Genomic DNA, 72,089 nt, shown 5'->3' with positions numbered 1-72,089 from the left:
AAGACATTTGTAACGACATATACCTACTCTTAGTTCAAGACTATTTTAAAGAGGTGAACGAACGGGGTATTTCCAGAAAATGAAGACATTGGGCGGCGAATACAGATCGATCAATACTATCCATTTCACTACCATTTATGAATGCTTAACAAAAAATGTTAGATTTATTTTGATGTCGAGGAGCAAAAGATTCAACGAAGGCATCAGATCTACCAAAAAAATCCAAAATTTCTGACATAAAGAAACATATGTTTTACGCATATACACGCCAAACCAAACGAAAATTGCCTTGGTTAATAAATAAACAAGTTGCCATTCAATTCTGGTTTAAATCTCTTTTGATCAGTACGTAAACATACATTGTATCTGTTTTTCTAATTTTGCGCTTGTTTACCGAAGATTTTGAAACCATTCAAAATTTCAAAGATTATTATTGAAATTGAAACGAAGTATTATTCTAAAGTTTTGCCAAAACTTCGCTAACTATTGACAAAAGGTCAAAATTATTTAGTCTTTAGTCATGAACATTTAGACACAATAAGCATAAAATGGACACACCTCTTGTGTAGATAAAGCGCTATTTTAACAAAAATTGCTTAGGAAATTATTAGGGAAACGTAAACAAGTTTTACACAAATTGATGGTAGCATGCGAAAGTTATTGACGTTTAGCTTCTCGATAAATGATTAATAGAGAGGAGGACTCTTTGTGTGTATGCCACATGTAAAAGCCGCCTGGCATACATTCAAAATATACGGTATATAATGCATTAAATCCTTAGACAAATTCTCCTCAGTACTTCATTTTTCCCTTTGTAACTACCTTTCTCCAGTACTCCGTTTTCAACATTTTACATCACCGGCTGATATGTCTCTTCCAGACGTTCCGATCGTTCTTTGTAAGTACCTTTCTTCGACACTACGTTCTCGAGATATGGTTGAGAAGGGGGACAATGGTTTGTAGAATTTAATTCCTTCCGTTCATTACAGTACCATGGAGAATATAATATAATGACATTGATTAACGGTAAAGTCGTAAAAAACCCAACCTGAAGGAGTGCGTGGGTGTTAGTTATCTCGATATCTCGAAAGCGGTTTTAAATATTTTTATGTAATAGTGGTGATATGGAGGGGGGCAATAAGATATTTTTTAAATTTTTTCTTTCCTCAACTTTTAGGGGTGAGGATGGCTTTGACATTTTAATATACATAAAAAATTAAGTATGTGGTAATATTTTTTGTTTAAATGCTTCGATGAAGCTATGCGTTATTTAACATATTACAATAAAAAACACTTACAGCTTTATTACAATTTTTTTATTATACCTGAATCACAATCTCCGTTTTAAACACTCAAATGCGTGCGAAAAAAGGCCTTTAAAACACACGTGCTTTAAAGTTGCTAAGTAACGATACTTCAAGTATGACTTTTGAAACTGTCATCTGGGGCTGAAATAAAAGATCCTCTTAGGTCGCTTTCTGTAAATGCAGAACATTTCTTTGGCTTGTACCTATCCTTTGGTTGAAGGTTTCACAAGCGCGCGTAATTTAGGGTATGCTTCCAAATCTGTTCCACTTTTAATCGCAGCATTGTTTGAAGTTTTGAGTTAATGCACCAAAAGATAGGAGATTTAAATACCTTTGGCATTTCCTTCATATATCCCAGCATTATCGATGCATTTAAGACTTTATTCGTAAGTAACTTCCTTTTCATCCATGGAAACAACTTTTCATATTCTTTATAATAGGCTTTACTAGATTTGGATTTTACACCTACCAACGTTTGTTTACATTTTACAACAAGCGATTTAATGGACGGTGTATTATCTTTTTCAACGGAAATCGTTTTATTCACAAAGACGACGATTTTTATAAGCAAACGTCAAGTGACATTTCCATGGCAATCGTGAAATTACGAACACCCAGCCCACTTAATTAGACATGTATTCGAGTATAACGTCAATATGACTTCATTGTATTCCCTATTTTTAAATTATACTGCAGGTATAATAAAAAATACTATAAGATACACGTGTATAATTGGTCTTTAAAGCACTTGCAACGTTAAAGGCACTCCGCTTGGCGTCGTGCCCTTAAACTCGTTGCGCGTGCTTTAAAGACTTGATTATACACTTGTATCTTAATATACTATTTTAACGTCTGCTATGCGTAAAAAGATATTTTGCAGATTTCTCATCCAATGTGGATTTTCCTGTGTCCATAGTAAGTAGTGCATATTGTGTCTGTCCCATACAGCTCTTGGTGAAGAATAATGTCGTATGAATGAAACTTGTGTAAGTGCAATATGGGTATAAATTATTATAATAACAAAGTTTTCGAGTGATTATATCCATTCAAATACGAGTACTACCATGGACAATGTTTCTTGCCTGTAGGCAATAAATGAATTATTAGTACCTGATAAACAGAGTAAAAAAAAGGAACCCGGCTAAGAGGTATTAACGAGAGAATGTACCATAAAACATTATCCAATATCGTTAACTAATTACAATGATTAATTTAATAAAAGGTAAATTTCGTTTTTTTTTTCTAGTATAACCAAGACGTGGAATTCGGAACAGAACGAACGATAATAATTAGCGAGTTATATAGGATATATATTTTGATGTAAGCATTTTTGCCTAGAAAAGATATGTTTTAGGGGATGATTTATTGGAGTGTAGCGATCATTTCTTTTATAAGTTGCGTGAAACTTTGCGACTACCAGTTTCGTAATCTTATATTTGAATGTCACTTAATTAATTTATACATAGGGTGTCCCATTTATCTTAAGACAGTCGCTTACTGCCGAAACTAGCGAGGATATCAAAAAATGATTTATATAAAATATTCTTCATATGGAGGAGACCCTTTAATTATACTATGCATATTTTCACATAACTGCGCCGTAAGGGTCAAATGCTTAATTTTTCAAATACTCGTAGAAACATCGAAAAATAATAAACTTTCGGGTGACACGTTTTTCCCCTACACTTCCCATTTTTTGAAGACACTCTTCTAAAAGCGAGATTTTTGGGTTGAGCTAGGAAGCTGTTCTGCCAAGAACTTTGCATCTACGTGTTTTTATGCGGATTCCAATTTTAAAAACGAAAGAGCATCATTTAATTTAAAATGTTAAGTCAGTCCCTTCCCTAAAAATTGGGAAATGAAAAAAATTTTAAAAAAACATGTCAAAATTTACTCCCCCATATCATCATATTACAAAAATTCGTAAAACTTTAAAAACCTCACGCCTGTATACAAGCAAGATTTGCAATGAAAAACAGCATTTCTCTTCAAAAAGCCGCGGCCTTCAAATCTGGGTCAGAATCCGCAAGATTTACGGTTTTTCCAAAAATGGGTCCGCTCTCTGAAGGGAAGATTTAACATCGTCAGTGCTACGAGAGGAAGAAGAACAGCTCAATAGACGAAAACCCACAACCCAACCACATCGTAAATCGTCTTCATTGATCCTCGCGAGTCGCGACCACCAAGTCTAAGAAGTGGAACAAAAAAATGACTTGGTCATACTCAAGTGAAAGAGGATTAAAAATGTCCAAACAATGTAGTGAATTTATAATAACTAGAACGAACGTGTTTTCCATTTGACTATTTAAGCTGCCTCATTTCTATTTGCTAACGCGTGTTTTCTTTCCGCGGGGTAATTAAAAAAACAAAAATCGTTCTGTTAATAAATAAATATTGTTGTTATTGAACACCTGAAAATAATGCACTAAATAAAAAGATACCATGTCTATTAACCTCGACGAAAGAAATAGATGAAAACAAGTTTACTTGTAAAATACCAAGAAAGGATACACATTTTGTAAAGATTGGGAAAACCACCACTTCAATGTGATGCGAATATGAAACGACAAAGAATGCAAAGAAAATTGGTACGAAATTGACGATCGCATCTAAATATAGAAAATAACGAGAATGATTCTAAGAAGTCGTTGCGCGAGATTCTTTAGCATCTAATAAGCATACCTATTACGTTTTTTATATAACGTAGTTCCGTCAAGTACGAAAATTGCGTGATTATAATCTCGCTAAATCCACTTTAGGTACGAGGTCCATTTGCTAAGTACCAAAATTACTAATTTAACAAAAATTAGCATTCATGGCTCACTGTTGAATACATAATTTTCCATGCTGATGAAACGCCTCTTCAAAAAAAGTTAAAAGAAGAGAATGTACCCCAAACAAACCAAAATAATCCAGAGAATTCAACAAAATACACGGCATCCTATTTATAACAAAGCGGAAAAAGTAGAAAATGCTGGAAACCGTAAAAAAGACCTTACGCGCGCCCCGGAGGAGCGTATTAAAATATTCTTAGAATGCGGCGCAGTCGGCAGTCTAATATCGTATTTATTTTGAGATGCGATTCAGAAGCTCTACATTTTAATACATGTGACAAAGGAACAAGCGAATCACTCATTGTCGTGTTTTCAAATGCAAAACCATGTACTGTTGAAAATAGGGGTTGTATTACACATTTTCTCGCACTTGTAGCCAGGTATTTAAATATAGGATTTTCTATAAATTGTGCCAAATCACACAAATAACAAAAATAAGATTTGTGTGCCATCACTAAATTTAAGAGAATTTTGGAGGTGCCAGAACTAAGCAGTGAAGGAAATATATCGAAACACGCGTTGTTACCAAAATGCACGAAATTAACTTCTTGAGACTTTGGGATAGTGCACTTGGACGATTTCACAACGAAATTCATGAACGAATAATGATTTTGACATCATTCGATACCTAAGCGATGTCTGAATAACCCAATAATACAAATCTACTATGTGCGAATCCGTTGCTGAGATAATTTATATAAAAGCCGGTCGAACGAACGACAGCTGTTTGTTGCTAGCACAAATGGATTAAATCATAAATGTCGAAAGGAAGAAAATAAATACTAAAAAAACACAAGAGAAAAATAAAGAAAACACTAATATTATTAGATTGACCTACTAAATAGTGGACGATTGTGTAATTTAAAGGTGAAGAGAAACAATTCTATTTGTTAATTACACAAAAATTGAACCAAATACAATTTTCGAGTTGTTTTGTTCACAATTTCGGAGTGTTTCAGCAGCGTTTTGCGTCAATATAACACGGAGCATAAAGGGTCTTTAGTCTCCGCCTAAATTTAGAATGGGACTCCAAAGGCGAAACGCACAAACAAAACAAAGCCATTTGCGGTGGAGGTTTTTTATGTGTCGCAATTACAGTTCACAACTAATATCGAGTTTCTCTAACCGTTTCTCCGCTCATATTTCACCGAAACAATTCCCCCCCAAAAGAATACGTTGCGGCTTTACATTCAGGCACATAATTTTCATGAAGGTTTTGGTCGGTTAATCCGGGAGATGTGTACAAACATCATTTGCAGTTAATGCCTACTTTATACTCGCAGCTTCTATACGACAGGCGCGTATCTTCTCTGATCCACAAAATTGGAAATACTCGACATAAAGCGGTTGGGCTTGGGCGTTATTGATTCCCTTCAACTGGGAGTATTTCATAACGTAGATAACACGTACCGTACTCCAAATTTGACCTTCTCCATACACGAAAAACAGTAGTCTGTGTCTTTGGCTTGATCAAAGCACATTTAAATCCGATTTAGATTGAATTTAGGGTAATTCCTTTTATTTAGTCCAGTCGTCCACATTGTCTCGAATAAGAAAGATCGGTCTTTAGTATAATAGCGTCGGAAATAAAAATGAAATTCGAGCATGCTGAATAGAATTCAATTAGGAGGATTGGCGGAAATTGCCAATGAAAAAATTTCAAAACTGCATCACTATTTACGCCCTAACCTCTTCTTCTATGATTGAACAAATAATACTAGCTATGAGTGATTTATTAATCATTACAATTTAATGAAGTTAATTTTTTGCTGAATAATTAATTATTAATTACTTATAAATTATATAACAGTTAAGTTTTCACATCATCAGAAAGTATGTCGCGTTCAGACGTTCCACTTGTGAGTAAACCTCCTATGGTCCTCCGTTTTTGGGATATTCGTTTTAACCTCACCAATAGAAATAATTGTGTGATGATCAAAAGTTTCTATATAAACTGTTGAAGTTTTAATAAGAATAAATTAATTGCATTCTTATTAAAATGCTGTAATGAAAAGTACCTACAAGAAATAACAATATTACGAACAAAATACAATCGTGCATATTTTGCCAGTTATTTACATACATTTTGTTTACACACCATGTAGATTTTTGCATATCTGAAACACATTTTTCTGCAGTGGAAAAAAAATAGTTTTGCTTTTGTTACCTATTTATTTATGTTGCTTTATTTTGTCCAAAATATTAATTAAGTAAATGTTCAATATGGATTTTATACATATTTCATTTGGTATATTGATTGGAATTACCCTCTGTACAATTATTATTTATACTAATGGATATAATTTCAATAGGCACTTTAATAATCACAAGTATCCATTTAATTTAGGGTAGGTGAGGCGTAGTGGCTTTATGAGTGAGGCGGGGGGTCATCTAAGAGCAGTGACGGATTAAAGGGGGGGGGGTGGTCGCAAGGGGGCGACCGCCCCCACCGAGAGGCAGAACAAAATGACACATAAACAGCAAAGTTGGTCAGTAAGTTATTTTGTAGGTTTCAACCAGTGTTTTTCGAGTTCAAGAAGTACTCTTCTGCGTTTACCAGTTTCTTTAACAAGGCAATATTTTATTTGTATTTTCACCAAAAATGTACCTTGCGCATTCCATTTTAGTTTGAGTTTCTTATAAATGTTCTGTTAAATAAAACAAACGACAAAAATTAAATAGTAGGTATATTAATTTATTTAATCCTGTCTTATATGTTTAAAATATACATATTTAATTTATAAAGGATATTACATTAAAACTTTTGATGTAATATCCAAAAGGGCTTTAGTAATTATGTAGTATTGATTCATAATTCCAGAGTTGTATGTTTCATTCCCTGCATTTTGCGATATAATTTTCCCAAACAGGTATAATTACTTGATTTTCTATAAATGACTGCGATCGGTAAATATTGTTTTTCTTTGAAATATTTGCATTTCCAGTAGTTCAAGCTAATATTTCTTTACATATAAATTGTCGGTCTAGAACCACTAAATCTTATACTTTTTAAGGTATTTTTTCAAAAAATTTCCGGGGGAGAACCCCCCTCGTATTTCCCCTCCCGTTCCGGGATTCGGCCCCCACCCACATATTTCTATTAATCCGTCCTTGTCTAAGAGTAACGAAAGATTGACACGTATTATCAACAGAAAATGTCCAGAGATGTAGTTCAATGAAAGAACACAAATTTCCCAACCGAAACAAAGTCTGTTGAGACATTTCAGTAATAAACAAATAAGTCATTGTTCAGCTGGCCAACAGACTAAAGATTTAAAGGGCATTTAAAAGAGTCAGCATGAAATAAAAATACCGTAGTCGTTGGGCAAGACGTCGACCGTTTGGTTCTTGCGCTTGCTTTGACTCCTGGTCAACAAAATATTTAAGATGTTGAAGGAGAACCAAGGTACAGTTAAAAGTACACTTTACAACATAGTCAATAGACAAGACCTACACCTACAGGATCTGATCTGCATCTTCAACAACTGAAACGCCACTCATAGCCATATTTAATACAACAGGCGACAAAATACTTTATCACATTTGATTTTCATTGTTGTGTTGCCTCGAATAGATTTTGTTTTGTTTTTTTTTTAATTCATCATAGCCTACTTGATTAAAATATAAAAACCGTTGATATAACTGGTATCTTATTTTCAATCTTAGGCTATGATAGCTCGTTGAAAAGAGAATTAAAAATCTATCAAATAATCTAAAAATCCATTATCGCGCCTATTTAACTTTAGGAAGTTGGTAAATGTTCCTAAAAGGTAGCCATCTTGAATTTTTTTGACATCAATTCTAAGTTAGGCGTATAAAAGGCAGTAACTTTTATACAACTTTTTTTATATCTCTTTACTTTCGATGATATAGGACATTAAAGGAAATGACCAATTTTAGTTTTTTTGAATTTACGTCGAATCTATTCGACATTTTGAATTTCCACAAGGAAATTTTAAATAAACATCTAAAACTGCAAAACATTGTCTATTTAACCAATTCTTTATCTTTAATAATAAGAAAGTTACCCATGCAATCCCACCCGATCTGGGACACACTGTATATTACTTAATAAAAATTAATAATGGTCATTTGTTTTGTTATGGTAACTGCGATTTGGTAAAACAATAACTATAAATGCAAATATTTCAAAAACGGCTAAAGCAAATGTGAAACATATTATATATTTTTAAAATAAGAAAGAAATATAGGGCGTTCCATTGAAAATTTACCAAATTTGCATTTTTTCTAACTTTGCGATATTCATTTGCTTTTTGACTTTACATTTTCTGGCGATTAAACCCCACAACTTTTGCATTTAAAGTTTTTTTGCCATCATCATAATAAACGGGCTACGCGTTGTTAAAATATACGAAATAACCCCGCACATAATTTCAGTAGTTCACGAATTCCTCGAAAACATATGATTTTAGATCAACTGCAATATCTATTAATTTAGTACCCCAGGTCGCCTATCAATCACCACCGGTTAGTTCCTTGTAAATTGCACAACAAAGGCAAGAAAAAAGATTTTAGATTTGCAAAACGAATGGAATGTTGGCCATAATTCTTACTTAAGATGCAGAACGCACGAAATTGCCCTTGGAAAACTATGAAAAATTGCTTCCTGGCACCACTCTGCAAAATAAAAATTGTAATCAAAACGAGAAAAACTTGTAACCTGAAAATCGACTTAATGGCAACAAAAAGTTGCAAAGACAAAACATTGTTTTCGACACGATTATAAGCAAAACATTTGGACTTACAATGAACATTAATCATGGACTCGCGAACCAGCAGTTGTATAAAAACTTTTCGATTTCATAATTAACCGGCAACACTACACAGACACTTTCACACATAATATCAAAAATATAAAGATGGACACTCTTCGCTTAATAAACGCACATAATCGACAAGTTCCCATTAAGGCGTCTACTAGTGGAATGTGAATGGCGGAAGGGAAAGCGTTTCGGGGTGCTGAAAACGCGAGACAGGGCGAATTTCCCGAGTGGGACGTATTTTGCCGACGATGTCTAGTTGCATAATCAGCTAGAAAACTGCAGTTGCTGTGATTTTAGAGTTTAGTACAACGGTAACAAAAACAAGACGAACCGCTTGGAGCTTTGCCAAAATCGGTTCAAACTTTCTCTTAGTGCATTCAACAAAAATAATTGGATTGTACAATGTTACGCAATTTGTGTCGCTATTGTTGCACAGGTGCATTAAATTTACCCCTTCACCTTTAGTAATCATAATTAAGTTGTCTTCACTTTCGAACCCTCCTCTAATTAAAAGCGTTTTGCATATAAAGCTCTTTTAAAGAAGAAAATTAGTTTCCAAAATGTACGGAGACCCGACGCGTGAGGATAAGAGGACAAATCGATCACGATTTTTTCCTCTAATAACAGTCTTCTCAGTTGACTGCATCTGTCACATTAATTCAAATTTCAATAGATTCACAAGGAAAAAAGAAGTTACAAGAGACAATTTTGTTGGTGTGCTGTATCGCACCCTTACCAAATCGAATCAAACCAAGGTAACTTACAAATTTGCGTTTAATTGGATAACTAAAAACTGAATGGAGCTTTGTAGAAGTTTCAGAACGTGACTAACTATTAATATGCATAATTTTAATCGGCGTATTTCATTATGATGCCACGCCGCCCTATTTAACAAAGAGTACGTGCGCCTCGCCGAGACATAAAAACTTTGAAAAATTTAATTACGAGTTTAGGTATGAAACCGCCCAAATCCCAAGTTAATCCACATTGGGGTGGGACATACATCTACGACGACCACGCTGAAAGTTGAAAGATCAATACCGAGCAGCAACAGCCTTCTTCGTTGATACAGTGTCGAGGGTCACAAGTTTTGTAGGAAATTTGAATTTACTTACTTACCTCAATAAGCGCAACGTGTCAGAGATTCACGCAATTTGATCTATCAATACTGATAGAGCGTGCCAACACCAAAGTAGATGATGAAAAATGATGTTGATCTTCAGTCCATTGTCTAAACGTGAGTTCGTTGACGGATATTGTCAGTGTAATCTTTCACATTTATATAGCGAAGATTAACGAGGAAAGTTGGCGAAATTGGATAGAAGTAAATTTTACAGTTTAGTTTAAGACGATATTGATCCGAAAAAACCCTACAAGAATACAAACAGCAGTTTAGGATATACCCAACCAATACTTACGAAATGGAAATGTCGTAAACAACAAACTGTATACATATTCAATTTTAATATAAAAAAAAACATGTTCTCAGCAGAAGCTTAGGAATTCGAATTGCGAGTAAAGTACTTCTCTCTCAGTGTACAAATGTTGGCACATCAGGAATATGAGCTTACATAATAATTTGATATAAGATTTCCATAATTTTCTACGGACTGCAGCGAACATTCCAGAAATTTCCATAGACATCGAAGCGCCATGAAAGATTAGTCATCGGCGATAAAGCACGAAGGCGGATGTGACGGAAACTTTCCGTGAAGTATGACGTGTTTGTTCTAAAACCTTCTAGAATAGTACGGATTCCTTCGGAAACGCTCGAGAGTTTTCCGAAAGGAGGGGGCTATTTTAAACTTCCTACTCTTCTTGTTAGATAATGTACATGCAAATTGCCGCATGAATCCTCCCAATTTTTGTAAAGCGGCCAGAGATACAAATCGGGAACTGGGATCGAATGAAACTTGATGGAAGGGTAGGAAGAGCGCCAAAAAAGAAGAACGTAACTTCCACAATACCTACATCCCCCTTTTACCGAAAGATAGAGAGAGACGGCCAATTTCAAAGGTGTGCCAGATTTGCCAGAGATAACCAAGGAACGTAAATAACGTAGAACGAAAGCCCTGAATCATCCCAGGGGACCTGTCTTTACTTAAGCGAGACGAACGCAAATGTCCGAGGATTTCTAAAAGATTTTACCGGTCATTTTTTCCCTCTTCCCTTCTGTTCCGTTGACGTCCTTGCCTTGCTTGCTTAATTTTGATTAAGGGAGAGAGGAAAGTGTGTAGATAAGTTTATGGATTGTGGACCCAGATTAGGTGCTATACAAGCAAACGAATTGCGTGGGGTGCGGTTCCAATTACGACGCCGCCGAAGTAATAAATAGTTCACGCTGTGATAAATTGTTTATTGGTAAGTGATAAATAATATTTTACTGTTACTGTAAATTAATCCATTTCAACACTATTATACATTTATTGTTAACTAGTTGTACTAAATAAACGACGTAATTAAATTTACGTTCCAGGATATTATAAAAAGGAGTCGAAAGTCTTACTCATCGATTACCTACTAACCTACCCAGGTTAATATAAAATTTTTTATTGCTCTTCGCCAAATGTCTATTTTTTAAAATTTCAAATGGCACCCCCCTAAACAAATTATACTTCTGGATAGCCGAAACTAAAAAATTTCTACTGACAAAGTACCTAAAAAAATTGAGACAGCGGAAGAGGTCTTAACCTGTGCCTCAATTCAAAACTTAACCACCGGCACGATTTAGTTTCTCTCAAAAAAAAATTCGAAAAACTCAAATTTTGAAGAAAAAAGGGTAAAACAGCGAAATCGTTAAAGTTAAGAGCATCACATGTTACATAAAAAAATAAGTACTTTTCAAATATGCGAAGTATGACCCGTGTATCTTTTCCCAAAACTAAAAATTTATCAGGGGTGGCTATGTAGAAAAATAAAATATATTTTGATGGTTATTTGTTTCAAAACGAGAGGCTTTTCAAACAACCCTCGTACTTTGAGAATTACATAAAAAATGCTCTCGAAAGAAGATTAATTGCAAAAGTTAAATTACTCGATTACCCTAAAGATATGCAAACTACATTAAATCTCTTTCTTGTAGTCTAAAAAATGCTAGTAAGGGGACATAAGAAAATTCAGGCACTCAAGAAACTACAGTTAAACTTCGAATAGGGAAATTATATCTCCTATGACGTTATAAAATATACAACCAGCGACCGTTAGTTGGTACTTGGTTTTTCATGTGTGTTAGTTAAACTTATCTGATATATAACCTCCTATATGAATATATTATGTTTTCATGCATGTATTAAGATATAAATATGAGTTATAACCAATCTTGTGTACATATGCGAGGTGATAGTATACGAAAACCTTTCCTTTCGTCTGCACTTTTCATTACAGTAACATGACGGATAGAAGCTTTCTTAACAACTCTTCGCCACCCAAGATTTGTCGATAAGGTCTACAAACGATGAAATTTGTGAATAAATATTGATTTTGACCAAATTTGAACTTTTATTTCTTTATGCAAACGACAATAGAACATTTTACTATCGTTCATCCGTATTTTCACCACCACCGACCAGATTAAGTGCATCACGGTTAGTAGGTATCGATGGAATGCAACTTTTCAAAACTTCTCACTTTACAACTTTTCAGTTTCACACTGAAATAAATTGGAGGATTGACAACGCTTGCTATTTTCGTTCCAGAGCTAGATCAGAAACAGATGGACAAAAGGGCGGACAAAGCGAGCCTATACACTGCGAAGTTTTTCTTTTTAAAAGATTCCTTTAAAAACGCAAATTTTAACGCGCCCTCGGCTACAGTAGTAGAAGTCAGGAAGATATTCCATGATAGATATCCGAGGATATCCGGTGGATCGTTTCGAGGTCTGTAAAGTCTTATTGAAATATGCTTCTCTGGCTACATTGTGGTTTATTCGCGGGTCTATTACAGTTGTTAAGCTGATCGTTGTTAAAAACCTTAGAATTCGAATTATTATTCACAAAATTTCCAATTTTACTGCAGTTTTCCATCGAAGTTTTATCCATAATATACTCAGTGCAGTTAGATGCAATTGGAATTGACGTCGGGATAACTCGAACTATGGTTAAAACAATCTTCGTTAATAAAATGATTGAAACAGATTAAAATTCCACAAGTATGACAGTTGGCAAAAACTTCATTGATACAACACGAAAGCTCACAAAACTGGCACAGATAGCAATCAGAATCTTCTTGACGAGCGTGACATTTTTTCAGGCTCATTAAGCCCAGCTAAAATGATCTATTCTATTAATTAAAAACCATTGTAAAAATGGGTTTTTGTGGTAGAGATTTTGATAATATAACATGGCGCGGTAAATGCTTCCTTTACATTATTCTTACTGGTTGATAAAATTTAAATAAATAAAATCGACTTCTATAAGAACATTAAGCATAACGGTCACAATTTTAGAAAATCTAAAATAAAACGGCAAGAATAGCAGATTGATTATAATTTATAGGGAATGTAATAATTGATAGATGTAGAATTTTTTTCGATATTTGAAAGCGCAAAAAATAAAAGAAGGTTTCATTTGAAAAAATCAACTTTTTAAGGTTTTAATTTTGAAAAATAACATGTTGGCATGCAAATTTTCAGATTTAAATTATTAATGGGAGCCTGAATATTTTTAGGTAACGGTTTGCGTAAAACCTGTATACGTGTCAAGGACTACAAATGAACATTTTTTCAAATTTTCAAAACGGAATGTTGACCATCACTTTCCCTAAATTTTTTCAAGGAAATCGGTGGAATCACTGTCCCAAAATTATGATCGACGTGGTGAACTAATCGCCGAAACCAAACGTTTGAGCTTTTCGATTCCAAAAATGAATCTGTTGGTATAATATCGAGTAATGATCACTGAAACAGCCTCTCTGTACGTATAAATTTGGGAAGAAAGTGAAAACACAAAAAGGTTGCCAGATTTTCGGATCATAAAGTGCAACTGCTGAGGTATAAATCATGGAACCGCAGTAAAAGGTAAGAAAAGGACAAATAAATCGTTTCCTCTCCAACGAGATCCTACCTAGTCTTTGTCTATCCAATAAGCTTAATTTATTTCAAGTGTGCACGTAATGCCTTGACAAACGGTTATGCCTAATTTATTCCGACTCTTTTCACAGACCCGCGGGAGAAGTTTGGCCTTGTGCAGAAAAGTTTCCAATTAATGTTTAAGAGGCATACAATGTGAAGGCTGATGAAATTATTAATATAGTAATCCACTTTCCGTAACTAACGTGTAAGGCCAGTAAATATTTGTGTCCAAATAAAGCAGCAAAGATCAATAGTGGGTAGCCAGTGGTTTGGTCGTTACACTTCCAGTTCGAGGAAATTGTTGTTGGGGAAGTTTGCTTGTAATTGTTTGGGATTCATTACATTATACCAATACTACGGATGCGTACCTTTAACCCTCAAAATGACGTTTCTTTATGGACTGTCGCATAAGCATCTTCCAAGATCCGTCCATAAATAAATTTTAGTAGTAATTGGCTTCATCGATCGAAAACGTCAAGTAGGTATATATAATTTTCATGCTCACACTCCCCCAAGGAATTTGCCAAAACTTGACTCAATAACATTTACTTTCAAACTTGACCTTTAAGTTTTATTTTGACGCCTGATAACATTTTTTAATTGCCAACTATTCAATAGTAAACAAATCTATTTATTAACTCATGAAGACACCCGGAATGTTCACAGTTCGTGAATGGAAAGCCAATTACACCTTCAGTAAAAGTAATTGTAAGGAATAGAGCACGATAAGATCGTGGATTAATGAGGAAATAACACTTAAATTTCATGTTTGAAATGTAACCTTACAGGAATTCAATTTACTCGTAATAAAATTAATTGTAAATTAAACTCGAAAGCACCATTTTTGTATATCTAACATGGCGCATGAAATGTAATTGATCCGTTACCATTCTATATACGGTTTTAATATTGTATTTAAACCGTACTAGAATATGCATATACGCTTTGCCAAGCGTATTTATTTTTGTATTTTCGTGGACCGTGGGGCCACAAAATTTAGAGCAAAAGTTAAAAAGGACGGATGACCTGAATAATTCACGGCTCTCCCGCTCTGAAAATAAAATCAACTTAATCGTGAACAAAAGGAATGTACGTTGTATGTCCAATTTCTAAGTGCAGCTTTAAATCGCAATTTGGAATATATGCTGAACTTTAGCAATCGGAATATACTCCCACTTCAAAATCTTTCCCTGTAAAAGCAAAATCTTTTAAACCATCCTCGAAACTTTAATGTAAGGATTATTTAGAAGCACACTTTTAAATAGGACGCAATCAAGTGTTGATATCTACTTTTTTTGAATACATTTTGGATACAAAAACGCCCTGAATACGCGTAGCAATGCGTGACCGAAATCAACGTTTCCGCCGGTACGGTATTCACACACCCAAAATTATATCTAGTAAGGGAAGGGGAGGGGGTATATTTTTAATATCTGAAAAACCGAAACTTGTACCCTATGTGGTAAGATTAATTGGCCCAGATTTTCCAGAATGGAGCAGATGAGAAATGACTTTAAAACTTTCATGTCAAGCGTTACCTTTAGGGAGAGGGCAACTGCTGATGGTGGGGCGAAGCCGAATACGGAGGGTGGAAGGGTTGGAATCGACGATCTACAATCTACAAATTTGATAAAAAATCCACCTGTAACATTTCATCTTAATCGTAATTCGTTTTCGAGATATTGTGCTAACGGGCAGACGAACAGACATCGCAAAATTATGAACTCGCTAAGAGCTCGTTCTGTTCTATATGCACTAACGTCTTAATTTAACAAGAATCTTAAAATAACCAAATTTTTAAGCAGAGTGCTCCTCTGCCCCTCAAAACAGAATCGCTGTTGTGTATTTTTTGCGCAACCCACGAAAGTGAGGCTTATATCCTTACTTTTCCGTGTGTGTTCGTCGTTCCGCGCTATAGCTCAGTCCCCAGACCTCGTATCGACTTGGGCTATACAAAAGCTGATGCGTTCCAGAAGTGCAACTATCAAAAATTAATTTTGGCATCCCTCACGCTGTGAACCAAAATCGCCATTGATATTTACGCATCAATTTGTTGGTGGAAAATACTAAACTCTATTCGATGCCCAAGAAGTGATCCATACCTATGCATGTTTGGTGTCCAAAGTATTTTTAGCCAAAAGATGTCAAAATCGTTATTTATCCATCAATCTTCTTGGGAAAAAGTCGATTGGTCGATGCCCAAGAAATGATCCATGTGTATTTTTGGTCAAAAAATGTCGAAATCGTTATTTATGTACCGATTTTCTTGGTAAAATGAAAACGGTGAAATTTGAATACAAGGCTTCGTAAATGAAATATATACACGGTGTCCATTTTTCGAGTGCCACTATGGGGATATCACTTATCTTAAGAGATAGAAAGTTGGTTAAATGGGGGCAAAGTTGCCAATTTTCGTGCTGAATAAGAATCTGAAAAGACATTTCAAATATCTTCAATAGTTTTGAAGATATCTCAAAAAAACAAAAATTTCTGATTTTCGTTTTTATTTTTTTTATGATAAACTAATCGTAGTAGACATTTCTAATTAACACATTATTCGGACACTTTTTAATGGAGATTTCAAATAGGGCATCCTGTTTTTAATAACTGTCAAGATGACCGAGAAACACGTGACAACTTTAGTTTTTCTTATGGGCGCTATTTTGAATTTTCAATTTTGAGATTACGTCTTTTTTTCTCTTTACAACGATATATCACACATGGTGGTTCAGTATCACATTTTTCCTAAAAATACAATTTTTAATTTTTTGAGAAGAATGCTTTGGAAAAACAAAACGTTCTTTTGTTGTGAACAAAAGGTTGACTTATTTCATGTAGTGTCATTTAGGTTTATGCTAGTTGTATTGCGAAAATGCCTTTTTCAAGTGCAGATCAAAGAGATATGATCCAAATTTACTACACTTCTCATCGAAATGCCCACATGACTGCTGCAACATACTTGCAGCGTTATCCAGAGGGGCAACAACCTAGTTTGAGGTATTTTTCTTTGCTGCATAAAAACTTGGGCGAATATGGTTCTTTTAAAAAATGTAGACAGCAATATGGTAATAGACCCAATTAATATGAGCAGGCAATTTGACAAGCGGTTGAGATGAAAATCGAATTTCTACTTCTCTGACAACGCTGCAACCAGACATGGATCAAACTGTCAAACTTTTGTTGACAACAAAAGAACGTTTTGTTTTTCCAAAGCACTCCTCTCAAAAAATGAAAAATTGTATTTTTAGGAAAAATGTAATACTGAACCACTATGTGTGATATATCGTTCTAAAGAGAAAAAAAGACGTAATCCCAAAATGTCAAAATTCAATATGGCGTCCATAAGAAAAACTAAAGTTGCCACGTGTTTCTCCCTCATCTTGAACGTAATTAAAAACAGGATGCCATATTTGAAATCTCCATTAAAAAGTGTCCGAATAATGTGCTAATTAGAAATGTCTACTACGACTAGTTTATCATAAAAAAATTAAAAACGAAAATCAGAAATTTTCGTTTTTTTGTGATGTCTTCAAAAATATTGAAGATATTTCAAATTTCTTTTCAGATTCTTATTCAACACGGAAATTTGCAACTTTGCCCCCATTTAACCAACTTTCTATCTCTTAAAATAAGTGAGATCCCAATAGTGGCACTCCAAAAATGGACACCGTGTATATATAGAACTTCATATTATAGAATCTGAAATGAAATGATAAAGTGTGACATTTAAAATAAGCAAGTTGGAATTGTAACGGGGTTCCCCTGTACAGGAATTTGAAAGAAGGCAGGATATGAGTTTAGGTACGGATGTAACCATGGGTGGGTGTGTATGGATTTGTAGGTTTTTACGAGGAATTGCGAGGAACTAGTTTTATTGAATCATGACGTAAATGGGTATACTCGTATGATTTTATTTTATTAGAATGTAATAATCGCCGTTAGAAATGCAATTTTATTTCAGATGTAAATAGAATAGGAACATATATACTACTTTATGTATGCATATTCGGAATTAGGTAACTGTGTGAGTATGAGAGCTAGTAGAGTCTGATATCTGATATATCGATTATAATAATATATCACGATAATCGGTATATAAACTACTTTCGATATATCACGTCCGCTTTTAAATTAAACCGCTAGCTAGACTATCACATTGTAAAACGTATCATGATGTCGATAATATCGACTACGACTAGTCAACTAGAAACGATTAACCTGAGCAAATTTAATTTATTAAATAGGGGAAAAAATAAAAGTGTTTTTATAGGGGTTAATCACCTTATAAAATGGAAGAAACTTTACTGTTTTAGTAGCTATGCATTCCAGATATTTTAGTGATTGTTATGGAAGCAGAGTCATATAAAACAGTAATATTTTCGGATCTAATGTAGCAAAAACGCCCCAAATAATTAAGTTACGTAACAGCATCGTGCAAATCGCACAAAGAAAAAGAATGCAGTTAATTACACGACTACGAAAATTGATGGTAACATGCAATCACGACTTTTTTGCGAGAAGCCGAATAAACTTTCCATTTTGAAATATCGAATAAAACTAAAATCGAAAAGTTTGCAGTCCCCAAAAATTTATTATGCCAATCTGAATACAAATTGCGGGCGGAAGAATAACAAGATGTAACCGCAAGTTCATTATTTCTTCGAAAGTAAAACCGTAAGGAAGATTGAAAATCGTAGTCGAATAGAAAGATTATGTAATTCGTAAAATATTCAAACCGGAAGGTATCGCAAGGCAAAAAGTCAATTTTACGTCCGTGAATATATAAGAACATTTATTTTATTGATTAAAAAGAAATGTTTCGGTCCTTTGGTTCTTGGTCAATCTTGATAGAATTTTGGCAACGACACTTTTCATAGCTTTTTCTTGCTGCTATTAAACGAAAATCGAATAAGAACCATAAACACAATAAGGTTGCATAATTAATGAATTTCATTACAATTGGAGAATTTGCTTGCGTGTAACAACGTCCTTGTCCCTTCAGTATTCACGATACGTTCAATTTCACTTTGTATTCTCGGCACTTTAGATTGAAATTGTATAACCATTTAAAAAAGTATAACGCGCACCACGCAATTTAGGTGTATGTAGGTAAATTAAAAGCCAATCGGTAAACACAAAAAACGCAGGATGATATCGGCAATTTTGTGACATTAAGCTTAATTAAAATCAAGTTGCGTGTTTGGCAATCGATTTTACATTTCGTTATTGTCTTCATTGTCATCATTATTATACTTATGTTAGTGACGGATGCACAGGAAAACAATTATTATTGTTTCCAAGTTCTGGGAGGGTTATTCACGGGCGTACGACTTTCAAAATATCAAAATACCATTAACTGATGTCAGTCAGGGAAGAGGTCTCTTGAGTCCGTAAACCGACTGAGATAACGTTTTAAATAATCTCGTGCAATCGATTACTGTCACTGCAATAAAAGGCTCTCGGTTAAAATTGAAAAATAGGTTTTTATGATTGAAATAAACCGTCAAAACCTAAGTGGATATCGACGACTACACCCACGGCGCGGATGTAAGGACAATTGATTATAATATCCCTAAAATAAAAGAATACATATCTAGGGCAGTATAGTCATTGTTTAATCTTCATTATTTTTTCAGCGAGGGTCATCCTTGATATGATCAGCGGAAGTAAATATAATTCTCCATTTCGCCATACGACGACGCCAGGGTGTGTACGTGATCCTTCTGCTGTGCAGATCGTCACACAGAAGGTATGTTATACGTGAAAATCTGTACGTGAATTCAAAAACGTCCAACTCAAACAAGCTGAACGTGACGAGAGGGGTGGAATGCATTTCAGTATCCTTACAGCAATTTCTCCGGAAGTATTATTAGGGTCAATTGTACATATTGACTTCAGCGGTGGTTCAGTTGAACTCGGCTGGTTGTCAGGGTAATAATAATCGTTTGTAACAAAATAACAATGGATGCAAAGGCAGACTAAACCGCCACTGAACTCGATATGTACAATTGGCCCTTAGTGGTATTAAGGTACTGACTCCAAAGTAACTTCACGTGTTTTCCAAAAAGAAAGTGTTTTTTTGGAGCAGAAAAACTTGTTTCTGGAAAGCTCCATATACAGTGAGTTTTTATAGGAGTTTGCATGCAATGTAATTTCCCTATGTTCGATTAAAAAAAAACACATCAATCTATGAGATGTGCGCGGTTCACATTCCCAAATCGCGCAACTTGTGTGACTATGAACAGCAATTCTATATCTTTATGATGAAGAGCACTCGGTAAGATTTTTTTAAAGAAGCCATGTGAGGCCACAGCAACTTTAGGATACATTTTTCTTAAACTTACGATAACTTGACTTCACAGGCCACGCACGGACACCACAACTCATTCTGAACCAACCTTCAATTATTTGTAGGTCATGTGCACCTGGTATTGTACTAATTTGATCTATTCAATACATAAATGAAGAAAATAAGAAAATAAATACCGAAAACAATTACAATAAATGTTCGAAGTGTCCTCCTTGACATTCTAAGCAATAACTTAATCGATTTCGTAATTAAATTGGACGGCGGTATTTTTAAAAATGTGACAGCTGTCAATTGCATCTACTACTCATTTGAACTACTCAATAGATTGATGTGTTTGTTTTTTTTTAAATCGAACACAGAAATTACATTGCATGCAAACTCCTATGTTCGCATTTAAAAAAAATTCACTGTATGTTTTAATGCAGGTAATATATTTTTGAAAGTTCCATTCTTTCGAAAAATTCCCCGTAAAAGCAGACGGCCTACCGAAGATAGAAAAGAATATACGGAGAGTGAAGTTTGCAGTCCTTATATCATTTTGTATCTTTATGTAACAATTCATTTCTTGATATCACCCCAATTGAATAGAATCGTTACCACTCTACAATTCACTTTATGTACTTGTAATATGCTCTAAAAGCTTGAGCAGTTTTTATGCTTAATGTTGGAACAAGTAAAAAGGTTCGCCCTACGGTGGGTCACTTTACATATCCCTTCAAAATTTTCATAAATACATTATACAATATATAATTATATTAAAAAAATATAGATTGTGTTACATCAATATGATCAGGCAAAAGAATGCAAAAAATTGCATTTAAAAAATACCAACTTTTTTTACTGCGCCACTGGATTCTACGTAAAAATGTATAAAATAAGCAACTTTAGCTTTTTTCTATTCTTACATGGGTAAATATATGATAACATCCCAAAAAGTTCTAAAAATAATTATTTAATTTTGTATGGTTATTATTTACTATTTATAACTCGATTTATAATCATGAATATCAAGATATTTTGAAAACCACTGGAGACAGGTGTAGGGTATTATTAATGAAAGTTAAAGATTATTGAATAAGGTAAACGATAAGGTCAAAAATAGGTACCTATAGGGTGTTCCATTAAAACAAGTTAAAAAGTCACTATGCAAACATAAATGACAAGAGCGTATTTTCCTGGAGCCGGGAAAAAAATACGTGTAGGCAAGAGATCCTTGCATCATACTCATTCAAATGAATCGCGGCCTATCATCGAAGTTTCACACATGTAGCACTACGTGTCAGTTTTTCATAATATAGTTAAATCAAAAAATAACAACTACTTTGATGAGTGTCCTCGGGTCGTTTTTAAGAACGGGCTTCTAAAAAGACACATAAAATCTTTCGAGGTTTCTAAAGAGATTATTAAGAACAACTAGCGAAAACTCTCAGAAATTTCTAAGATTCCCAAGATGTGTCCAAGATTTATATGAAAATGTTAACGGATTTTAAGATAATTTCCTTGAAGGATTTGTAGGATGATTTTAAAAAGTTTGTGTATGATTTCAAAGGTACTGTATAAGAAATTATGCAAAATCTCCAGGAAGAATTCTAAGAAAATTGTGAAAATAAAGATCTTTCTGCAAGATGAATAACATTTCGACTGCGCTATCAAAGGGGTGGGGATACCACCCCGCTAAAATTTTAAAAGTTTCACTTTCTCTAGAAAAATAAAATATTAGTAAGATTCCTGAGTTAGTATCTATCTTCCGTTTTGCGAGAAGTCGAATAACTGTATCAATTTGTTTGCTGTTATATTGGATTGATTACACGGTTTTTGGCAACAGTTCGTACAGAAATCTAATAAACAAACAATAATGACCTTAGCTATTAGGGTGTCTAATAATATAATAATAATAATAATAATAATTACGTAATAAGTCAACAAAACCTTGTAGAAAATTGTATCTTATCTGACATTTGCATTTTCTTTAGAAAACCGGATCCTTAATGACATTCATTGCATCTCTCCATTAATTTAACGACTCTTGAGCAGAAAAAGATGCAATTATCTTTAGATCTTTAGATCTTATCTTTAGATTTATTTCTGATACTCGAACCTACACACTGTTACCTTTCCCAACGACTTGGGGGATTGATCAATGCAATGTAAGTAAATTCATATAACCTATACTGGGTGTAAAATATGACTATCTAAAACTAATTGCCAAATTCTTCACAGAACAGCTTCTTAGCTCAAAGCAAATATTTAACCAAAAAAAAACGTTTTTGACAGTCTAAACATCCTTTATGCCTAATATACACTGCCAAAAGTTATATTGATTTGATGTATGTGCCGTTTTATTATTAAACACTAAATTGTTCAAATTCCTACAGAATAATTTTTTTGACTTCTTACAAAATACAATGTAATTTCGATGTTATATCTTAAACGATTATTAACGACGGTAATTTTTTTATTGGTACATAATTGAAAATTGGTTTGCTTTTGATTCCTTCTATTGCGCATCTTTTTCTTAACACATGACTAAAGACATTTTCCCTCTGCGATGACGCACTTTTCCGTCAAGCATGCAAAAATTACATAACTATCTTTTAAAAAGTGCTTAAAGCTCCAAATAACGAAACTCGCGTCGGCATCCTTGTAGTGTGCTCTTTTTTTAAGAAAAGATTCTGCAATTATATTTAGAACAGTAAATTACTCGACACCGGGGATAGTACGTTGAAAACACCGGTGCTCGTCCAATCAGCGAAGTTAAGCAATGACGGGCGCGGTCAGTACTTGGGTGGGTGGCCGCTTGGAATGCCTCTCTTTTTTTAGCGCATTTTTAAGAATTAAAAAAAATGTACTATTGTTTGCGTTTTGTCCATCCGTCCGTCCGTCCGGACCCACTTCTGCCGTTTCGAACTACTCCTAGGAGAATGGCCCTAGAGTTCTTGAATTTTTTGCAGTAAGTAGCCTATACCTTCAAGGTGTGCCAGACGACCATCAAATTTCGCTGTCTAAAAGCCCCCCCCCCCCACGAATTATTTCCTGAGATGCTGTTTTTGAAAGTAAAATGTGCATAACTTTTACATACGACAACCAATTGACATTTTTCTCAGTTTTTTTTTTGTAATCTGGCACAATTTTTGTAGGTTGTACACAGAAAAATAAGGTCTTTCGAATACTTGTTTTTGGTTGCTTTAAAAAAAATTGGACGCCGTTGCAGCGCTCCAAATTTTTTTTTCAAAAATCCGGCCCGTTATTTTTCGTTTCCGTATGCCTAATATATGTATATATCCAAAATTTGAACTGAATCCACCGAGCTGTTACCTCGGAAAATTGCGAACGTACGGATAAAAATTTTATTCTCAGCGTTTTAAAATTAATCGTCCAAGAACCAACACGTTCATTAAATGTCGGGATCGATTCAACTATACGTTTTGCTAGTTGAATTGACGATATTTACAAAGACAACGTCCCCTAGTTCATAATCAACAATTGAAAACACGCCGACATAAAGAATCTTTGTTATAGTAGTAATAATCCAGAAAAAGCAAACGATTTTGGCAAATATTACTTCTAGACACGCTTTGGTAGATACCGAATGGGGAAGGTTTGCTATAATATAGGGCACGCACTGACATTTCGTGTTTAGACACAATATACGAAGAGGTGAAGAAATAAAAATCTTTACTTACCCAGATTGCAAAAGCAAACACGCTTTTGAACTTTTCATACACTTTGTCATAATGAATGTCGTCAACAATGCAAAAAAAAACACTTACCTTATGACGTAATTGACGCACACGACGCTGAGCGGTTTTTGAACTTTGTCGTAGATTAAAGTCGCTTGAGTAAGGACCCAGACGTACCCTCCAGTTTTAGCCAAAAACCTGTAGCGGCCGGTCTCGCATTGTCCTTTTGAAAATACTGTAATCAAGTTAACAAATTAGGAGAGCCTATAAATTTGAGGTCAATATCATTTTCATTTGGGAATGTTACATGTATATTACAGTTGTACGTATGCCAAGTTCATCACGTACGCTAAAGACGGGTACCGGTAAGGTAAATGTCTTGGTTTAGAGTTTCGAGGATGCGTTAGTCGACGGTGATCCTCGAAACTTGTATGCACGTGCTTAAGTGCTGTACTCTACTTATATCATCTTGCACGTAAGTTTACTTTTCTTTTACCATTACGAATAAGCGCGTATTTATTTTGGTGTTTTAAAATTATAATAAATAAACAAATGAATTGTCTTTATTAACAAACATTTTCCCCCACAAAGACGAATATGAAAATTAGAATCCGAAAGTAAAATGAACAAAAGACAGGTAGATCATTTTCGCAATAAGGGAACAAAACACTTGAATCGCCCTTATAGTAGGACACTAATCGTCAAAAAATGAATTAGGTAATTCTTTTTAACAACGGAAGTTTTTGCTTGTTCATTAGTGTAATTGCACGTGTTTCCATTGTGTATTTTAATGTTTTGACAAATTCAACAGAACAAAAACTTTCCAATCATTGAAACTTTGAGTCCTTTTCGGTGAAAAAATGAAACTCTGGTTGGTATACTTTTATTTGACTCCCCTTATTATGAAACGTAATGGAAATAGTAATATCCAAGATACATTTTTGAAATGAGTGTCCTATCTAGATATCAATGTATATAGTAAACTGAAACCGGTCCCTTTGAGAAGGGCGGTATCTAGAACTTTGCCATTACTACATAAATTTGGCGTTGTAATTTTAGATTCAACAGGAAGAAGGGAAGTTTTGAGTTTGTAGTTGGGGATTTCACATATTTCGTTGTAATTTTATTGCCAAGGGACTCATGACCACCGTAACATTATTTTGGTACCCATCACTCGCCATTTTTCTTTGTCGTTCATGTAATTGGTCCATTATATGTTGTTTACAGTCCACTCTTGCGGAAAGTTTATATCGTATTTGTCAAGTGTTTATTTTCGTGCGGGAGAGAAATTCACGGAAGAATTACAGTAACGCAACATTCATAATTTTGATCGTAGGCACACGCATTTGTACATTACATCCATCATGCACAGGGTGGCTTAATTTTCATGCATATCGAAAAATTGAATAGAACATTTTTCTAGAAGTTTCATTACATATTACGAATGATATAAGAAAATGATAAAGGAAAAAGTGTTGTTCATTTTCATATAGAAACCAATGATATAAAAATATTTTTTTTATTTACAATAGTTTTTGAGAAATAGTACAAAGTTTTAATTTTTGTAATGGAATTAAAATGTTTTTTTTTCACTACTAGCGTCTGATAACATGATTATTAACCTTTATTTTATAGCATATGTTAAATTGACATTTTAATAGGTTTGAATGAGTAGGCTAAGCCGTTCTTTAACTGTAGATAAAGGTAGATAAAGTGATCACTTTAACTGTAAGGGTAGATAAAGTGAAACAAATGATTGTGCATTCTAATGACACCTGTCATTCTTATTGCAAATGCAAAATGACGTTCAGAACATATGACAATTCTGTTTCTATGGCAGAACCTAAGCTTACTATTTTTGACGTCTGTAAATTAAATTCAGAATTGTCAGAAGCTTTACAATGATTTATATGGCTTCTGCTATAAAATAAAGTTTTGTATTATACACAACGATAAAGGGAAACTAACCTAATCGTGTTGTATAATAAATAACTATTTTTCCACTTGTAAAGTAGGTTTTCTCGGAAGTTGTTCAACGTGGTTAATAAGGTGATCATTATTTTAAATAAAAAATTGTTTCTACGTCACTGATTTCGATATGAAAAAGGCATCTTCTTATATTTTCGTAGTAATTTAATTAGCGGGCGATCAAAAATGAGTTGCTGTCGCGTCGATTCCCATGGATTTCCCATGGAAACAAAAATTCCAAAGATGACGCGACAACTCATTTTTGATCGCATAGTATAAACCCTTAAAGAAATATTCAGTTTTCACTGATATGTCGTGAGTCATGGAGTATAAACAAAACAAGATCATGATTCAATCCCATCCCATTACAGGTAGGAGATTGTAACATTAAAGGATACCTAAATCCCAATGCTGTGCATCAAATTAATTTAAATAATAATCTACTTTAAATTTTCGAAAATGCCTTCACCTGCTTGGACACATAACTCTTCTACAGTATGTGTTTCCATACCATGAGATATTTTTATATTATTTATCTATCTCGGAGGCTAGATCCTGCTAACAAAAATTCTTCGGTTCAGAATCTATATGCGATATTTTTTTTCTTACATACAGCAATAAACTTATGTTAAACTAAAGTTTTACGGAAATATTCACATACCAAAAAAGTATTTTCTTAGTCAACCATGACAACATTCATCGCATTAAAATCAGTTCTCAGTCAAACACACGCAAAATAACAACAGTTTCCGTCCGTTATATGTTTTGTTGCCTTTAAACTAATTACCTAGTGCTAGTGTAACAGGTGCTCGTTTTGGGCTTAGATACATTGGTGTTGAATTTACAACTTTGCCAGTATAGCTTTATAGTGAAAGAGAACGGAACTAAAATACAATAGAATGGACGCTTTCTGATAAGAAACGTGTGCAAGCAGATACGAGTCCAAAACGCGCTGTGTTGCCGGTTCTAAAGGCCGCGAGAGACGGCTTTTCCGCTATACCTTTACAGGTATAAAAAAGTTATCCGAAGCTTGGTTTTCGTCGAGTCCATTTCGGATTTTTGAATCAGCGACTATATTTGGAAAAATTTGGTGGGAGTGAAAGATTCTTCGGCGAACCTTCAAGGCGAATCTATGTGAGTCGTGTTCAGTATTTGAGATCGCGTAATATAAAAATATTCGCCGAACTTTCAAGTCGTGTTTTAGATCGCGCAACATTTTACTTTCGAAAAGTTTGAAGACGAATTCGTATAATCTAGGTTAAACAGCCCCGTAGTCGTACATGAGATTTTAATTGCGAAAGTTGAGGTTAATTGCCGAATTACAAGGGAAAACTGTGCCACCATTTCAACGAAATTATTGTCGTGTAGGTATGCATTTGTTTATTAAGAATGGGTTGTATTATACTTAAGTAAATTTTACCACGAAAGCGTTGTGGTCCAAAGTACAGAACATTTCAATGCGTTTATACTTCAAGTGGTTAGGTACGCTTAAAAAACATGATTATTAGCCAAACTCTCTTGTCCGTACGGGGTGATTATACTCTAATTTAAACGGCAACAGATAAAAAGTTTAAAGACGGTCAATTAATTCACCATATTCAGTAAACTTTAGAGGGGGTAAATTTTGCTTTTTGATTTTATTTAGGCATAAACTCGAGGGTCATTTTTGTCCATTTAACCCACTCTGGATCTATACTAATAAGCAAGATCTCGATACTTAACACGAAATTTGATACAACCTGTATAGCTGAGATATCGACTATAGAGCGAAATTATAGTCTAATCCTCACCTTGTTCATGCTTTTTACATTCTGCTGCTGACCAAAAACACATTTAATTGACGATATAATCTGAAAATTTGGGAAGTTTAGTATCAAAGAGCGCCTTGTTAGCATATAATATTCACAACTTAAAGGCAGAGAAACGTCTCTTACAATTATTTGCAAAACGGTACTTGCACGAACGGAATAAATTAGGAATTAATGAAATTAAATTTACAGGACTTAAGATACTAATCCACTCAGCTGTCAGTGAAGGATTCGGTAGTGAAATTGGCAGTGCAAATAAAGAGAGACTTAAAAATATACAGTTATTTTTATAAACCCCGCGTTACTAAATTGAAAGATAAAAATAACAATAACAGCGAAAATTAACGTAGTTTTGCAGAAATGGAGTGTCATTCGGCTTTCAGGATACCAACCGCCATCCACTATAAAAACTCTTCTACACAATTATAATTGAACAACGCGTCTCGAGAAAAATCCCAAGATCTCCGAACAAACTCGTATACGTACCTCTACAAATTAATTTTGAATTTACATCCAATTTCCATTAAAGTTGGGGAAAACTAGATAAATTTGATAGAAGTTGCAGGTTTCTATACATGTCCCGAGATAGATAACGTCAACCATTTAACTTTAAGCAAATGTGGGAATAAAATGCAACGGAGAGGCAAGAGTATGGCAATTGTCCTTTGGGTGAATCTCCTAAAAATGATTCTTTGTTCTCCCAGTCCGAATTTATCCCTCGCTATCCATATAAACGTCAATACTTCTCCCGGGTGTAAAATGAAGCCGAGATAGGGTTTCCGCGTTTTAAAAACGTTACTATCAATTATTTTTAGAAAACGTTTCGGTTTACGGTGCGCGTAATCGAAACTCTTTATTTTTACCCGGCAAGTGAAAATAAAACCCTAATGGTTGGAAAATATCTACCATCAAACTGTGAACGGAGAATAGAATTTGGCAAAAGAAAATGTTTGTCGCCCCTTTACCGGATTATAGCTTTCGGTACATTTCACAAGACCTTTAGAATACCAAAGAAATTGACAAATCGATATCTTGTGAGTACATAGTTCCCTTTTACTTCGTAAATCTTCAATGTACCTTCCCAAACTGTATTCAAGCACGGCTATTTTACAGGTCTTTTTGAACACTAACACTATTATCAGCGATTGGTCTGTAATGCGTATGTCCATCCGTTTGTGAGATAACATTGTGTATTGTTACTAAGCAAAAATACTCAATTTTTAGTTTGCCAACTTGATTGCGGGTTTTTTGTTTAACTTACAATATTGAGAAATTACACAATGAAAAATGTGTACCAGCAGCCAACAAAGACGCAAGCAACCAAAAAGAAAAATCATGGATAGGAACTTTAAACGCCGATTGCGTAAGTTAGTTATGCCATGCGAATTATAATGTAAACTTTACACTGCGATACACCAGTTACTATACGAGGCAATTAATATTCTTGTATGTCTAATTCACGCATAGTTGCCTTAATACAGAAGGTTGTAAAATATAGACAATTAAGCGCAGACAATGCGCAAATATGTAGAGATAGATGCTGATATAAAATGTGCTTAACCAAGAAACAACTGCCAAATTTGAATAATGTATGGAACAGAAGAAATCTATAGTAAAACGGCCCTAAAAGTAAGTAAGGTTGTGATGCGAGCTTTCGCTTCTAACTTAACCTGGAAGAAGCTACTAAAAAATATTTTACAGGGCCGATAAAAGAATTTTTAATGAAGAAATTAATACAACACTGAAAGAAATCCATTATGTACCTAATATAAGATTTGTTTACAACCCTTACAATAAGTGATTGCCATATACGAGCGGATTATCGCACAAATTCCGTAATTGCAAAACGGCGAAAGGTCACATTTTAGAGTTGCTTGCCATTTAAACGTAATATTACAAAACTCTATTTGCAAGCAGAAGCCAGCCATATAAATCATTATAAAACTTCTAAAAATTCTGAATTTAATTTAGACGTCAAAAATATCAAGCTTAGGTTCTCCCGTCGTTTTCATGGAAACAATATTTCTGATCTTCATTTTACTTCGTGCTCCGCGTCCCATTTTTAATAAGAATGACATGTCATTAGAATGCCTTTGCTGTTAAAGTGATCACTTTATCTACTCTCACTGTTAAAGAGAGACTTGGCCTACTCATTCAAACCTATTAAAATGTCAATTTACTTTACGTTTAATAGATCATTGCTTGGCGATTTTGCTTTAATGGCTTCTATAAATCTTCTGGAATCAGTGCATATTATTGTATTTCGATTTTCTACATTTGTACGGCAATTTGAAGTTAATTTAAATGTGGAGGACTTCTTTACGTATAAACTATTTCTTGTCATTCCATTTGGTGTCTCAGTGTTAATTTTTGCTTTAGAATTGCCTTGTAATTGTGTAGGTTTTTGTCGTAGTTTTGTATTATTTAATTTCGTTTAAAGGTTGCTGGTCAGTTTGCATACTTTACAAAAGTAGAAGAAAGGGCACCTAAAAGACGCATATCCAACGTGGAAGCAGTTACTCTCTGTAAGTGCTAATCAATTTTGGTGGTACAAACAAAAAAATGAAATATTCTAAATACCTAGTATTTTCGATTTAACCGAAAGTAACTGTACATTTCAAAATTTAAATAGTCAATCACCCCGTATATTTTTACTTTACTTTACTGGATAATTTTAAAAATTATACTTTCATTCAGCGAACTACCGAAAATTGATTTTTATTTTTTTTCTCCATAACGGTCACTGATACGACAAAATTATATGAGACCAAAAAGCTTCTACAGAAAGCAGAAAATTAAATTCTTGTTTCACCATTGACATGACCAATAATGTAAGCCCTTCAGTGTAACTTTAATTTCAAATTTGAGCCAAATGTCTGAAAAACTGCAGAAGATAATAATAATAATAATAATCTAGTTAAGATATGAAGGGAAAACTTAAATTTTCATTCCAATAAGGAACCTTCTATTAAAATGTCAGATCAATAGTACTCAAAAGAAAAATAGTCGAAGACGTGGACAAATGGAAGGACATGTGGACGGAATTTTTTATGATGTGTGTCTATTTGAATTAAGGGGGCATTTAACGAAATTATCAATGTTGGGAGGCAACAAAAATTTTCTATAATGATCGGTATAATAGAAAAGATATTGTTCCATTAAAAAAAGTTGAGTTTCATTTTTTTTCACCACTTTTAATCGAAATGAAATGACTAATGCGCTAATGGTCTATTTAAAATAAGAAAATTGGTGTCGCCTGCTGCACTAAACAAAAGTGCCACTACGTTAGGAAGATTTTAATTCAAACATTTTAGATATTAGTCCACTCAATATGTCCCGTTTCCCCATAGAAACCTTCAAATTAAATTTCTGACGATGAAAAAATGACTGAGTTGTCGTAGGACGTCTGCTGATTAACATATCAAAAAATGCATCGCTGAAAATGGCCGCTAATATTGTTAATAATTTATTAAAATCAATTGAAAATTAGCAACACAAGCTTTCTAACACTGATAGTTCCACTTTAGCTGAACCGATCGACGAAAAAAATACCGTTTTGTAGAGAAATTATTGGTCTTTAAATTTGATCTGGGAACCTATGCCCTACAATCCCTGTTTGAAACGTTAAAAATTGTTTAAACTTTTTCTAATGCCGATTACGCCAAAGCGTCAACTGATGCGGCCGCCGCGCCGCGTCGATCTGAGTACGCGCCACGGAATAAACTGTGATTCTATAATAAGATAAACTTAATTTTGTAATTTTCGCATTGAGCAAATGTTCTTTCCTCTGGAGTCGCTTGTAATATGAAAGATAATTACTTCATTTTCAAATAATATATCATTTTCATATTATATTTGTTTTATACCCGGTACGACAGGACGAAATCCATAAATCCCTTTTGAGAGGTAATAAGCTCTTAGGCTTCCATAAATGAGAAATAAACGTTACTTATGGAACCTATTAAACACATTTCTGTTGTACCTGCATTGGAGAGGTGGGGAGTAAGAGCGAAAGACGTTCGTTATTTAAGGGGCTGGCATGTTGTTGTTGCTAATTACTAAGATGTAAATAAGGAGGTGCTGCCTCTACGTCCAAAATGATACCCAACTACTCAAACGCTCTACAAAATTTAATATTTAATTGGGGCTGAAAGGAAAAGCTTGCGAGTTCTGATAAACCTACCCCGTCATCATTATTCAGTAATTCACTAAAACAAACACTGTCTAATGGTCCATGAGATTTCAGAACTTTTGCGCTTTATAATTGATGAGAACATAGCTGTTCAAAACACCTTCGCTTTACAAAATTAACTTTGTGATAGTTCGCGATGTACATACGCCGTATTGTGGGATTACAAAATGTAATACTATTAAAAAATTTTAATTACATAGTCCGCAGATGAACACATGTGCAGAGTAATTATATGTTTATGATTTACGTAACATTACATAATTCAACTATAATTTTCAGTTTCTGACATTCCCAAAATAATAATCCCCTTAAATAACGATCCAATTTCCTTAATTAAAAAATACAGTTTAATATCCTACCAAAATAAATTGTTTAAATAGACTCCGGGTTTGTGTCAGAAGTAAAACTAGATTCATGCAGTTTTCCATGCGCAATATCCACCTGCTGTTAATTAAAGATTTAACTCGTGAAAGTATGAATTAATCTTTTGTTGCAATGAATTTAGATTGACAAATCATGGCAAATGTAGCTGACGGTCTTTAATTAAATTACCGTTACTTTCCGAATACAAATTAAGTTAGGGGTTAACTCGAAAGAATTTAACTTTGCTCGTAAATGTATATAAAGTAATATGCAAATTTACTATAAGGAACATTCGGTCTCTTGAATTACAAATTGGGAAGTAGTTGTGCGTCTAACATTGGGGACAAGTCGGTTAGGTCTAGAAATTGAGTAGATTTGCTTAATTGGGCGATTAACAGGCGAGCAGTGTGCAGGCCCCATTTTTCGAACATGAGGTCCATTAAATATTACGTTTCGATTAATTTTTATGAAAAATACAGCTAATCACACCGTGGATTGGATCCGTTCTGTCCATGTAAGGGTCCTTTTCACTGTCACAAACGCACTCATTTAATAAGGTACAAAATTCCTATACAAAGTGTTACTCTGTTCTGATCAAGTTTTCTTTACAACCCCGCAAACATTTATAGTAATTGACATGGCAAAAAAAAACAGTTTGATAAAGTAAGATTTTATTCGTCTTGTACACTAACATTAATTCACAATCCACCGCATTTCTTGGGATCTTGCACAATGTCAACAAGCCGTGTCACATTTAACTTATTTTGTACCAATATGGGCTTAATTGTCTTATTGAAAAAGTTCGCGCTTAAAGTCCCGTTCCTTGAATAAACGAATAGATGCTCTAAAATGGAAGTATAATTAAGCGACTCGCACTTTATGCATTACTTACGAATATTCTGGTTGTTTTTATACGAACATCCCCACACTACGCTGTAGGTATTGTAATCCGTGCTCAAGATGTATTGAGGAATGAAGTTCTTTACTTTGTTAGCATACACGTCATATTTACCCGGATTTTGCAACAATTGTTTTTTAAGAGTAAAGTTGGTGGTGACTACCGTTCCAGTTTGTAAATTTTTAGTGGGATATGTAACGGTGTAATTTGTTTTGTTCCATTTATACGATGGCCGTCCGCAATGACCGGTTATAAATGTGTTGTTAAACCTTTTTATTTCGTACCATTTTCCTGCAAACTGCTTTTGGTGTTAGCACGTTAATATTTGAAAAAAAATGCGGTTTACCTTAGTCTCGTTAAATTTCGCTTGTATGAGAACAGTTGGACATGTTCCCGTAAAAGTTGTATTGGTTTGTGAAAACACCACCGGCAACAGGCACAGTGCAAGCAATATAGTCTTGGAAACCATTTTGTCACTAATGTCCGAAATGAGATGAGTTGGGGATTTTATTGTAAAATTGATATCTAGTTTTATCAATCCATTGATACCTAAGGTGTTATCGCGTTTCTTGGCAAACCATTATACTTCAATGAAATTCTTAAGTTCACCTTACTAGTATCGCAATTTTATTAATATCTAATCTATTCAATTGTGCCATTATCTATTAATTTGAAACTCACTGCACAATGCACATGAAAGTCAATTACTACGACCGAAAAAAATTACAATTTTATCACATTAAGAAACCCACTTTATCCCAATTGGAAATTACTTATGTATACCTATTTGAAGAAGATAAAAATGACTAATAGGTATTAATTAGTCACAACTCAGAAGTGGTACATCAAGTGGCTACAATCGTTAATCAATTTATTACTGGTCGTGTTTTAGGTCAATAAAACGCTAAAATTATCATGTGTCCAAGAAATCTTCCCCATAGGAACCTTCAAATTGAATGAAAAATAACTGAGTCAATTTACAAGTTGTGCTGCTTAACATATCAAAACATGCACCTCGGAAAATAACCGCTAATATTGTTAATTTATTCAGAAAAAATTTAAATGAGCCAATGAGCGCCCGATTACGTTTCGATCAACGCGTTATAAATTAACGACTAATTATTACAATACGCGACATGGTTGCTCTTACTAGAAGCATCTGTGGTTAAAAATTCAAAGCAATATCTCAATAACTAAAAAAAGTTGACATTGCGCAGTCATTAATCGTAAAGATTTTTCTTGGCTCAGGTGCTAGCTACTTCATTCAACAAGAATGCACTAAATATATTGAAAACTGTAAGAGTAGTTGCGGCCTCGGACGGAGAGAATGGCCATAATATCGCCTTCCAACTTGAGTTGGAAAATGCGCTAAAAATTGGAAGTAAGTGGAGAAAACGTCACACTAAATCTTCCATGTTTGGCATTTTGCGAAAATCGACTTTAAATCGATGCTAAAATTAAAATACATCAAACATCGTCGAAAAGTTCAGAAACAAGTTTTCGATCCTTGTGCATATTTCGAACTGGCAAAGATCAATGTTTACGAGTTTTGGATTCAAAATACAAAAATTGAACCAATTCCAAGCAAGATAATAAAGGTAATCGAAAAACGTGGTTTTTCCAACTCATGTTGGAAGGCGCTATTATGGTCACTTTGTCCGTCGGTCCGTCCGTACGACGAGGCCTTAGCTACCCCTACAGTTTTCAAGATATTTTATGCATTCGGTAGCTTATAGCGCTGGCACCTCAATCAAGAAAAATCTTGACGATTAATTTGCGCATGCACTGCACATTGTCACAGGCCATATCTATGGAACAGCTTGGGGAAAAAGATTTTGTTAACAAAAGCGGCTAAGAGAAATCGCCGGAAATTATTTTCAAGTTTTTAGGTTTGTCGTTAGAGATTGTAAGATAATGGTTAAGCAAAAAAAATAATTTTTTTCTACAATACCCAACAAATAGCATAAAAAATACATGCACCACAATCTTGTTTGAATTTTGCCTCATATTGCTTTAGCTAGCTCATAAAATATGAGGGGGTGGGGGAAGGGGAACATCTCTTTAAGGAGTTAAATGTAACTTCAGTTTAGGTTAACCGATTTTCACATAATTGGTCTTATTGGAAAGAACTCTCTTCGTGTAATCATATTTTACATGAATAGAGCCTTTTAGTAAGTGTAATAAGGGGTAGTGAACGGAGTGACATCCACATAGAGGATGTTTTCTTGAAAGATTCAAACGGAACGATATGATATTATCAAGTAAGATGAAAAACTGAATACAAATATAAGTGAAAACCGCGTTTTGATATCTGTTTCCTACTATGGCGTAAATACGCACATTCATAAATTTAAATTCGAATATTTATATTCATCTAAGTTGGTTTTGAAACAAAAAAGACACAATGCCACGCAAAAAACTGAGGATGTATTATCCACTCTCCTTAAAGCTTGGAAACCTTGGAAACGGCGAAGATGTATTTTCAACACGATGGGTGCACGGCACATTTCTCCGTGAATGTGCGACATTATTTGAATTGATAGGAAGAGGAAGTATTTTTCCATGGTCAGCTAAGTCACCCGACCTAACTTGCGTAGTCTTTCAAACAAGACCAACTACAGATGGTGGAGAATTAGACATATTACTGACATACACTGTATCTAAAATTAACATTTACTTTAGTTCTAATTATTGTTTCCTTTATTATTTAATCTGAGTAATTTCTCCGATTTAAAATTTGAATAATTTATTTGTTTGCTCATAGTTTAAAAACTTCTATTGAGTGTTAATTCTGAACTGCCATCGTCTCATTAACCATCATGTATATTCTTGCCATGGCCTCTTCAACACTTTAAGGAAAATTTTCTTCACGTCTCTTTCAGGAACTCTTCGTCACTTTCATTCTACTGCATTCATTCTTCATACTTCGATGATCTTAAATTGCTCATTCTTCTTTCACACCTTGCTCCTTCCCTCCTTCTTTAAGACTTTTTCACATTTTTTCCTTGACGTCTCAACCCTTACGCACAATTTAGCACAAAAATGCCAACCTATTATGGGAAACGTCATAAATACAAAAAAAATGTGTAAAAGATTAAATTGTAGAGGTTAAATTTCCCATAAAATACTCCACAAGGGTACATCTATTTGCTTATCTTCAACTGTTTTTGAATAATAAATATAATACTTAAAAATGATATTGCAGGATTTGCGTCGACTGCGATTTTGTGCTGTTGACACATTGTTATTAAACGCTGTAAAAATAACACAAGGTATCAAAAAGGCAAATGATAAACCATGCACAAAAAACTCTGCGACAGCATGTGTGTGTCTGAACCAGTTTACGTGCATTCAAAGGTATTACTGGCGTTGTCACTGAAACAAACTTACTCATTTAACTGGTTGTTATTCAAAAATGGTTGAATCTTCCATCTTCTGTATATTTTTTCATATCTATTTCGACCGACGTTTTCAAATAAATGCGCGTAATTGTGATGTTTGTAAGAAAACTCCACTAGCAGTAGTGTAATAGACTGAACCTATGTTTCTTTCATAATTTGGACGACTACGAAACTGTTTCACAATTGAAGAAGCAATCATACACCTCTATCTATTTTACACTGAGAATACGACAAACGGCTCGCTCTTTATTACAAAGACGACATCAATTGTACAGTGTAAATTACAAAAAGATCCAATAAAATGTATATGATTCAATAGCAAACAAATTTCTCACTTGTACAGAGCAGTAGACCTCGGATAATACGTACCGAGATACGTCCTATCTAATTGTTGCTATATGAACATAAGGAAAATGTTGGAAAAACGCGAGAAAAATGGACTCAAAATCGAAAAGACCTGGAAATATGCTAAAACACAATGCAAAAAGTTAAGAATTATGTACTAAAAATGTAAAAAAAGTTTATCGAACTATAAAACAGTAAAACGAAGTATATGAATATAAAAGTAGATAATTGCATAATAAATGAAATCTATTGAAGTATTTTGTACATTAATTTTTAAAGCAATAAACAATAATATTTCTTTCAATATTTTGTAGTCTGAAACTGTAGCACTTATCATCTGACAATGTCTTTTCTATATCTACTCATGTAACTGTTCAATACTTAAAATTAGAATAAACTGAAATTGGTAGATGCATACTACCATTGTTTAAATACTACTACCAAAATTATTCTCTTTTCCAGTTACAACATTATTGAGTTTTTTTAATTATTTAAAATCAGGTACTTTATTTAATCTATGTTATAACTGGGTGAGGGTTGCAATTATGCTTTAAAAATCACTAAATACTTGAAATATTCCCTCTTGCAGAAATACCAGTAAAAGGTTAACAGTTAAAGTGAGTACTTTTCATTTTCTAACAACATTTAAAAAAGAACATTAGGAAGATTGTGATGATGGAAAGTTTTCGCGTTAATTAAATTTGACATAAAGGCGTCTGGCAAGATGTATAAAACATGTTGGCAAAAAAATATGTACATCCCTTTTAAAAATAATTGTTTTCTTTTATTGTACAAAACCATGTAATTAAGCAAAGTTATACAGAATTAAAAATAAAAGGTTTAGCCGTGCCAAACTGTTAAAATAATAGTTTTTGGCTTATACCTCGCCATTACAAGTGCTCATGCAATTTTTAAATTTGCAAAGACAATATGCAAACCCCATTAGGCAGGGCAAACGGATTGACATTCGACCTCTTTCGACCTGAACACCAAGAAACTTCATATCACACACTACATTTGCTTTCTCTTTGTCTCTGTTCTTGGTATTGAAATTTATTTAAAAAAATGCAAAGTAGAACGGAAGGTGTATATTACTCCTCTATGTTCTTATGTTTACAAAATTAGAAAAATAGAGGCAGCAGGTTTTTGTGAAACCTTATCCAGCCAGATTATTTGAAAAAAGAAATCTGGGCGAAATTTTCACCGCAAGTTAAACACACGGCACCTGTCCTATATTTTAATAGTATATTGAAAGACAAGTGTTACAATGCGACCTATTGTAATACGACTATCTTATGGCACGAGTGGCGACGCGAAGAGTAGCCACGAGTATCAGCAAGATAGGAGTATTACAATAAAGCATTGTAACACGCGTTTTTCATACTATTTTTTCTATTTCGGTGGTTTAATTTAATTTAAAAAATCATTATCAGAAACATAGGGAACATTAGTTGTTTTATGTTGGGAACAATGCCGTTGCAGCAGGACTCACTGGAAGTACCCATGCCTAGCAAATGACATTAATCACATAAAAACAACGTTCTATCCACGAAAGCAAATTAGTTGTTAAAAATTTGCCAGGCTCACTCCATGCCTGCAAATGACATTAACCATAAAAACAACGTTCCAAAATAAATAATGGCGCTCCAATAAATTCAAGTAAAACAAACAATACAGAATCACCAAGAATTACTGAATGATCTTGCCATTAATTACTAGTTTTCCACGCAAATTACTCCATACACAGCATTTCCGCCAACAAAGCCATTAGCTATATGGTACAACTAAAACCAGTTCATAAAACAATGGGAACTTATGATATATGTTTTCCACGCAAATTACTCCATACACAGCATTTCCGCCAACAAAGCCATTAGCTATATGGTACAACTAAAACCAGTTCATAAAACAATGGGAACTTATGATATATACTTAGAAAATCAGAAGCAAGATATGTATGTTGTGTTAAATACAGATTACACTCACTACAGTGTTGTGCATGGCTGTACAGAAAAGGGCGACAAAAAAATAGGTGAGGTAATATTGTGCCGTTTGTAAAATAACTGACCGTTTTAGAAAGACTAGTTATTTACTCAAGGGATGCAAAGCTGAGTGTGGCTGGAATTGCAACCATTGCAAAGTTTATGGAAAAGCTTGGGATGGAAACAAGATATGAAAATTTAATAAAAATTGAGCAAGACAACAAAAAATGTGGCCGAAATAGTAAATATGCAGTAAAAGTTGACTTGTTTATCTTTGCCGCCATATCAGCGCACAGTTTTTCATTTAATCTGATGTTGTGATAAGAAAAATGTGTATCCTGTATTAGTATAGCTAATCTGTCCAAATAGATGGATTAAGTATAAATCAATAAATAGTATCATGACGTCATCGAAAGGGATCTGATTAAAACACTTTTCTTAACAGTAAAAATAATAATCAACAAAATTTGCGGTAATTGTTTAGGAAAATGAAATCCCAATTTGAGTGGCCACGCTGAGTGGCTTCGAGCCCCAAGTAAAGCACATTAACTTGGATTTTTCTACTTTTAGTAATGGTTTGTCTTTGTTTAATAGTCAAGACAACTAACCTTGAGTTTAACAATATGTAAGTCATCGTAATAAGAGGTAAAATGAGCATGAATACTTACAACACTTGAAGGCACTACATATCGAGTCGCTGTCCATGGCATGGTGATAATTGTACAACGATTGTCCAATCAAATCATCTGCATTATAACCAAGAAAGTCCTTCATGCTGTAACAAAACCATCACTTTTACATATAAACAATTCATATTATGTTAAAAAAGTGAAGTATTCAATGATTTCATTAATTTTATTTTTACAGACAAGGGCTTCAATGCACCAAATCCTCTAAAAATGTGCTGGCTATGATGGTAAAAGGAACAACCAATGAAATAATACGACTACTTTTCTTTGAGAAAACCAAGCACTTTTTTGCTCTTGACAAATTCGGATCCCGCAAGAGTAGCAGGAAGAACCTTACTCAAACTGTCATTTGAAGAACCAGGACCCATGAGAGAGACATAATCTAATCCCATTTTTTTAATGAATCACCCCACCCAATGTGGATTGAAAATAACGTTAAATTTGGACCGCCTTTAGTACAATTCTGACGTTTTCTAGCATGACATACAGCATACACTGTGTGCAAGATAAGGAAGTCCATCCATGAGGATCTGTGAAATCATAGAAGATACGCAGATGGTGCGCAATTATTATCATTACTTCTGATGATGTGCCAAAAAAACTGAAAGTTGCAGATTTTCTTTTTAGGTACTTTTTTCGGATCTTATCTGAACAGATACAAAAAAATAAAACACTTTCTCATTGTCACTATTTGAGCTCTATAAGACAGCGTTGAGAGGTTTTCAATAAAAAATATTTTGTTATATGGCCCATAAAAAAAAGTAGGTAACTGTATTGAGTAGCATTTTTTGTTATGACTACGATGTACTGCACATAAAAAAACAAAAGTGGGGACTGTTGGTTTCAACAGGATGGTGCACCTGCGCACAACGTCTTCATCGTCTGAGAATACCTTTTTGTAAATTTTCCATTTTCCAAGAAAATTAGGGGGTTCTGTGCACCATACTGTTGAAATCAACAGTTTCTAACTTTTGTTTTTTATTGTGTGTTGTACGTTGTATAATAAATAATGCTACTCAATACAGAATGTACATATGCCATATAAAAACATAAAGTTGATTTTTCGAAACAAAATGTTGTATTGAAAATCCCTCAACGCTGTCTTGTAGAGCAAAAGTGACCATGAGAAAGTGTTTTTTTTAAATCGGTTTAAATATGAGAAAAAAATAAAAACAAATCGGCAAATTTATTATGATTTCCAAGATCCCCATGATAGACAGGTGCGACAAACCTCCAATGTTCTACCTGGAGATGGCAACTACGGAGTGGAGATTATGGCCGGGAAGGAGGATCCGCCTGGATAGACTTCCTGGGACAAATCGAGAGAGTTCTGTGGGCATCGACCACATCCTAACGTCTCTAGGATTCGAAAACCAAAGATAGTGGAAAGTGAAAAGGCAGCCGCCAAAAACAAGAACTTGGGGGTAAAAGAGGATCCAAAAATGGACTTTGAACCAGAAGGTAAGCTATAACTAAGGAGGTTCAAATTAATCTGCACTACACAATTCTTGAATGCATATATGACTCAAAAATTCTTCTGTAGTGCAACAACCTTATGTGCATAAAAACCAGATCCAGAAGATGGGTCATTTATGACACATCTGAAGGCAAACCTGGGAACCAAAGAAAAGGCACATCATGAAACATCTGTTGCAGGGTTAAGCTACAGTGGTAGTAAGGGAGAAAGACGGAGCTAGTGCTTGGATCCACTACGGGGAGCAAAAAGAAAATCCGGGAGGCATTACTGTTAGGGAATCAAAAAGAGATGCCTGAAATGGGAATACTCCAAAGGACCTTTGAAAAAGTAATGGGAGCTACACAGAATTGGGAAAGATACTCTGGAGTTTTTTCTACAAACACGTCTACCCGGTTCTATTGCTCTCATACCTCAAAAAGAGAAAATCTGCCTATTCCAGATTGAAAAACAAGCAAAGAGAATTAAAAAATAGTAAATACTATCATAAATCATACAAAAAGTAAATGAACAATCAAAAAATTCTAACCATCTACGAGATTAGAGGAATTTCCCCAGCTCTGTTGCATAAAGGGATCGTAAACTGCTATCCCCATATTATGCACACTTTTTAAAGCCAGTGTAGCTCTGGAGTATGTCGTCGAGCACAGAGAGAATGTATAATTTTGGGTTTTTCTGTATTCTATGATGCAAAATAACCTAGCACATCACCTTCCAGCAGATTATACTTGGCAGCCTACCTCAAATAAGATTATCTTTAATGTCACTGTGCTTCTCAAACATCTTTGAAGCTTAAATACACCATTGCACTGTTTGGTACTTTTTATGTGCAAAGATACACATTGGATTGGAATCCACGTTTGCGGGGCCCTTTCCCCCCCATTGACTGTTCTATGTCATAACTATGTACTTTATTTTACTATTTGTGGAAGTACTGCTCAAATTAAGAGGTTTATTATGGCAGGAGGTTAATCATTTTATAAACCCAAATGGACGCAGTCGACTGACGCCAGCCGTGCTTTGAGTGGTAGGGGTGCCTGCTACTGGCCCACGGGCTACTCTTGAAGGCAGTGGACTGGTACATGTTTCAACTATACTAGATTGTAACTGACCTCCACTGGTGTTTACATGGAGCCACTTGATGGAATCCAATCACTGCAGTCCAGTTATTAGCCTACTTACTGGCCTCGTGTAAACGTGGAATAAAGGCGTTTAACACAAACGTTTGGAGTTTGATCAACCACTGAGGGTCTTAACCCACGCTCCATGGGTTATTTTTCATTTCCTCACCCCACATGTCTCCATTTCTCCTACATTGGCGGTGGTTTACACAAAAGGAGGGGAAGGCTTTCCAGAAATTCCACATTTTTTTCCAGCGCATTGCGGTTTTATTAATGTAAAATGGATACCTCAACTCTGGCATAAGTAACCAATATACTAGATCCTTGATGACTTTTCAGTTGCATTTCTAAATCACTAATTTAGAACAAAAAAATTAAACAAATTGCATAAAAATGGGAACATTGATTAGTTTTGCTAATTGAGTTGAGGGGACATTACTTTTGGCCATAATATACCTGTATCTTCCTTCATACTGTGATAGAATAAAAAAGCTCCAATTTGTTATATTATTGGAGAGAAAATTTAAGGGCCCATTAGATGTAAACCCAACTGTAAAAGAATTTCCAGCCTGATTTACCATTCGGTGAATTTAAAGTGCCATTTTACTCCTTAATATTTGTAGTGGGTTTTTATTACACATAATGCAAGTCTTTAGAAAACGGTGCCCGTTAACCTATACGGCTATACCCATCCCCAATTCATGAAACCTTTAAGCTGCTGGTAATGGTACACAAAGTTTGCATTGGAGATCATTAAGCATTAAAAGACAATGCTACCATCACTTACAGAAGATTTCTGTTAGGTACTAACAAATTTTATTCCATTGAAAGCACAAGGGAGCATAATCAAGACCAAGTAAGCTCTTCTAATCCACCGAAATGTACGATATTGATGCAATCAGTGATCCTCTGTAAAATAAGCAAAGAAAATTACGAAATTATATACTTACATATCATCTGCGTATGTAAATTTCATGTCTAAACTATGTTTTGATAGGAAAATATTTCGACCTAATGGTGCTTCTATATTGGAAGGATGAGGTATTGGTTGGCCAACTGCTATGAAGCACTGTTGTAAACTAGGCTTTTCTTTTACATTTTCATCGCAATAAACCATGTGGCCGGTACAGTGTATTACCTGAAAATAAAATTGAATTGTAATAGCTATAGTTCTACGAAACAAAAGAATAACAGAGACAATAGCTGCATGGAACAGCAATTTTCTTTGTCTTATATCATAGTCGACTTAGCTGAGTTGTATGAAAAGTCATGCTATTAATTAACAGGATAGATTTTTTCTTGGGACGTACAATATTGCATTCTGCAAAAAGGTTAGTGATTCTGGGTCCAATGAGTATGTACAGGGTGGTTCGAATTCGTGGGATCTTCGTAACGGTACGGCTTTTTGAGACCAAAAAACGCATTTGAAAAATTTTGAAAAATCTTTTAAAATGTATATACAAGGAAATATGACAAAAACTGAAAATGTCAAATTTTGTTTTCAACTCCCTAGCTTAAACCGAGGCTTAAACGGTTTGAAATGTTTATCTTTTGGGCATCGGATTACCGCGACTTTACTTGTTCTGTTTAATAAAAGTTATTATTTTGTTTTTATTTCTTGGAACTCTTACCAATCTTTTTGAAGACATAATTTGTTACATTGTTATGAGGAGAGCTTTTCCACATCTACAGAACTGGTGCTAAAAAGTGAAGAAAATAGTAGGTCTATTGGATTTTCGTGTTGGTGAATTGGATTACAGGTGTATAGGTTATGCAAGGATATGGCACCTACCCACTAAATTGGAAAATAAATTCGGGAATGTGGTAACTTGCCGATTCACTATGGCTGGACCGTCATAGTGATAGGGCTGGGCAATTGAAACAATCCACAAGTGAGTTTTATTTCCAGAAAAAGATCAACTGCCGGAGATCGGGTCTGTGGAAACAGTTCCTCTCAATAGCATAGCTTGGGGAAATATATTTTGTTAACAAAAACGGTCAAAGAGAAATCGCTGGAAATCATTTTTAAGTTTCTAGGTTTGCCGCTAGAAAGCGTAAGATTCATGTCTAAGCATAAAAATCAACATCAAAATACATTTTGCAGGTTTTCCTGAAGATTTCAAATGGAACAATATAATTTTTTTATTTAGCATCAGCTGCTTTGGCTATTAGCTATTAGCTAAGTGTTTATGTTCTCTGTAGTAATTATAGTTTCCTTAAAATACCAGTTCTACTTAGAAATAACAGTAATCTATTGACAGCATCAGTTGTATCTTCAAATATACTTTTAAGGTTATTAGGTAGATTTAACTCTCTTCTCAGCCTTTCGGTCTGGCGGCACTCAATCAATATATGATACATCGACACATTCACTCCGCATCGCACGCACTCATTTACTCCTACCTTCCCTAGAAGATGGAGATGGGTAAGGTTAGTATGGCCTATTCTTGCCCTCGTTAGCGCTGATTATTAATATTATCAAATATGATGAAAAAATGAAAATATCAGTGAAAACTGCATTTTCATGTGAATTGATTGGAATATATTCATCCAAATTAGCATTGAAACAAAAAAACACAAAACAAGCGATAATTACGTCAAAGAGAATGAGATAATAATAATGTTTATTGAGATGATGGCAGTTCAAAATTAACACTCAATATAAGTTTTTAAACTATGAGAAACAAATATATTATTCATACTTTAAATTAAAGAAATATACCTAAATTAAATAATAAAGGAAACAATAATTATATTTGCCATGATTTTCCATAGAGTATAGAGAACAGCAGCTTCAATTTCAGGCATAAATATGTTATGAAAACAACAAGGTAGGTCAGGTGACCTGGCTCGCCATGGATAAAATACTTCCTCTTCCTATCAATTTACCAGGATGTCGTAAATTCAAACAATGTCGCACATTTGCCATGAAATGTGTCGTGCACCCATGGTGTATATGGTGGTTCGTTTAGTTTCCAAGCTTCAAGGAGAGTGGGTGATACATTCCTCAGTTTTTTGCATGGCACTGTTTCTTTTATTTCAAAGCCAACTTGGACGAATATAAATATTGCAAATGAAATGAATTGTGAATATGATTGTGCATATTTTTGCCATATCTCTGCTTAGAAAACAGATATCAAAAATGCGGTTTTCACAAACCTAATAATTATATCGTTGCATTCAAATTTTCTAGAAAACTTGCAAAGTTTATGCCAATATAACATTTCAAAAAACGTTCATGTTAAGATCCTCTGTCTCTTAGTGTAGTAGTCACAATCCTTAAAATTTTAAATTAAATAATAATGTATGCAAAAAATTTCCAGAAATTACGACTGGAACTTTTTTAGATTTGATCGTTTTATTTTCAAAATATTTCATATTTTCAAAACTACATTTTACACTACACTTTTAATTTGAGTTTCTAAGTTCGAAATTAATTTATGGGATATCCCACGATTTATTGCTGTAAATTTTGCAAAATAAGCTTACCTTATATGTGGCCGATTTGAGATTAACAGAACGTCCCTTATTCGTAAGGGTGCATTTTAACCTGATAAAAAGCGATTTTGTTACATCACTGCTTTGATGTGATTTATTCGCTAACAGTTCCTTTATCTCGCCATGATCACAAGGATGGCTATACTCGTAAATATTTTGGCCCATTAGATCAACCTGAAAGAAGCAATTTATTACATAAAATTTGAAATAAATTTTTCAGATATACCTGAGTAATGCCAACGTAATCACAAACGTTTTCTGATAAGTATATAAAATCACCCTCGGGTGATAGGACTAAGAGGAAGCCTTCCAACGACTTCAAAAAGACGGGTTCGTCTTGAACTTTTGGTTTCCGTTTTGGTTTCTCGGAGTGTGGAACTGCAAATTACTCACGTAAAGGGCTACTCTAACGAACCAAGAAGTACCCACCTAAATTGACCATATCGCGTACTCGTAGGTATGAAATCGCCAATCTCATTACGGAGGCCTTGTCAAGTTGTGTTATCTGCTCTTTTTGTAAGGGTAGCATACTGGCCAGGTCGGTGAAGATTTCAGTTTCCCGAGATCGTCTGCAGCGGGCTGCATCTCGTGACTTTTCCTTGCGTTTTTCATTATTCCTGTAAAAAAATTCGATTATATTCTCCGTAACTAGGCAGATGTTAGGAATCTAAATATAACAACTTTAATAGATTTCAATTGCTTGAATTCATTAACGGAACACTTACATTATACCGCGCGTGTTAGGCAATTAAAAACGATACAGACAATTTCCAAACTACTTAGTGATCAAAACCGCAAACTTTTGGGGTCTGCGAGATATAGAAAATGGTAGATAAGTACGTAAACCGGTCGTGAACCAGACGGCATTTATGATTAAGAAGAATTGCACTGCATTTGGGAATCTTTAATGACGCCACAAAAGGTTTATAGTTCATTGGAAAGCAGAAAAGATTCCCCTTATAAAAACCGAAGTAATAATTAAAGGAAAACTGTCCTTGTGAAAGTATTCTAATCAACCTTGTAGTCAACGTGTGTAATATTAGATAGGACGTGATCTAACCCACACAGCGTGGTCCTTAAACAATGATTTGAATGTACCAAATATTATTGCAGTAGCTTACAAATTTATCTCGAGCATTGCACCATCAGTTTACAAATATTTGTAAACAAATATGCAAAGTTCAATACACAATCAAGTGAAGACTCTACACTAGGATCCCATTATACCTCGAATTTCAGTACTTAGTAAACTTTAAAAGCTTTGTTGCTAAATTTCGTATGAAAATGGTTAGGTGTAGGGGAAGGTGGGGATGTTTGGGTCATTTTTTAAATAATCTGCATAATTATTTGAAAATGATACAGACACCACTTCAATGTCAGACAGTTGTAATTAGTAACCTTTTAGCAATCACTGTCCATAGTTATTGCTATATTATTATTACATAGGATACTTGAAAATTCAAAAATTCTAGAAGTCACTATCTGACCCAAACCTCCCTTAATGTGGGAGGTATGGGTCAGGTAATGGGGTTAAATGGGTCACTTACTATTTGTGATGTTTTAGGTGTAAAAGGGCTTATATTTTTACAGTAAAACTATTTTTATTGGATATATTGCATACAAAGTTAAAGTAAACAAAGAAATAAGAACACAACAAATTCCAATTCTGAAAACAAACAAAAAAATATCATGTGGCCATGAATCGTTAACACATCTATTTCAGGTTCTTAAAACTACTTAGGTCAATATCAAAGTTAAAAAATTTTTGCGTTCTGTTGGTACCAGCTATGTTATTTGGAGGACTCAAACGCAGAACTATATCGCTAAAATCAACTTCTGAAATATCCGTTTCCTCTGGGTAATAAAATGTGTTTGAATTTGTTTTCCTTCGTAAAAAATTTATAACATAAAATCCTTGTTCGTTTACGTTTTGTATATTTCCAACATAATGCAGACATGTTCGTTTTGTGGTAAATTTAACAACTACATAATCGCCAACTCTAGAACAACTTGCAGAGTGATCAAAATCTTCAGACACACGGTCATTTTCTGGATCGTATTCGGAAAGGTCCGAGTCCGGTAGTTCTTCACTAGCTGATATGTTATTTTGAAGAACAAGTTGCACAGCTTGTGATATTTGCTCAGGTGTTTTTCTTTCTCTGTCAGTTTTCTGTTTATAAGTTAGAGGCATTTTGAATCTGTAAAGAAAATTAAATAAGACGTTTCACTAAAAGAAAGTGGGGAGGTTTGGGTCGACTCAAATCTCCCGCGCGCTACTGACCCATACCTCCCTCTCTTCAATATTCACAAATGTGCACCTCTCTTATTTATGCAATATGTTTTAGGTTATAATTTGTCGTTTATATTTGTAACTTAAATGTTACTTAAATCACAGAAAAAATCACAAGCACATCGTGGTACATGCAAGCTCAAAACAATGATCTACTTATATCAGTAATTTAAGTGAAACTTACCTGGAAATTGACTTATTTTCCCAATAAACTAAACACACGCGTAGACAAACATGAGGCTCTGTTTACAATGTCACCTATTAGTACCGCAACCAGTAATGCACCTATGAGCGGGATACATGTACCATACATGAAAATAAACCCAGTGACCCAATCCTCCCACGACCCAAACGTCCCCACCTTCCCCTACTACCCTCGAGATAAGTGTATTAATGTAATTTAATATAATAACGAAGTTATGGGTTGATTACTGTAAATAACAACTAATTACATAACAACCTACTAAAAAAAGATGTTTCAAAAGAAGATAAAAACATGACGAATCATTGCACATTAAACCCGAGATTAAACCATTGATACATTTTTGATTGTATACAGGGTGTTTTTTTGGGAGCTTTAGTTAAAAGTTTCTGGGAAAGTAAAATAGGTAGGTTTTTGAAAAATTGTACTTAGGAGTTACTCTGAAAGCCGAATCGATGTAAAATATTGTCAAAATGGTCGCACTTCCGGAAACACCGGAAGTAGATAGTAACTTCGTTATTTTGAATGACAACCCCTATTTTTTATTGCATTTTTGGATTCTACGTGAAATTTCACTTTTATTGATACCCATATGTCGATATCTACCATTTATGGTTTTTAAGTTATTTTGACTTTAACACGTTGAGTGCCACGAGAAATTTTTGAAAATTTTTTATCGGGCCAAAAACTATTTTAAGCATTTTCGGATATGTTATGGCGGGTATAATGGCAAAAAGTTATAAATATCATGATACAGTGTGTAAAGCGATGGGGTATACAAGAGGGAATTTTTTTTAAATATTGATTTATGAAAAAAATTTATTCTTCATGATATGTTTTGTTTCCTTTGAAAGTACCAATAACGTTTCGATAATCTAAAATTTATTTATAAAAATTTGGAAAAATAATAAAATTAATTTTTTTTTATTGAAAGTTACATTATAATTAAGATAGAGTATTACTATCAAACCACAAACAATCGAAACGTTATTGGTACTTTCAAAGCAAGCAAAAAATATTATGAAGAATAAATTTTTTTCATAAATCAATATTTAAAAAAATTCCCTCTTGTATACCCCATCGCTTTACACACTGTACACTTGTTTATTTAAAAATAAAAATAATAAATTTAATAAAAACTGCTGCAACTACCGAGTGGTCCCTAGGGACCGCCATGGCCCTATCAGATAAGTTACGAGCGGCCCCCACGGACCGCTGCGGCGCTAAACGTGTTAAGAAAAGAAATGGCGGATGCAGATGGTACCTTGATAATTGATTACTTGCAAACGGTTGTAGTCATGGCAACCTATTTTTATCAGTGCATAGAGAATGAATAGGGCTTTCTTTTAGTGCACTTAAAAAAAAGTTAAGTTGCGTATGACCGCCCCTATGGATACACAAATTTATGAAACTTCAAAGACTAAAAACTCAGTTTTTTTAAATGGAATGACCATGTTCTTACTATTCCATGAGATAGAGAATCGAAATTGGCATATTTTGACAATACATGTTCCTATAGCTATCTTTAACAGTTTCTGACTTATTCCCATTTTATTGAATTGACACTATTTTTTTAGGATTTTCTTTTTAGTAGTCGGCCATGATTCTATAACAATTGAATTTTAAACAAATCTAGTGACACTAATCCATCACCCACTGTTATAGGTTAACATAAGTTTTTCAAAAATCGAAAAATGACTCGCAGTGGTTTCACCTATTTTGGAATTTAATTGTTATTTATGGTGAAATGGGCAGAATCGCGGCGCGTGCTTTCCGTACATTCATTCGAAAACTAGAACGAAATTGTATGAATTTTGGAAATTTTGTACTCCTAATGACCGTTGAAGCACAAGTGATACAAAGCTCTAGAAGAGAATATTTAAGAAAATGAATTGAATTGCAAATGCAAGATTAACAAAATAAATTCAATGCAAAATATAAAAAACTTCGTTTTTGGTATGGAATTGTTGCTAGAACAGACCTTTCTTAATTTCCAGACTTATACGTTGTTTAAGAAATTCAGTTGAACGACTCTGTTTAGATTTTTCAAAAATTTTCCGTCCTACATCCTTAATAAATGAGTTATTTATTAATGAATTATTTAGACTAGAACTAGAATCAGTGGTATTAAAGAATCCATTCCTTGATTTGTTTAAAATTCGATTGTTATAAAATCATGGCCAACTACTAAAAAGAAAATGCGAAAAAAAATTGCATCAATTCCGAGATCAATTCAATGAAATGGGAATAAATCAGAAACTGTTAAAGATAGCTATAGGAACATGTAATATCAAAATATGCCAATTTCGATTCTCTATCTCATGCAATATTAAGAACATGGTCATTCCATTTAAAAAAACTGAGTTTATAGACTTTGAAGTTTCTTAAATTTGGATCTCCATAGGTGTGGTTGTACGCAACTTAACTTTTTTTTAAGTACACTAAAAGAAAGCCCTATTCATTCTCTATGCACTGATAAAAATGGGTTGTCATGACTATAACCTTTTTCAAGTAATCAATTATCAAGGTACCATCAGCATCCGCCATTTTTTTTCTTAAAGTCAAAATAACTTAAAAACCATAAATGGCAGATATGACATATGGGTATCAAAAGAACTGAAATTTCACGTAGAATCCAAAAATGCAATAAAAAATAGGGGTTGCCATTTAAAATAACGAAGTTACTATCTACTTCCGGTGTTTCCGGAAGTGCGGCCATTTTGAAAATATTTTACATCGATTCGGCCTTCAGAGTAACTCCTAAGTACAAATTTTCAAAAACCTACGTATTTTACTTTCCCAGAAACGTTTAACTAAAGCTCCCAAAAAAACACCCTGTATAATGATCCATATATGATAAAAGTTGAACATCTCGATCTCTGTCAGGAAACAATACGCATCCCCACGTCAAAAATGTGGCACTAATTAATCTAGATTCTTCCTTCAAGTTTGCATGTATTATACAGGATGTCCCATAAATGCCATATCATGACGTCATGACAAATACACATAATACAAATAAAATATATCACAATTAAGCATTTTCAAAGAACTCTTTGGTGTTATAGAAACAGTAATTATTTAAGTATTGAAGTAATCTCTTATTATATAGTGTATCACAGCATTTAATTTGTTCCGGTAATTTGTTAAATATCTTTTTTCACTACCAGCGTCTGATGACATTTTTATTAACCTTTTTTCTAGTTGTAAAGTAGTAATTCTCGGCAGTTTTTCGGACATTATTAACGAGTAGTCAATAACGAGAACTGTCATGCTGTCACTTTTAGAAATCACAACCCGAAATTTCGCTCAATAAACGTTTAGACAAGTTCTCTAAAATGAATACCTAATTGCATATGCTTGACTTTTACCTCCACGCACTTGAATCTTGAATGACTAATAAACAAAAAAATCTGTCCAACCCGAGGTCCAACCGTTCACTTTCTTAAGAAAATTCAAACGGTCCTCAAATATTCTGGATCGCTCGTTTACGCATATTCTCCGTCGCTTTTCAATTGTTTTCAAATTATAAACAATGAAAAGTGATAGAGAATGAATGAATGCGCTCGCGGCTCGCTAGTAGGAGTTTTGATATTGATGATAGTTCCTAACAATTATTAAGTGCGCTTTGGAATATGTCATGATTTCAAAAATGCTAAAGCGTAGGGAACGGTAGTTGGCGTTGTACGATTTTTAGTTTATTTCTCCTTTTAGGTAAATCAGGAAGTTTATCTTTTGTTTTTTTCCTTTACCGTGATTAATTACACCCTATATGGTGACGGGTAAAAAGTATTTCCATTACAGAGGGGATCTGCATGCGGTAAAAGTCCCTCCTATGTAAATATTTCATAAGCCGATTTAGCTCTTACACCTTGTTTTGAGTTATGGAACTTAGACTCCATCCACACATACGTCTACCACAACATTTCAAGATTAATTATTTTTTAACATTTTAATAGGTCAAGTTTATTTTTATCAATAAGAGTGGTTAACGTTAAACTGATTTAACACGCTAGGGTGCATAAGGTTCTTATTCCAAATGGGACGCGGAGCACGAAACAGGATGAAGTTCAGAACAGGAAACAGTTTCCATGGAAACGACGAAAGCACCCAACCTTGCTATTTTTGACGTCTAAATTACATTCAAAATTTTCAGAAGTTTAATAAGGATTTATAGACCTTCTGCTATAAAATAAAGTTTTGTATTATACACGACGGAAATTAGCACATAATTAGTAGCATTTTTTTTAAATGAGTAATGAGCCTTTATCATTGCTTGCGTGATATGGATACCAAAAATGTCTTGGTGCCCAGTTTGTAATTATTGATATAACAATAATCATACATAAGATGCGTCTTTTAATTCGAGTTGAAAGCTATGTTTAAATTAACACAACAGACTTTAAATTGAACGCATTTTGCCGAAATTGACAATGCCCCCCAATGCCGTTCATCTCCGGAATGGCCAGTTCGAGGGCCAATTATTCATCATGATGGCTGGTATCGAAATCAACAAGAGCTACGACCGACACCAATTTCAGCCAAATATGCGGTTACAATGTTGTTTAGTAAAGTGCTTATCTGAATGGTATACAGCTCAAAGCAATCATTTTACAACCGAATTTATTATACACATATTGTAACACGCTAACTCTTATCATATTATATACTCGCTATAATAGAAAGTTATAATGGTCAAACATTTCCTTCCACAAAAAAGTCAAATGTATTAAAACTTGTTTATTTTATAGATGTTAAGAGTCTTCTGTACCCACTGCATCCAATGTAAATTTCCATAAGAGCGCGCGCCATAAAAACTCTATTTGTTTTTCCAAAAACAATTTTTTTAAAGAACTATTTTATAAATTTAGACCTTTATCTACAAAATGTTCGGACTATTTTTTTTTTAAAGTTTATAGCAACTGAATACAGATTGTTTAAAAATTAGATGTTTCGCACCGATTATTGCGCTAATCTGTTTTATTTTTTTACTCTCGATCAAGACGATTTATGGAAAAAGTAAACCGACAGTTTTTTAGATAAGTTACTTCTAAATGTGACCCCAAAAAATGAAATCATAATTTTTGTAAATAAAGTCTGTATCTTGGCGGGCGTTAAATCAACAATTTGAGCGTAACAAGTGGCGCCGCTGCACAGTCTCGGTGGGAACTAACTAAGGACCAAGCCAGGAGTTGACAAAGCAAGAATATCATCTTATTTCTTGCAGCTATAATCATCTATACACTATAATGTAAAAAAGTTGCGCTTAGGTAAAGAAGACTCTTAAATTGACACTTTAATAAGTTTGAATGACTAGGCTTCGTCGCTCTTTAACCGTAAAGGTAGATAAAGTGATGGGGGGTAGACAAACTAAAACAGATGATTGTGCATTCTAATGACATCTGTCATTCTTATTTCAAATGGGTTGTGGACTTACTACCATATAGTACATGGACTAATTGTAACTAAAATATGGTCAAGGACATTGCCTGGGTATGTGCGTTTCAGGGTAAACGAGTCTGTCCGAAATTGTCCGATGACACACGATTTGAGGCTGTCAACCTATAAATTAACAAACGTCAATTAATTAATTGCCCAGATATGGCAAAAAAAAGCAACTCTAGTTTTATTTGTGGACGTATAGAAGATAATCAAGAGTATTTAAAGCTTCCCGTACTACGCGGTTACCATAAAAGCTACTCTACACGATCCGAGCGGTGTTCATACGACTTTAGTCTTCTCTGAGATTCACATACCCACGACTGCAGTGACCTCTATCCGTGACCACCCATTTTGTATTGAAAGCATATGGCTAATACCAGTCCACGTACTATATGGTCTAAGGTTGTGGATCACGACATAAAATGACGTTCAGAACATATGACAATCCTGTTTTTATGGAACAGACCGGGACGCCAGAATCTAAGCTTGCTATTTTTGACGTCTAAATTAAATTCTGAATTGTCAGAAGCTTTACAATGATTTAAGTATGTATATGGCTTCTGCCATAAAATAAAGTTTTATCTTATACAGGACGATAAAGGGAAAAACTAACTCGCCACTCGCGAATTACCATCTTTTACTCAATGGTTAAAATATCCCTTTATCGTCTTGCATAATAAATAACTATTTTGCATTAGCTACACAAACACTTTTCTCATGGCTCAAGTAGAAATAATTGAAAAATCACCTTTTCTATGTAAAAACCGTGTGATATTTTTTGCGATGTTCGCATCATATTTACGCTACCGCAAACAAACATCACAATATGCTTAATATAATGACGTAGGTCGAATCATTTTTTCAAAAATCGCATCCATTTCAACTCGCATTTTAATGTATGCGGTGAGCTTTTTATGTTTTATCAATGTAGTGAGTAGGTAAATTAATATTAAAATAAAAATGATTAGATTCCATGCTGTTGTACATGGTTGGTAAATATAATATAAGAAATTTTATGTTCACCCCCGTCTTCAAGGTGACTGTATGATTATATTAAGCAGTAATCAGCTAAGAAAGCTTGTAAATCAAAAATTCAGCTAGCAATATGACGAGGGAAAACTTGTCAGCTGGTTCATTTAAATTAGGCGATAGATACTCCTCTGTGGCTCTTGGGTTACACCCTTCAGGGCATCAGCTGACAATCTTTCCAACGAGATATAGTCACTCAGCTGACATGTTTATTTATAAAAAAATGATATATATATAAACTCTCATCTGATAAATTTTCATTCGGGAGGAAATGACTAAAATTAAGTTTTTTTTAATGCGTCGGAGGCCACCGCTGCTTAACGCACCCACCAAACCGCAGCTGACGCACACGGAGCTTCACGATACAACTCTCTGAACCATTTTGTATTCGTGGATCAATTTTACAGTGCGCGAGAGGAAATTCTTCTTATTCTGTCCTTTTACAAGAATTTACCATTTTTGCCCCAAGTGGCCATTTTCATAATAAGAAAAAAAAATCAATTCTAGCAATAATCGGCAATATCGATAATCGATAATATCAATAACCGATATGTCGATCTTATCGATAACTACACCAATTAATACTACTTTTATTACATTAACTGTATAGATACAGGTTCAGATTTACATAATGAAAGGAGCTAATTCATTGGCCTATTTTATGACTAAATATTCATATAAACATAGATCCGCGAATGGTTCGCACTTCATTACTGATCTATAGGATACAATTTCAAATACAAACTGTCAAAACCGTGGTAAAAACTAATAAAATCAAGAGAGTAAGTATCCAAATAGTCCGTTCGTTAGAAATTTTTTTATTATACCTGAATCACAATCTCCGTTTTAAACACTCAAATGCGTGCGAAAAAGGGCCTTTAAAACACACGTGCTTTAAAGTTGCTAAGTAACGATACTTGTATGACTTTTGAAACTGTCATCTGGATGAAATAAAAACTCCTCTTAGGTCGCTTTCTGTAAATGCAGAACATTTCTTTGGCTTTTGTATCTATCCTTTGGTTGAAGCTTTCACAAACGCGCGTAATTTAGGGTATGCTTCCAAATCTGTTCCACTTTTTAATCGCAGCATTGCTTTAAAGTTTTGAATGAATGCTCCAAAAGATAGAAGATTTAAATACCTTTGACATTTCCTTCATATATGCCAGCATTATGGATGCATTTAAGACTGTATTCGTAAGTAACTTCCTATTCATCCATGGAAACAACTTTTCATATTCTTTATAATAGGCTTTACTGGAGTTGGATTTTACACCTACCAACGTTTGTTTAGATTTTACAACAATCGATTTAATGGACGGTGTATTATCTTTTTCAACGGAAATCGTTTAATTCACAAAGACGATGATTTTTATAAGCAAACGTCAAGTGACATTTCCATGGCAATCGTGAAATTACGAACACCCAGCCCACTTAATTAGACATGTATTCGAGTATAACGTCAATATGACTTCATTGTATTTCCTATTTTTAAATTATACTGCAGGTATAATAAAAAATACTATAAGATACACGTGTATAATTGGTCTTTAAAGCACTTGCAACGTTAAAGGCACTCCGCTTTGCGTCGTGCCCTTAAACTCGTTGCGCGTGCTTTAAAGACTTGATTATACACTTGTATCTTAATATACTATTAAAGCTGCAGTTGAAATAGGAACTTTAAATTTTGTTCAAAGCCATACACGACTATCGTGAATTGAAATAAAATAATTTCAAGATAGCGCCGTTTCAGTAAATACCGGAAGTCGGCGCCATCTAAGTCTTTGAATAGAAACATACATTTTCTTTTTTTTTAATGCGCTATTTTAATAATAGTTTTTGATATTTGTCAATTTTTCTCTAAAAATTTGAGGATGGCAGTGTCCATTCAAAAGCGAAAGTTTCCAAGGCTGCTGCGATTTTCCAAATTTTGCAATCAAAAAATGTCAAAAACTTTCAAGTTTTTCAAATTAGGTGCTGATTTTTTTATGCAGAAATGAATGTAGATTTAAATTTTAGGATAAAAAATAAGACTATGGCAATAACTCAAAAACTACCGGATTTAGGCGTACAAAATGTTAATAAAAGTGTCTACATTTATTTTTGGCATCATGGAATTATATACATATACATGGTGTTACGTATAAGTATGTAAAAAAATTTGGTGGTACAGGGAAATAAACCGATGCGATGGGGTAAAATGATGAAATTTGCATTTTTTCTTTAATATTTTTCTCAGCAACCATAAGAGAAAGACTTTGATGGCACAGTCGTCTAAGCAGATTGATATGAGGCTAAGATCATTATATACCAGGTGGGTTCAGTTTTCTGGACTGCAAAGGATATGCAATATGCTAAATGTTGATGACGAGGTTTATGATTAATAGAGGATGATATGGTGGTTAGATCAGTGTATTTAGATAATTACTATTCTGATTTAGCTTTAATATCTGGAGGATGACACTACTCACACCTTACGCTTTCATTTTCATTAATGAAATCTGGTTCTATTCCCTACGTTTGCGTCTAAGCACAAATAACAAAATGACTGCGATGTTTCCTTATTTGCCATATTTAGATAAGGACCTCTGCAAAGGATTCGTTAGCATAACCTAAATACTGAGCACCAAGTTATATTGACGAGAATACGCGATTTGCATTTAGAATCTCCCCCACTGTGTCTGCGAGAACACACGCCGACTACGTGACCCCAATTTTACAATTACATCAATCAAAACAGACTTACATAAAATCCTCAATGTCGACTACATTAACAAACTCGCATGTGTTATACCGCCCATTGGCGTAGTAACTATAGCACTTATTGTACTCCCAGTTTGGAAACCTACGACAGGGAGTCGCAAAGGTTTCTCGATTTTCACCTATCACATTTTGGTCAATCGTTTCGTGCGTACGTTGAAAATTTTGAAAACTGCTAAATTCGGCAGGGTAACCGGAATTGGACTCGTGCATTTTCAGGTCACTCACATTAAAACGCACTGAGCACGGACGGTAACGTCATTATGAAAAGAAATAAATTTGAGGTAGACGGCATTATCTAATCTAGTACATATGTAAGGTATAGACATCGTGTATGTTTTCGAATTTATTCCATAAAATTTCGGTTGACGCGATTTTAGATAATTGCTATCTATTAGTGGATAATGTGAAATTATATTTATGCCACAGAGCATACAAGAAGCTCTTATCTAATTCAAGGTGGACTGAGATAAACAGACACCCGTTATAACAATTTTGATAAGCTGTATAAGCAGTTCAAAGATCTCTTAGGCTCGGTGCACACATCTGATTTTTCGACGTGCGGCACCGTTTACTTACCTACAATGTGGCGAATGAAATCGATATTGAGCTTTTTACCGAAGAAATAAAAAGTATCCACTAATGTCGATGTTGACTACCCTGATCGAGTGAAGAAAAGATGTGCTGTTGGAGAAATATTTTGAGAAGGCTGAACGAGTGCACCCAATATAAATTTATAATTTAAGTAGTCCATACTAGACATCAACAGAATACGGACTTCGTTATTTAACCGCATTGCCTGAATCAAATTCTGCGGCTGTCGTAAAAAATTCGGATATGTGCACTGGGCCTTAAATTGAATCTATTCAAATGCACTTGCTCGGTCTATAAAATTGTTTTTACAATAGCCTATGCATTTTTATCAGTTTAGATAGATAAAGTTCTTTACTTGTCACTTCTACAGATCAAACAAAACATGATAACATCATTACCCGTATGAAGCAGGCAATAACAATACAGCACTAAATATACAAAAACGTCCGTAGGACAGCTCAATCCGACTTTGGGGTGTTTGGGCACTCAAGCCTTACCTTATATGAGTTATGACCCCAATAAAATTTATACAGACTTTAACGCATGTTTTAGGGAAGAAATTAATTTTATCTTTCATGGTATTCTAATGAAAGGTCTCAACAAAAGGAACTATTTTCTACCACCTACCGCCCTTCTTTTTTACCCGTTATCAAAACAAGGGGTGGAGGCCAACTATTTTTCTCCTTCATGGTACTCTAATGAAAGGTCTCAACGTAAGGAATTAATTTCTACCAACCATAGTCCCTAGAACCCTAATCGTGATCGGTTATAATTCGTTATACCTCAAGAGCGGATTTTCCGACCATTTCGATTTTTTCGTATAATAATTGTACACTATACAGGGCGATTTCTCGCGTTCGGTGACTAGTTAGAAATTTGAACCAACTAAAATAACACGCGAAATATAAATCTGTAACACAACGGAAAATCCTAGGCACTCCATTCCCGAAAAGATAATAAACTAGGTACGTGGAGAATCACGGGATGTTCTCGGAAGACGATTTATTTTCAAATACAGTTGGCGTTTATAATGCATCGAAAATAATTAGCGCAGACGTACGTGCGAAATGCAACGTAAAACGTAATGCAATTATGTAAATTTGGAAAGCGGCACTTGCTTGGTGCAGAAAATGGAACTTTTGTTAATGGCGCGAATGCTATTATCGGTTCGCGGAATTTATTTGATTGACATAAGGAGCATTTATTATAGTAATTAAAACAATTGGAGGTCGTTTTAGTCGTGATTGCACTTAATATGCAGAAAAGTGTTATTTATCTAATAAAGTATGGGAAATAAGCGATTAACATAATAAAATAATCGGAAATTGTTCTAGTGAATAGTGCCTAATAATTAACATTCATGAACGTCTAAGATTTTGCGATTTCTTGTACTAGGTTTTTTTTATTTAGCAAATGCATCAATATCAAAGTAAGTATACAGGGTGGGCCTTACTGCATGAGTGGCTTATTGATGCACTTATTTAAAATTCCTTGTCGGGGCATATTGAAGGACGCTTACGACTACTAGCTCAAAAGATTTTCAACAAAATTGCAATTGGGGTAATTTATATCAAAGTTGCATTTTTTTAAATAGAACCCCCTGTATATTATTGCATATTTTGATTCCTTGGTCAATTTATGTATTACAAATGATAGCTCCATTATTTTTGAATTTTTCAAATAAAATAGCGATTTATCAATAATTAAAAAAAAACATTTTTTGATAACCACTCCGCCGATTTTTGAAAGTAAAACGTTTTTAAAATCTCTACACCATCTACTACAACAGTTGTCCTAAACATTTTTTCAATTTCGATTTTCAAAATGGCCCCCCTTCGCAGGATAGGTCGAAAAAATATTTAGGATAAATGTTGTAGTAGATGGTGTAGGGATTTTACAAACGTTTGGTTTCAAAAATCGATGGGATGGTTATCAAAAAATGTTTTTTTGAAATTTAACAAAATAATATACTATAATTATAAACAGAATTAGAGAGCGGAACGACAGTTTAAAAAATGCTTGTAATTTTTCAAAAATGCGCTAAACATGCGCTTTATCTGCACAATTTATACTTGTTTAGTTGTGGGTGCTTTTTTTCCCCGAAATGTTAATAAACCCCTAATTATGGGCTGGGTAACTAATTTTTTCGCAAAAAAGACTGTTGGCGTTGAAATGCGCTTTTTGTAAATCGTTTACGATCACTTTTTAAGTTGTTAATCGTGCCCTTTCCGATTTGGTGCAAAGTGTTCTGTGTTCCTACATCACAATGAGGTATTTAGACAATTTTTGTTAATAAAATATTCCTTGTGTTTTTCAGTTCATCAATAATATATCAACACACTATTACATTGTCTTTAAATATTCATATTTATACATCTTTTATTATAAGACAAATTTCTGGATTTGTTCGAAAAAAATATATCAAACGCAAATAAAAATCAATATAAACAAAACTGAAAGCAGTTGTTTATCACTTATGTCCCAACCTTTATAAATAAACAATTTTTTTGGAACATATTAGGTGTTGTATAGAACATACTTAAAGATTAATGTGCACCTATTAATTATGCACATAATGAACTAAAAAAATCGTTAGGGTACGTTGCACGATTGTTCCACAAAAATCTATTTATAGTAACCATAAAAGACTGGTTGCACAATCCAATTAAGAATTTATAGTGTAAACATATCAATAAAATTATGTCTTAATTCTATATTACGGGTTTTTTATGTAAAGTTCTAGGCCTATGAATATTTCTCTACGAAGTTTCATTTCCGTTTTGTATCACTTTCAATCGCTCAAAGTATAAATAAATAAGTTATATCAGCCTTCAAATGTGTGCCAAATTTGAAGGTATTGCCTTGATTGTAGTTCACTGACTTACGTAAACATCACTTTAGACGTGATGGTAGATCCAATTTCGTGATGTAAAACCATGTTAGGCGTATGTAAAAGATAAATTTTTGTAATTATTTTTGAATGGGTTTGTACAGTTTATTTTTAGTAAACAATTTTAAATATGTAGGTTAACAACACGAAGCAATTTAAACGAAAAAATCAATGTTTATATTACCGGAAAAACGAAAAACAGAAATCGTTGAGACGTTGACAATACATCTTTATAAATAAAACTATGGTAAACATTCATTGTATTTTGTCTGTCATTGAGACAAATGGGTAGAGGGAACGATGATTATAGCAGCCAAATTCGTAGACAATGAAGTAATAAGGTGTCCTAATTAAAAATTATTATACATGATTTCACAAGATTTATGAGCGATTTCAGCGCCCAAAAACGTTTAGGACAGCGTGATTCAACCAAATTCGTTTTAATTTAAAAATAAAGAAAAACCAAGGAGGATTGACTTTACATCCATGGGGAACGTCTTCTTCGCACACACGGTAATGCTCGTTCGTTTGGTTTGCGGGCAAAATGTTTAATAAATCCCTAAAATGTAATGTCTCAAATCTACGCAATGTGCGTTTTCTTTAAAGAGGCAAGGTAAAGAATCCGACAGTCGAAATTTTGAAGAATTATTCTACACTTGCACTTAAATTTACTTATGGATTATTACTCAAATGTGCACTATGTGTTCAAGATAAGGATGTCTATCATGGGGATCTGGGAAACCATAGAAGATACGAAGATGTTTAAATTACGGAAAAGTTGCGCAATTAAAGAGTTATTATCATGCTGTAAAGAAAACCAGAAAATTCCGATTACTTCCCAAGATATGCCAGAAAATCCGACAGTTGCCGATTTCGTTTTTATTTCTTTCATGATGTTATTTGAATAGAACAAAAAAATTAAAAAAACACTTTGTTCTTGCCACTTTTCGAGTCCTACAAGCAACCGTTGAGAGATAACAATACAATGTTTCGTTTTGAGGAAATCAGCTTTAACTTTATTTTTTATATGCCCCGTAAAAAAAATACACACTGTATTATTACGAATACAACGGTATACGGCACACATAAAAAAAGAAATTGGAAACTGTTGATTTCAACAGGATGGTGCACCGGCGCACGACGCCCTGATTGAGCGAGAATACCTGTTGGGCAAATTTCCTGGAAAATGGAAAATTTCTACGATAGATACGCACGATAAATTTCGTAATAAAAAATTATACTTAATACAGTGCGTACTTTTTTTACTGTTCGTATAAAAAACTGAAGTTGATAGTGATTTCTCTGAAACGAAACGTTGTATTGAAAATCTCTCAACTATGTCTGGTTGGGCTCAAAAAGTGGCAATGAAAAAGTGTGTTTTTTTATATTTTGGTGCATCTGTTCAAATATCAGCAAATTTGAGTTTTTCTGGCATATCTTCGGAAGTAATCGGAATTTTCTGATAACCACTCTTACATGTTTATGTAAAAAATGACCAAATCCCAATTGCCATTTATCCTATATGACAGCAGTTATGATTTCATTGGAGCTTGGTTCCTTGAAGAACAGATTCCGATTTTGTGGAATCTGTTAATATTTTGATTACCTATACCTATAGAAATATGGGAGTCAAAAACAAATATTAAAAAAATCGTTAAAGCACAAAAAAACATATTAAATCAGCAATATATGGAAAACTGAAAAATTTTGGAATAGACTATACAAAGTACTTAACCCTTATTTTTAGCGTAACACAACGAAGTTGAGGCAGAGCTTATGTGCTCGTGTTTCCGCCCGTCCGTCCGTTCCATCGAGATCTCGGCCCCTGGGCCACCTAGAGACTTCAGGTTTTCGCTAATTGATAGCTGTTATGGTCTATATTTGCCCAATTCGATCAGTTTCATTTAACTCCATATTTTGCGCAGACTGCGCAATGCCAACTTTCATATTTATGGGGATATTTCTTTGAAATTTTAACCACAGACGCTTCTAGTAAAGATAAACATTTCGCGCATAGTAAAAATTATGTGGGCATGCGCAGGGACTGCGCAATGCCAACTTTCTTATTTATGGAGATATTGCTTTGAAATTTTAACCACAGACGCTTTTAGTAAAGGCAAACATTTCGCACATAGTAAAAATAATGTGTGGGCATGCGCAGTGATGTGTGGGCATACTGCGCAATGCCAAATTTCTTATTTATGGAGATATTTCTTTGAAATTTTAACCACAGGCGCTTCTAGTAAAGGTAAACATTTTGCACATAGTAAAAATTATGTGGGCATGCGCAGTGACTGCGCAATGCTAACTCTCTTATTTATGCAGATATTTCTTTGAAATTTTAACCACAGGCGCTTCTAGTAATGGCAAACATTTCGCACATAGTAAAAATTATGTGGGCATACGCAGTGACTGCACAGGCTGCTCATAGCCAACTTTCTTATGTATGGTAATATTTCTTTGAAACTTTTATATCTTATAACTCCTCTCTTTCTCTGGACGTGGATGTGCTTCAATATGCAGATTCGACATTTTGTGTGCTTTTGGTGACGATGCGTCGTTTCAATACTTTGTGTTACGCGGCAATACCCACGAGTGGGTTTTGGAACATTTTTTTTCTTTACAAGACAGTTACAAAAATATTCCACTAGGTATTATTATTTATTAAGTGACACTTAAATAACCATATTATTTTTGACAAGCGAATGTTGTAAGCCACCTATTTATTTTCCGGTATAGAACAACTTAAGACCTTCTGAAGAGGGACAAATAAAATAAAATAAAATAAATAAAATAACTGGAGCGGAGCTCATTTAAAAGACATTCAAAACAAAACAAATGATCCCACATGCTTTATAACTATCGTTGTAGGTACTTCACAAAATTGTGTAGTTTTCATCTGTCTGTACCTCGGTCTGTACTAAATAGCGCTCTAATCTGTGAAGACTACGAAACAGAAGACTTATCAAGTGACCCTCGTACTCAAGAGGTTAATTGCAGTGTTCGCCTTCTTTATCACACTAACGACGCGACGTGACATGGGGCAGCTTGCCGAATTTAAGTTTGTACTCACCGATGTTTATTGAACAATAAATCATTGTAAACAGCGTTAGGATAATGAGGTCGGTTGGTCTTTTATCGCTCTCTTTACACAGTTAATAATGCCAGTTCATCGATTTTCTAGACCATTTGAAGCAGCCATAGTTATAACAAAAATTAGTACAATTCCAAAGTAGAAACTAAGACATTAGAACGCCGAAATCCACCTTGGCGCCATTTACCATCTACTAATGAATTATTCAAGTCATTTATTTATATAAAAACAAACAAACAAAAACAAAGACAGGTAGGTACCAAAAAAATTAAAACGGGACACCACGGAAAATACTGATTAGTCATAGTCAAATAAGAAAGGACGTCACACCTTCATGATACAGGACAATTATTATTTCTTTATCAAACCCATGACCGAAATTAAAAATTCGCTTCAAGTTTAATTTGCTTATTCCAAACAGGTTGACCACGAAACGATACCTCTCGGAATAAATTAATAACAACTTAAAAACCGCGTATACAGAGCGGTTCATATGAATGGAATAAATTGCGATATTGTGCACCTCGTTGTGCACCATTGACGAAAATTTTGAAAGAGATCTATGTTTATACTCAATTTGAAAATGTACGTGTAATACGCACCCCCTCGGTTTATTTGGAAAAAGTGCTCTACCGCCCAATTTTTTTTACATACGTGTATGTAACACCCTGTATTTTTATTTTGAATCGAGAGTTCAATTTCCTTTCAAACTACCACTATCCCCTTTTGAATTTCAATTTTTCGAAGGGGTGCGTACTATACACTTTCAAATTGAGAATAAAAATAGACCTCCTACAAGTTTTTTGACAATAGTACATAGTAACGCTCAAATAGAAATAATTTATTTCATACATACAGTTCTCGCGCAATTTACCTATTCCTTAACATTTGAAAATGATTGTTTTGTGTACGCTCACGGACAAAATTAATGACCCGCGCCCAGGTACCATTCGCCAACACTTCGTTCTACTTCAGATCAGATTAGCCGAGGTTGAGGCCGAGGTTTAATATAGGTATACAAACATTTTTTTAGTGTGAACTGAGCCGTAACTTATTGGGCATTGAAACAAAAGCGAAAGTGACTAGTAAACAGAATGAAAATTTTCAACTTTTCCCATTTTCCAAGTACTTACCTCATTCAATGTGGCATGTTATTTTATGTTTCGAATCAACACCTTTATCTATCCAGAAATACTTATTTATAGATTGTTATGGATTGTCTATAGCATTACTGTAAAATTGGCAATGATCCCAACTAAATCCGTATAACTAAACACTTGTAGTAAATTAAAGCGTATCCGTTATTTAGGCGTTGTGGCCAAAATTGATCATAACGCGGGTGGTGAATTAATAGTATATTATATACCGCGGGACTGAAGTAGTACTTTTAATCCCGAAGGTAAAGTTTATGGCCCTCCCTTCGGTCGGGCCATAATTTACCTGAGGGATTAAGACCACTACTTCAGTCGCAAGGTATATACGATATTTTTCGTACTTCCGAAACCGAAACACTTAATATGTATGGAGTTAAAGAACGCGTTCTTTCAAAAAATCGCTGCTTAACAAGTTACCATAGGAACGTTGCGTTGGTATGACAATCCCTATGCCATGGTAACAAAAATAATTTCGAAACTGTCATTGATAGTGTCATAATTTTGGTGATGGGTGACAAAGGTGTATTTGATATTGATAAAAAGCGGCCAAAGTAGGTGAAGAATTGATACCAACGGAATCCAAAAAACTATATGAGCAGCAGTACGATGCGTTTAAGAAGTAGTGCCGCATACAAAATGTGGAACAACCTACTGAAATTGCCTTGTTAGTAATTTTATCCTTCCGGGATTTCCGTCTAAATTTAATCCCGGCGGGACAAAAAGTGACACTTCAGTACTTGTCATAATGGAGTGAAGTTGTTACTTTAGTCCCGGAAGTACGAAAATTTAATTTTAAATTGTCTTCGCACGATTTCATTACAAACCGCAAAAGGAGAGTTTAGATAATTTTTCATGACGTTTAACCAGTAATACCATTCATCTCGGCATTCTCAATTTATTGTACTTTAGTTTACTAAATTAAACTTTTGTCCCGCTCGCATCAAAAATCGTTATATGTTTATACAGCAAACGAAGCAGACCAAACTTCTCGAAATCATTGAACTTTCTTGATTGCAAATGAGCAGTGCTATACTTACCACCCGTAGACATCTTCCTGGCTTACCGAAAGTCTCGTTTAATTTCAAAAAGACAGAAGCCGTGGATGTCGATGTATAATAGTAGTAGGTATGTAGTTAAAGGTTAAAGGGACAGACCGAGGACAGACGTTATGAACTATGTGTTTGAATGAATACACCAACAGCCAGAGGAGACCTGTACTATGCGAAATCAAGGCAGTCGGTACACCTAATCTAACCTAATTTTTGGAATCCGTGCAAAAAACATTTTTTGAAAATCTATGTCGGGCAAGCTTATATCATTTTAAGTTAAAGTGGAATATTAAGTAATTATTAAGTAAAACTATATTATGACAATGATCGATATGATTAACTACAGTAAGATGATAAAATAAAAATGGCTTAATTAACCACCAGTAAGCAATTAAAAAGAGTGAGATGATAAGAGTCAAATGAAATCGAAAAGTCAAAACAATAGATAAGATAATGTATTCAGTGCAATTTTGTGTTTTTTCGTGGAAACTTGTGAGACTGCATGAAGGAAATCACGAATGTCAACTATATAACTTACTGTTGTCACATTATTTCAAAGAATAATCTGGGGACAATAACTAACCCGTTAAAAAGTGACCAATGATCGTTAAAGTTAAATCGATCGAGAAAGGTTACCAAACAGAATGGCAGAAAGGTAAATTCTAATAATGAACCGTTTAATTAAAAGCCAATTCTCACATAAACGACGCGTTGCAGTGCAGTTATTTGCTGCTTCCAGACCCAGAAGTTTGCTTGTTTTTAAATGGCGTAATTCTCACAATAGCAGAGCAGCGGAACTAGTTCTATCTTTCATGAAAGGTCTCAACGAGAGAAATTACTTTCTATTCTATTCTATTTCTATTTAGTAAAAAAACGAGTAAAAAAAGAAGTTAACATTAGCGTTTACAGCTATCACTTCTGAAACGATCACATTTTCAGTTTCACCAACTTAAGAATGACAATAGCATAATCTCAGATTTCGACAAAATCAAGTGAACTTTTAATAAAGATTGTGAAAATTTTATGGCTTCTCCCGCAAATTGTTTTGTTAAAAACGCTTAATTAACGTGCCCTCCAGCCATTTTTATTAATTTCATTATCGTACCTGGAGGGCTTAATAATGTCACGTACCTACGCCCCATCGGTTTAAGGTGCACATGAAAACGGATAAGTACCCGTTCTAAATGCTACATAAAGAAAACAATTTGGTAAAATAAATATGTGCGCTAATTTTGAATTTCACGATCATTTTTGATCTCGTTTTTGATTATAAGCAAACAAATAAAAAAACACAAAGTTAAATTCAAGCTCGACTATATTATTTTTAAGAGTAGGTAACTATTTTTAATATGTGCACTCAGGTCAGTCACAATGTATTGTACGCCAGAATGGACGCTCTAGTGGCTAGGTTACCCGTCAAAACAAAAACAGGGAATTTTTCTTAAATGTAATATACATATGGGTTATGTATGCTTTAAAAAAACCGGATCAAATGCATGGAATCGATGTCTATAATAGGCAACCAACTTTGCACGAATTTGTTTTATTTTAAATGATAATCAGCATCTGCTATGGAAAGAGTAACTTGATTATTCAATGTCAAATTAATAATAATAATAATATCCCTTTATTTTAAACTCAAACCGCCTTCATAAATATAAAAATAAAAAGAGATTGAAATTAAATGTCATGTTCTAAGCTAAAACTAAAAATTAAATGTAACGGAAAAAAAAATACATTACTTGTATTAAATCAACTTAACCCACAAAATTAAATCATTTCTGATAGTCGACAAGAGACAAGATGTGCACGCTAAATGATAACTTGTTGCATGCATATCATGCTAATCGTAGACACCCCCCTTAAAATTTATGTTTAAAAAATAAAATAATAATAAAATAATCTTTCTTTAATTTATTTTAATTAAAAAATGTTTTCCACTGACACTGTTTGGACCAGATTTTTAATTTTACTTTTAAATGATTCGTATGAATAAGTTACCAAGTCATTGCCGTAATATTCTTGTATCTTATTAAAAACTTTATAAGCATTGAATAAAAAATTTCTTTGTCCAATCTTTTTCTTTGTACGCGGTACATTACACTTATTGGATATCTTCCATCTGGTAGAGTAATTATGTATGGGTAATTCCAGTTCGTTGTTCAGGCGATTTTTATATAAATATCGAGCAATGGCAATAAAGTATAACTGCTTTACGCCGAATAACTGCGATTCATGAAAAACTAGATGAGACGGACATCTCTTTGGTCTTTGTAATATGGCTTTGATGATTATTTTTTGGACCACTATAATCTGGTTAATGTAAGACGTCGATGCTCCCCCCCCCCTATTAGTATACCGTAACATAGTAGAGCTTGGACGTATCCGAAATAAATTTTCTTTAGAGAATGCAAGTGCAAGTATAATTTTATAGTGTGAAATAGGTAAGTGAGTTTTCTAAGTTTACTTACAAGGTGTGAAACATGCACATTCCATCTAAGGTATTGATCAAAATATATCCCTAAATACCTTTTTAATGTAAATATCGCACTTGCAATTAATTTGACTACATCCAAGACAGTGTATTTGCAAGAGATCCAGCGTTTGTTGTTCTGATAGATTATACAATTTAAAAGTCATAAAAACCGTTTTATTAAAGTTTAGGCACAGGAGATTATTATCTAGCCCATGTTTAACATAAGATATGCTATTCTGAGCTTGCACATACACTTCCTCCCAGTTCTTTCCCGTTACAAGTAATACTGTGTCATCGGCATATGATATTAACTTAGTGTGCTCGTTGCTGTTCATTAATAAGTCGTTTGCATAAATTATGTACAATAGAGGTCCCAAAATGGAATCCTGTGGAATACCACGAGAGACGCCTAATTCTGTGCTCAACTTTCCATTACAGTAGACCCTTTGCTTCCTATTACTCAAAAATTTTTTTAATAGTTTACTTCCACTCCCACGTATACCATACAATTCTAATTTTTCCAACAGTATTGGAATAGGCACGCAATCAAAAGCCTTGGATACGTCGAAAAATATTGCCATTGTAGGAATAGAATTGTCTAGGTTTGCGTAAAGATTTGTAGATATAGGTAAGCGCGTCTTCGGTGCCTAACTTATGCCTAAACCCAACCTGCTTTTCTGAAAATAACCTCAAAAAAACTGTACAGTTGCTTTTTTAAATGCGTCTCAAATATTTTTGATATGCACGATGTTATTGTGATGGGTCTATAATTTTCCATAACCTGATTGTTACCGGATTTAAACATCGGTTTGACAATGGAAATTTTTAAAACATTAGGATAATTTCCATCTGTATAGCATCGATTCAAAATTATACTTAAAGGCAATCCAATATTTTCCGCTAATATTTTTATGGTTTTGGTAGATATGCCATCTGGACCCACACTATGCGTGTTCTTTAATCCTTTAATAATTTGTATTACCTCTTCTGTAGTTATCGGTTTTAAAAATATGTTTGCCCGATTGCTACTTATGTTATGCTGAAAATATGGATTCTTAAGGGGTAACTGCTTCGACAAATTTTCTGCTATACTCGAGAAGTATTGATTAAATTCATCTGCAATCTGTTCAGAGTTGTTAATCAGCACCCCTTGTTGATTTCTGATAGAAGTTATATCACTCCTACTATTTCGAATATTCATAGATTCCTTAGTTACTTGCCATAATTCTTTAATATTCCTGCAATGATTAAATTTGTCCTGGTAGTATTTCTTTTTTACTTCCCTAATTAATATATTCACACGGTTTCTTTGTATTTTATAATTTTCGTACAAATACTCATTTTCACGATGTTTGATATGTAATTTGAATAGATAATTTTTTGTATGTATTTCATTTATTATTTCCTCCGTCACCCATTCCTTTTTCCTTGCTCTTGGTTTGTTGTCTTTATATTTTACAAAAGTTTGCGATTTAATTAGATTATTAATTATTGTAATAAAATATTCGGTTGCTTCATTTATGTCTTGATTTACTAAACTATTAGACCAATCAAAATTTTTTAATATGCTATTAATTTTTTTGAAGTTTATAATTTTTATTTCCCTCTCCCTATCCTTTGCAGGCACTTTATTCGGTCTGGGTGTTTGTAAATATAATGCTATAGGAAAATGATCCGATACTTTATAAGATAAGACGGCTGGGTGTACTTTAGTTATGGTTAAATTCGTTTTCACAAAGTAATGGTCTATAATTGACTCAGAATCCATGAATACTCTAGTAGGCTTGGTAATACAATTTCCAAAGTTATACATTAAATTTAAATACTCTCCCGGTATTCCCACAGCTGTTGAAATATCTATATTTATGTCACCAGCAAAAATTTCAGTTCCAATTAGCCCAGTGTTAGTTAAATAATCATCAAGAGCTTTTAAGAAGGAATTTACATTAGTAGAAGGTGACCTGTAGACAGCAGTTATCCCTATTTCCATGTTATTGAAAATTACTTTAGTTCTCATAAACTTAAAATTTTCAAATGTATAAATTTTGGTTTCTTGAGATAGATCAGATTTCACAAATACTACAACTCCATCCGCTTTATTAAAGCGACTATTATTGTAGTACGAGTTGTACTGCTCCAAATGGAAGTAATCCTCATTCTGTAATACCCAAGTTTCTGATAATATAACTACATCATACTCTGTTTTTAGTGTTTTAAATAAAGCAATTAAACTGTCAAAATTTTTATGCAAACTCCTAATGTTCGTTTGAAATATTTTTATTAAAGATTGACCACTCAATTCCAAGGTTGGTATTAAATTCTCTATACTTTTCTATCTCGTCCAAATATATGTCAGTAATTTCCGGAATTTCTTGTAAATCTATATTCATTTTCAAATTTCGCTAAATTAGGGTTAGCTATTAGTCCGAGTCTCGGTCCTAGTGTTAGTCTGTATTTTTTTATTATGAGCATCAAATTGTGATTTTTTTACACAAGACGTATGGCAAAGACGATAAAGGTTGAACTATTAACCCGGTAAGAGGGTGGTAACAGTTTAAAATCTGTAAAAACAGCTCCAGTTTGTTAAGTGTATTGTTGGTCGCCTACAGCCACCTGTTCCATGTCGTGATACTAATACCATGAGATCAAAAATGAGTTGCTGTCGAGTCACCGTTGGAATTTTTGTTTACATGGTAAATCATATTTAACTTGAACTTCAAAAGGCGACTCGACAACAACTCATTTTTGATCGCCCGTTATCATGATTCCATGCGTTTGATCTGTTTTTTTAGTGTGCATTTAAGAAAAATTCCCTATAGGTATATGCCCATCGTCACCGCAGTTACCCTCTATAGCCGCTCATGGAAAGAAAACGCGAATCTGGTAGGAAATAATAGTTATTTACATAAAAGTCAGGAAAATGACACATTACTGGAGAGGAAATATTGAAGTACGGGACCCCTTTGGAGCCGAGTATTTTAATTTCCGAGTCAGGTAATGTCATTTTCCTGACGAGTTTTACCCGAAATCGTATTTTAATATAAAATTTCAATTTTGATACATAACTTTTGATTAATGTCAATCTATCAGTGATGCCAGGAGTCATTATAGACATTTGGACATGTCACAAATGCGGCTTGTAAAGTGACAGGCGCGGCCAGTAAAGTGATAAGCGGCAGGAAACCTTAGTCTGCTCCGCCTGTGTCATAGAAACTAAAATTTCCTGACAGAAAGTAGTCATGAAAATGAAGGTTTCGGGACGATTTTGGTTAAAACCGAGGTAAAAACAATTAGAGAATACTAGTGGACATATTATAGCCAGTTACATCTAGTAAAGCCTCGAGTAAAGCAATATTACAAACATTGTTTCCAAAATTGTAAACAACCCGT

At 34.1% G+C, this 72,089-nt stretch overlaps 2 protein-coding genes across 2 annotated transcripts; both read right to left on the bottom strand.

Moving 5' to 3' along the window:
- Window positions 1-19,477: 19,477 nt before the first annotated feature.
- LOC116175814 (hypoxia-inducible factor 1-alpha) lies at window positions 19,478-57,652 on the bottom strand. The gene is made up of 8 exons (XM_031494164.1): window positions 57,429-57,652; window positions 46,152-46,339; window positions 45,949-46,100; window positions 45,714-45,896; window positions 43,175-43,362; window positions 39,609-39,715; window positions 24,074-24,218; window positions 19,478-19,565 (listed from the first exon to the last, which is right to left on the bottom strand). Coding segments are annotated over exons 1-8 (1,053 nt in total). The 5' UTR covers window positions 57,431-57,652.
- On the bottom strand, window positions 32,969-33,718 carry LOC116176963 (apolipoprotein D-like). Its single transcript, XM_031495816.1, has 3 exons — window positions 33,559-33,718; window positions 33,207-33,510; window positions 32,969-33,158 (listed from the first exon to the last, which is right to left on the bottom strand). Exons 1-3 carry the CDS (start codon window positions 33,679-33,681, stop codon window positions 33,013-33,015), a joined length of 573 nt encoding a protein of 190 aa, XP_031351676.1. The 5' UTR covers window positions 33,682-33,718; the 3' UTR covers window positions 32,969-33,012.
- Window positions 57,653-72,089: the final 14,437 nt, after the last annotated feature.

This window comes from Photinus pyralis, unplaced genomic scaffold (genome assembly GCF_008802855.1).
Source record: "Photinus pyralis isolate 1611_PpyrPB1 unplaced genomic scaffold, Ppyr1.3 Ppyr1.4_LG1, whole genome shotgun sequence".
Taxonomy (NCBI): Eukaryota; Metazoa; Arthropoda; class Insecta; order Coleoptera; family Lampyridae; genus Photinus; species Photinus pyralis.
Note: the sequence above shows the minus strand (reverse complement) of the source record. Positions and strands in the feature narration are given on the sequence as shown.

What these genes read in the sequence shown, in the direction of transcription:
- LOC116176963 (XM_031495816.1), bottom strand. Translation starts at nt 33,681, where the DNA reads ATGGTTTCCAAGACTATATTGCTTGCACTGTGCCTGTTGCCGGTGGTG. An exon ending in CGAAATTTAACGAGACTAAG is followed by an intron (nt 33,511 to 33,558) that starts GTAAACCGCATT and finishes CACCAAAAGCAG; the next exon opens with TTTGCAGGAAAATGGTACGA. An exon ending in TAAAAACAACCAGAATATTC is followed by an intron (nt 33,159 to 33,206) that starts GTAAGTAATGCA and finishes CTTCCATTTTAG; the next exon opens with AGCATCTATTCGTTTATTCA.
- LOC116175814 (XM_031494164.1), bottom strand. An exon ending in ATGTAGTGCCTTCAAGTGTT is followed by an intron (nt 24,219 to 39,608) that starts GTAAGTATTCAT and finishes ACTTGATTACAG; the next exon opens with TATTTTCAAAAGGACAATGC. An exon ending in TGCGTCAATTACGTCATAAG is followed by an intron (nt 19,566 to 24,073) that starts GTAAGTGTTTTT and finishes CTTTTATTTTAG; the next exon opens with GGATATTATAATCAATTGTC.